This window comes from Bactrocera tryoni, chromosome 4, assembly GCF_016617805.1.
Source record: "Bactrocera tryoni isolate S06 chromosome 4, CSIRO_BtryS06_freeze2, whole genome shotgun sequence".
Taxonomy (NCBI): Eukaryota; Metazoa; Arthropoda; class Insecta; order Diptera; family Tephritidae; genus Bactrocera; species Bactrocera tryoni.
In genome coordinates, this window is record NC_052502.1 from 76,241,875 (window position 1) to 76,297,792 (window position 55,918).

The 55,918-nt window shown below is 38.9% G+C and overlaps 4 protein-coding genes across 10 annotated transcripts; all 4 read left to right on the forward strand.

The window, feature by feature from the left end:
• The first annotated feature begins 14,323 nt into the window (after positions 1-14,323).
• On the forward strand, positions 14,324-14,995 carry LOC120774690 (UDP-glycosyltransferase UGT4-like). The gene has a single exon (XM_040104420.1). The coding sequence runs from the start codon at positions 14,324-14,326 to the stop codon at positions 14,993-14,995; it is 672 nt and encodes a 223-aa protein (XP_039960354.1).
• A 1,970-nt stretch (positions 14,996-16,965) lies between these two features.
• LOC120774691 (UDP-glucuronosyltransferase 2A2-like) lies at positions 16,966-17,652 on the forward strand. The gene has a single exon (XM_040104421.1). It carries the CDS (start codon positions 16,966-16,968, stop codon positions 17,650-17,652), a length of 687 nt encoding a protein of 228 aa, XP_039960355.1.
• A 930-nt stretch (positions 17,653-18,582) lies between these two features.
• Positions 18,583-35,580, forward strand: LOC120774325 (UDP-glycosyltransferase UGT5-like). Of its 7 annotated transcripts, none has more exons than XM_040103869.1 (2): positions 18,583-19,295; positions 34,243-35,580. In XM_040103869.1, the coding sequence occupies exons 1-2, from the start codon at positions 18,610-18,612 to the stop codon at positions 35,144-35,146; spliced, it is 1,590 nt and encodes a 529-aa protein (XP_039959803.1). In that variant the 5' UTR covers positions 18,583-18,609; the 3' UTR covers positions 35,147-35,580. The 7 variants fall into 7 exon arrangements, with proteins under 7 accessions (XP_039959803.1, XP_039959808.1, XP_039959805.1 ...); XM_040103874.1 differs by lacking the exon at positions 18,583-19,295 and adding an exon at positions 21,677-22,445; XM_040103871.1 differs by lacking the exon at positions 18,583-19,295 and adding an exon at positions 23,321-24,003 and having other exon boundaries at positions 34,243-35,146.
• A 4,286-nt stretch (positions 35,581-39,866) lies between these two features.
• LOC120774324 (UDP-glycosyltransferase UGT5-like) lies at positions 39,867-42,024 on the forward strand. The gene is made up of 2 exons (XM_040103867.1): positions 39,867-40,588; positions 40,875-42,024. The coding sequence occupies exons 1-2, from the start codon at positions 39,915-39,917 to the stop codon at positions 41,806-41,808; spliced, it is 1,608 nt and encodes a 535-aa protein (XP_039959801.1). The 5' UTR covers positions 39,867-39,914; the 3' UTR covers positions 41,809-42,024.
• The last annotated feature ends 13,894 nt before the right edge of the window (positions 42,025-55,918 follow it).

The following is a 55,918-nucleotide window of genomic DNA, read 5'->3' on the forward strand; positions in this document are numbered from 1 at the left end:
CAACCGCGCACACACGCACACCATGCACTAACAACATAAAAAACAAGTAGATACGTTAACTTCAGCTATACCGAAGCATAATACCCTTCTCGGGTGCGTTTCTTATGCACATTGGGTACAGAAAGAGCTTTTCGATTATGATCACTCAGTTTGTATGGCAGTCATATGCTATAGTTGCCCGATTTAAATAAATTTTTCAAAAATTGTAGCGCTGTCTTTGGCAATAATTTGCCCCAAATTTCGTGAAGATAGCTCGCCAAATAAAAAAGTTTTCCATATAAGGACTTTATTTTGATCGGCCAGTTTGTATGGCAGCTTAATATCCCCTATTTAGGGTATTATCATCCTTTAAACTTTATTGTGTGTGTGTGTGTGTGAGCGTATGCAAATGGTTTTCCCGCTCATATGTGCGACAGATTTTTAATTCAATTCTCAATGACACTCAGCACACAAATAGAGATTAGTATAACACACACACACTCATATGCATGTAGATATGAGCGAGCAACGCCTGCTGCGCTCCTCTTAGAATATTTCAATTTTATAGCATCAAAGGATCAGCGGCGCAGACTCGTTCACACAATTGCACGCATAAACTGACACACCCACACACATACAACACAACAGCAAACGCTTTGGTGTTCCACCACCATAACAGCAGCCAGCGCCTGTCTATCAGCTTACGAGTAACTTTCGGTTAGCCACCACGTTTAAATGTATGCGTCCACGTGTGTGTGTGTTAATGCTTTTCTGTGTTTGTGTATGCGAGCGATTGCCTGTCGATGTTGCCTGTCTGTGCTGCTGTTGCATGTTAATTATTGTGGCTTTAGTTGTCTGTTGGCGCGTCTGCTGCGGTCAGAGTGATTGCAGCTCTACCGTTGCACTACACACACACATACACACAGAACAGGCTTTACAGTTAATAGATGCATATAGACGCTGATGTAAATCTATTTTAAATTGGTTGGTCGTAAGCGCGCATGTGTGTGATTTAGTGTTAATTAACTCGCTGTAAGATTTACACACACATTTATGTATGTAACTACTATATATGTAAGTATATAAGTATACCAGGCTTAAGGGCAAAAAGAACAATTTAAGACACCAAAGAAAAATATATTGAAAAAAATGCATTAATTGACGGCTAATATTGTTAGAATCTGATTAACAAGAAAAATTACTTCCCACAGCAGGGTCCACTGTGTAACCCATGGGACTGAGAATCGGTCGCGGATGCCGCATCGGTCTGTTATACCCCTCTCTTTCCAAATCCACTTAGCTTCTTCCATTCAGATTAGACCTAATAAGTCTCTTCCAGGGTTTGTGCGGAAAGTAATAGGACTGATTTTCTTCCGCCGCGACTGCCGCGGTCAATAAATTTGACTGAAGATAAGTTGTCTTTATATAAATTTACACTAAAGTATTCCGTCCTAACTGAACAGTAAAATATCGATCTACAACTGTCAATCCAAAAACAGAACATAAATGGATCTACAACTGTTAGACAACTTCAAGACCGGTCATATAAGGGAATATACAAGTAAAGTGCGTTCCAAAATAAACAGGACTTAAAAAACAGAACAAATGGTTTTTTTCGGCAAAATCAATTTATTTTATTCCTCTTGCTTCAATACAGCTTTTTGCACGGTCCAAATCATGTCGAACGAGTGTTTTAGCTTGTTGGCCATGTTGTACCATATCAGGTGAATACGGGGAGTGGTTAATGGCTAAAATGTGATTTTTGGTCAAATAATCCGTCACAAGCATTGAATCGAATGTTTCTGAGCAATTTTTGGTCGTCCGTCAATTTGTGCGGAACAAACCGTGCACACACCTTTCGTAAGCCCAAATGTTCGGTCAATAAGCGATAAATCGATGTTTTGGAGATGTTCAATTCCATTTCCATGAATTTCAATGATGATTTCGGTTGATTTTTGATGAATTCACGCACAGTTTCGATGGAATTTCCGGTAATCACAGATTTTGATTGGCCCACATGTCGATCGTCTCTGCTACAGAATAGGCAATCATCGCCATAAACTTGTTTCATCAATTGAAACGTTTCGGTAAAAATTTGACCAATTTTAAAACAAAATTTAATGTTGGCTCTTTGTTCGAAGCTCATTTTCGCACCGATAACATAAACATACTGACACTTAAAACGCAATAACTTCGCTTCTAATAGATGAATTGTCACCTATTTACTTTGGAACGCACTTTGTATAACAGAAAATTAAGGAAGAACATTCGGAGAAAGAAAAATCGAATGGGCAACATCACTGATCTTTACCAAATTCCAGCTTGCAGTGAGATCTGGATATTCATATTTATTGTCGAACTGGTCTGAATTGAATATATAGCTATTTGTGAAAACTAAAAACACTCTTTGAGCACGACCTTAACTCAAAAATCTAACACAAATCCAAAGTTTTGAGCTTTATGATAACACACTGGTACTAATAACGTCCGAGCACTCCTTCCGAGACTCTGATTTTACCGAGGATAAATTTCACAGCTTTTACTCGGACAGTCACGCGTGATGTCTTGTGTCACAGCTGAGTAGGCTGAGAAAGTTTCTCTATGAACAGAGAAGATGTCTCAACATATGGTTTTATGAAAATATATGTAACTTCAAATTGTTTTTAAAAATGTTTTCGAAATCCTTGAGGAGAGGGCACAGCCAAATGATGAAAATATTTCATGGATTTTTTCATTATTCAACCGTGAAAAATCGAAAAATCTTTGTGCTGAGATGTATGCTAGGTTTAAAAAATCCAAACGATAGCAACTGCAACCGTTTATATACTGAATGCCGAAGTCTATTCTTAGATGCAACTTTTCGAGTGACAAAATATCATTTTTAAGTTTGCCTGAAGTTTGGCTCAACAAGTTTTCGTAAAAAATAGTTAGAGGAGAATGGTAAATGCGCACTTTTGCAATCTTCTTTCCTATTTACTTCACAATGGACAAAGGAAATGGCTGTACCTCTGGCTGCAAGAATTTTGCTCAGACCGTCAGCAAAAAGAAATTGAGCAGGTGTAAATTTTTCTGAACATTTTCCTAATCAATTTAACTTGTTAACAAAAACTGAATTTCCCTGTAAAAAGAAAACAAGAAAAAGGCAAGAAATAAAACTATCAAAAGTCAGAAACTTGAAATTCGTCAGAGAAACTTAAAAGCAACAAAATAGAAAAAGAGGATTGAGTAAGAAAATGGCAATGGTAGAGAGAAATATTTACATAAAATGTAAGGAAGTTAATGGAAAGAAGAGAAAAGAGTGAAAAGAGAAGAAATGAGTGCAATAATAAAGCGGATAACAAAACGAGCACACTTTAAACGCTCATTTCATTGCTTCTCAGAGTTGGAAACAAAACAATTAAAGCAACTGCTAATTAAGAATTTTACAGTTAGAAGCAGAGCTGTACCATCAGTATTGGCATTCTTCTATTTCATGTACTTCAGATGCAGCTCAAGTAGTTCTTACTTGGAAATATAAGAAATGAAAGGAGAGGAGCTCTTCTTGGAAATTTCAGTAAACACTGATCGCTATAATTTTCAACCTTTGAACTTTCCGCGGCGGAGTAAAATAATAAAATAAAAACGGGATGAAGAAAGAGGAAACTGAGACTTGTTGGGCTAAGTTTTGAACTTCCAAGATCGGTTCAGAACCTGGCACCAAGTCAATGCAACAACCAACTATGAAATGACAAAACGAGATGGAACAACTTCGAATCACCTGATTATCGTTCCAAGAAGACCAAAAAATATATAGCAAACGCCCAAAATATGCCTGCTCAATCACCCCAGCATCAGTTTTGGTTTTTCAATCCAACCTGGATAGCGGTGACTGTGGAGTACAGCTAAATCTTCGATAAGACTAAGCATTGACATTTCTCGACTTCGAGCTGAACTTCAAAAATTGCGTCGTATTAGAGAATATCTTTACTCAGAGAACTTCTGAGCTCCGATAAGAACAAGCCTTGGTATTTCTCGACTTCGGTCAGAACTTCAAAAATTTTAATCCTAGAACCGTCGAGCTTTGATAAGACTAAACATTCGCATTTCTCGACTTCGAACAAAACTTTAATATTATCTTTACTCAGAGAACTATTCCAAAATTGGGTCGTATTAGAGAACACATATCTTTATTCAGATAACCCCCAAGCTGCGATGTCAAGTTCGGTTGCTATTCTGCTGATGTCTCCAGATTTTAATAGCTTTTCGAGCCAGACGCCTGGTTGTCGCTCTCATTCGCCTCTCTAAGACTCTAAGCAGTTAATGGGGCTCTTAACCAGCTAATGCATCGATTACCGGTTCAAGTAGCTCTACAATTGTTATTATTCCCAAGAATTCCGATCCCTTATATTCGGAATGAGAGAAAAGGTATCCGAGAGATTTTGCACATCTTCTTCGACCTGAGAAGAAGAAGAGTTAAGAAGGTTAGTAGCACCAAAACCAGCATGGTCTTTAAAGACCTCAATTTTAGCTAAATCTATTAATAAGTTAGCTCTCCTACACAGCTGGTTTAAAGCTTATTTTTCTGCGAGACTCCCTGAAACTCACTGAAAATTGCACTTCAATTGTTTCCGTCAACCGCCACGACCTTTAAAACATGCAATCAATTTTACTTTTTAATGTCCCCGGCATATAAGCGAGTACCAATGCCACCCACAAAATAGCAGTGAAGCTGTACTTAAAGAGAACGTGGTCTAACCATGGCGTGAGTAGAGGCCAAGCGTCGCCAGTAGCAAAATAGACATGCCATGCATGACCTTCTCGTGCCAGGAACATGTTACGGCATAACAAAAATCTAATTAAATTCAGCATGAACAACGAGACTTAACCTCCAAGTAGTAGTGTGCGAGCTGAGAAGAGCGAAGAGGCGTAGAAAAACAGAAAAACGGAAAATGTAGCAATGAAAACGCACCCGCGTCAACCCCTCGAACCATCCTTTTTCGAACTGTCACTCAATTTTGACAGATCGCACAAATATATTTCCGATGTAAACTGGTATTTATAGCGCTTTTCTTGGAGCGCAGCGGTGACCCAGAGACCTAGACACAGTTGCACTGATTTGTTTGTGTTTGTGTAATTGATGTACAGTTACAGCGAGTTATGTTGTAAACGCTACATGCATAAATTATGAGCACACTTTTAGGCGATTGACAACGCAAGTTACAATTGCGACAGAAATTCAACGGATATGTAGAGATACACAGACACATACATACAAACAAAGATATATTCTGATAATTACTGAAATAAAAACTTTGATTATTGCTATAAAATCCCATTTTTAGCATGCATTTGGCTTATAATGTCGTCACACCGTTACGTAACGGTAAAAGTGCTTCCTTATGTAGCGCATTTTTTGTTGTAAAATTTTTTATTTGACAATTTTCTCTTTCTTTTAGACTGTTTCCCACCACGTTCACCACTTTTATGGCACACTCATGCATGTGTGCGCGGATGTGGGCGTGGCAGCTTGGTTCCACCATGGATAAAATCGCACGAAAACGAAAAATTACGTTTAAACTTGCGATTATTGCATGTCAATTACACTTGGCTGCAGAAAAATTTATTGCAATTGACCTAATTTCATGTGAAAATCATCCATCTCGTGCCATTTGCCTCTAAGTGAGGAATGAATTGCATCTCAATGCATGTGTGTGTGTGTGTGCAAGTAATCGTTGCATAATTGACACATTTAATTGACATAAATACAGCGAGGTTTGTGAGTTTTTAATGCAAATCGCTTCAAACACACACACGCACCTACACCTATCGCACCCCCACATGCCCACACTCAAGCACATGAATATGCTAATTCGCATTAGTTCATTTGAATTGTGCAAAAAATTTTCTAAATTATTAACCATTTGTACAAATTGACATTAGTGGTACAATAATCATTCCGTTTATTGCATACATTTAAATGCATCGCATTAGAATACATGCCACCGCACATAAAATAACGTTTTTTTCCGAAGAAGCTTAGTGAGTGTGTCACATTAATTAGGAAATGTGGAATAAAATAGTTTTTTTTTTAATAAATTAAATAGAAGAGTTAGAAATTCACAGAAAAGTATAATATATATTAGGTAGTCGGAAAAGTCTTTTCGCATTTTGTCAATAGATGTCGGTGCAGTCGTATATCTCCAGTGCTGCAAATAACATTGTGTCATACCATATAGCGTAGGAAAGGTGAGATGTAAAGTTTTATTTAACCGAAAAAAATTAAATTCGGGGAAGTTGGAAAAAAGTGAAAATAATGATGAAATTCGCTATATTTTGAAAATATTGTATAAAATCAATACCACGCGAGCCACCAATGAAATTTGTGAAGTTTACGGAGACGATGTTGTATCAGTTCGTGTAGCACAACAATGGTTCACTCGCTTCCATTCTGGAAATTTCGATGTGAAAGATTCACCTCGCTCTGGTCGACTTACTGTTGAAAAAGTCGATGAAATTATGGAGAAACTTTACCAGGACCGTCACATAAGCAGCCATGACATCGCTAAGGAACTTAGCATTCATCATCAAACATTTTTGAACCATTTAAAAAAGGCTGGGTACAAAAAGAAGCTCGTTGTTTAGGTACCATATGAATTGTCTGTGAAAAATTTAATGGACCGAATTAACATTTGCGATTATTTGCTGAAACTGGTAACAGGAGACGAAAAGTGAATCAAATACGACAATAATGTGCGAAAAAGATCATGGTCCAAGCGTGGTGAAGCTCAACAAATGGTAGCAAAGCAAGGATTGACGACCCAAAAGGTTATGCTGAGTGTTTTAAGGAATTGGAAAGGAATCATCTACTAGGAGCTGGTCGAACGATTGATTTTACATTTTACCGTCCACAACCGGTGACATTGGAGCAAGCAATCGAATAAAAACGGCCAGAACTAATCACAAGAAAGGGCTTAGTCGTTCATCAGGACAACGCTAGACCATACACATCTTTGAAGACTTGGCAAAAACTGAGAGAGCTTGGTTGGGATGTTTCGATGCATCCACCATATAGCCCTGACTTTGCACCATCGGACTACCATTTGTTTCGGTCAACGCAGAACTCCCTTAATGGAGTAAAGTTGGCTTCAAGAGAAGCCTGTGAAAATTAATTGTCGCAGTTGTTCGCCGAGAAACCAGAAAAGTTTTACACTGATGGAGTAATGTCTATAGCGGAAAAAGGGCAAAAAGTGGTCGACCAAAATAAGTTGAAGTTTGATTAGGAATACGAAAAGACTACCCAATATAATAAATTAAAAAAGTCGAACATTAAAGAATCTCCGACCTTTCCGACTAATCTTACAAACTTCGTATACCCTGTTCATGCTCATTCATAAAAAACGTTGAAGGCTCTTTTGGAATAAGAAGCAATTCTAAATCCAAAGTTTTACTTCCAAACGGATTAGGTTAGGTGAAGAGGTCGATCATAAGAGGAATCTCAATTGGACAGCTTAGAAGGTCGGTTCATTGTGGTACCTAAACACTCTTATATGGTAGCTGGGCTAGCCAGTCATTTCATTCACGCTGTGATGTGGTCTGTAATTCCGGCGGGCTTCTTCTGCTGGCTTGCCGCCTATATAAGAAGCGCTGGTAGGTGGGCTAGCCAGTCATTTCATTCGTGATGTGTGATGTGATCTGTAATTCCGGCGGGCTTCTTCTGCTGGCTTGCCGCCTATATAAGAAACGCTGGTAGGTGGGCTAGCCAGTCATTTCGTTCGTGATGTGTGATGTGATCTGTAATTCCGGCGGGCTTCTTCTGCTGGCTTGCCGCCTATATAAGAAACGCTGGTAGGTGGGCTAGCCAGTCATTTCGTTCATGGTGTGATTTGATCTGAAATTCCGGCGGGCTTCTTCTGCTCGCTCGCCGCCTATATAAGAAACGCTGGTAGCTGCGCTAGCCAGTCATTTCGTTCACGCTGTGATGTGATCTATAATTCCGGCGGGCTTCTTCTGCTCGCTTGCCGCCTATATAAGAAACGCTGGTAGCTGCGCCAGCCAGTCATTTCTTTTGTGATGTGTGATGTGATCTGTAATTCCGGCGGGCTTCTTCTGCTGGCTTGCCGCCTATATAAGAAACGCTGGTAGCTGCGCCAGCCAGTCATTTCGTTCGTGATGTGTGATGTGATCTGTAATTCCGGCGGGCTTCTTCTGCTGGCTTGCCGCCTATATAAGAAACGCTGGTAGGTGGGCTAGCCAGTCATTTCGTGGTGTGTGATGTGATTTCAAATTCCGGCGCGCTTGCCTACTGCCTAGCGCGCCTATATTAGAAGCGCTGGTAGCTGCGCCAGCCAGTCATTTCATTCACGCTGTGATGTGATCTGTAATTGCGGCGGGCTTCTTCTGCTGGCTTGCCGCCTATATAAGAAGCGCTGGTAGCTGCGCTAGCCAGTCATTTCGTTCGTGCTGTGTGATGTGATTTGAAATTCCGGCGCGCTTCTTCTGCTGGCTTGCCGCCTATATAAGAAACGCTGGTAGCTGCGCCAGCCAGTCATTTCGTTCGTGATGTGTGATGTGATCTGTAATTCCGGCGGGCTTCTTCTGCTGGCTTGCCGCCTATATAAGAAGCGCTGGTAGCTGCGCTAGCCAGTCATTTCGTTCGTGCTGTGTGATGTGATTTGAAATTCCGGCGCGCTTCTTCTGCTGGCTTGCCGCCTATATAAGAAACGCTGGTAGCTGCGCCAGCCAGTCATTTCGTTCGTGATGTGTGATGTGATCTGTAATTCCGGCGGGCTTCTTCTGCTGGCTTGCCGCCTATATAAGAAACGCTGGTAGGTGGGCTAGCCAGTCATTTCATTCGTGATGTGTGATGTGATCTGTAATTCCGGCGGGCTTCTTCTGCTGGCTTGCCGCCTATATAAGAAACGCTGGTAGCTGCGCCAGCCAGTCATTTCGTTCGTGCTGTGTGATGTGATCTGTAATTCCGGCGGGCTTCTTCTGCTGGCTTGCCGCCTATATAAGAAACGCTGGTAGGTGGGCTAGCCAGTCATTTCATTCGTGATGTGTGATGTGATCTGTAATTCCGGCGGGCTTCTTCTGCTGGCTTGCCGCCTATATAAGAAACGCTGGTAGCTGCGCCAGCCAGTCATTTCGTTCGTGCTGTGTGATGTGATTTAAAATTCCGGCGCGCTTCTTCTGCTGGCTTGCCGCCTATATAAGAAACGCTGGTAGCTGCGCCAGCCAGTCATTTCATTCACGCTGTGATGTGATCTGTAATTCCGGCGGGCTTCTTCTGCTGGCTTGCCGCCTATATAAGAAACGCTGGTAGCTGCGCCAGCCAGTCATTTCGTTCGTGCTGTGTGATGTGATTTGAAATTCCGGCGCGCTTCTTCTGCTGGCTTGCCGCCTATATAAGAAACGCTGGTAGCTGCGCCAGCCAGTCATTTCGTTCGTGATGTGTGATGTGATCTGTAATTCCGGCGGGCTTCTTCTGCTGGCTTGCCGCCTATATAAGAAACGCTGGTAGCTGCGCTAGCCAGTCATTTCATTCACGTTGTGATGTGATCTGTAATTCCGGCTGCGCTAGCCAGTCATTTCCATAAGACTCCTACAGAACGACAAAGTATGTTGAGCAAATCATAAATTTGTGGAAACGATCGCCGGAGGTAAGTTTACCGAGATGCTTCAGCCTGCTAAGCGCACGCGAGGTCCGTCGGTCTAGTGCTAGAACGCAAAATGTCATTTAAAATTCAACACGGTCCCATTAAAATTTGAGCTCCCTGTCTCATCTGCCGGTAATGTCCAGGAGCGCTGTGTTTAAGTGTTGGAGTAGTCCGTAGTGCACCGGAGATGCCAATGAGAGCCACTCGGAACACGCTTTTAAGCAACTGTAGCATTCTCGAGCGCCCTTCACCACACGAATAATAGCACATTATTGGCTTGACTACGGTTTTGAAGACCCAACATTTGGTGAAAGTCCCTACCTTTTCGCTATAGCTTCCCTATACCTCCGCTATAACAAGCAGTGATACCTTCCTTACTCTCTTCTCAAAATTATAAAATAGAAAATTTTCAAAATTGAAAAGCTTCAAAACGTTATTTTTTTCATCCCCAGAAATTTGCTATTCAACAATTTCCTCGCTTAAAAATAGCTCAAACATGAAGTGCACTCAATATATGTATATGTATGTATTTATTTTGAGGTATATTTATGCAACCAGCAGGCATCGCCTTGCATTGGATCCATAAAGAACACATTGTGAAGAGCCACGAAAATGTTACTGCAGCTTAAAATTGACAGCGCTGCATGTAAGCGATAGCAGGGGAGGTGAATAAATATTTCCCAGTATCTAGATTGTTATACGAGTGTCTATAGGTATGTTTGTATATGTGTGTATGTATTTAACGAGTTGCCATGTCGTTGCATTTCAGTTGTACTTTTTGCATAGTTTGTTGCTTTAATTTTGTTTTCATGAAGAAAGCGCTGTGGAAGCTATTCCTCAATATGTTAACACCTGCAGCCTTACCGCCCCATTGTAACTGACTGCTGCAATTGCAGTGGAAGTACCGGAAGGCACTGCTGGCTCGTAAATGTTGAAGTGTTTATGGCGACATTAATTTTGGCAACACTCCATTGAATGGTAAAACGTTGCATACAACTAGGCGTGTTTGCTTTCGATTACAGATCTTGTGTGCAAATTTTCGAAAAGGCGCGGTGGTAAGAGGTATGCGCACAGGTATTAACCGAACATAACTGTGTTGCTAGTTATTTCAGATTTCCAACCGCCATTTTTAAAGTATTATAAATGCTACAAGATACCTTTAATGGGACGATTTCAAAAAATTCCTAAGCCTCCCAAGGTGGATAATAATATTCTACGTTACAGTGTTGTACTTGAAGTGCAATACAGAATATTTTGTCTAACTTGGTGAAGTCCATGAATAAGGTCACTATAATTCAGGATAACCATCGAAAAAATATGGAACAAAGTTCCTTATAGAAACCAATTAAACAGAAATGGCGTCTTAGTTCGCCCCACGAACCGCCTAAAATAGAATCAGACTCATGCTTTATACTAGTCGAGAGTCACGATACGACGGGTTGGCATGAACTCACACCCTATTAATCGCACCTTGATTGTGACAGACTCGATCTCTTTGGAAAAGACGAGATAGCTCCGAGGGGTTCACGTGAATATACATCATTTTAGGCGAACCTTAATTAAGACAGATCGGTCTCCTTTGGATAAGACGACATGGCACCGGCGACTTCGCATGAACTCACTACCTTTTAGTCGTCTTTGAATAAGACGAGTTATCTCCGACGGCCTCTCATGAACTCACTCTCCTTAGTTGAACCATAACTAAGGCAGATGGGATCCCATTGTATAGGATGAGATAGCAACGACGGCTTTGTCTTTTAGTCGAAACTTAATTAAGATGGATCAGATCACTTTGGATAAGACGAGATAGCTCCGACGAACTCACTTTAGATAAGACGAACTCGCAAACTTTCAGCCTAGCCTCAATTAAAACAGATCGGACCTCTTTGGATAAGACAAGATAGCTCCAACAGGTTCGCAAGAACTCACACCCTTTTAGTCGAACCAGACCTCTTTGGATAAGACGAAATAGCTTTGAAAAATCCGCAAGAACTCGCACCCTTTTAGCCGAACCTTAATTTAGACAAATCGGACCTCTTTGGATAACCCTAGATAGCTCCGCTGTTTTTAGTAACTTCTTATACTGGAAAAAACCGTACACTACAGATTGAAAATATCTGATGTAGGATGTTGACAGATGAAAGACAGAAGCGGCAGCTCAGATCATGCAGTTTTAATAACTTACTACCGAAAGGAAGAAAATGGAAAACCAGAGAAGCGAGGTGATGATAGTTACGCAGTTAGACTTCTTGAATTCTGACTACTTTAAATTGATTCCCAACAGGAAGCTTTCGCGAGCTCGGAATCTCTAACGACGGATGGACTGTTAATGAAGTAACTTCCGATGACATTGATAAAGAATGCTTTCATTCAGTCCGCAAAAGCGTTCGAGAGAACACAGCTTTAGAGTTGATTTTCTTTACTTTTGAAATAAAATTATGATAAATTTAATATAAAATGACCGTAATTTAAACAATTTCCAACTGATTTTGATCTAAATTAGGCAATTAAAGTATGTATAGTTGGCTCAAAATGCTCTGACCTCACAAAGTTTATTAATAGAAGTGATTGCGTCGAGATAGCGAAGCTCAATTTATGACTACGTTTGCAATATAATTGACACTTATTGAACTGAAGAAGAGCATAATGAATAGTCAACACGACGCTGACGTCGTACTTGAACACACTCGACAAACCGCAACAGCACAGTGACGAAATTGTAGTTGCAAGGGTGTACTTGTCTTAATTAGACACTTCAAAAACTTCGATTTTATTGAAACTCAAATTAATAGTGACACGAAATTTACGTTTATAGGTCAAATAAATATGCAAAGAGGATATGGCAAGCGAAGGGGCATTGACAAAAACAATACTAGCAAAATTATAATGGCTGTTATGGCAGCAACACTGGTACTACATGTAGTAAAATAATTAAATTATTACCTCTTGTCATTCGCTGACAACTCCCCAATGAACCGTTCAACAAGATGGCCAATAAATGAATGGAGGACACTCCAACAGTCGAACAAAGCGAACGGTAGTAACAATAATAATATGGTTGATTGATTTTGGGCCAATCTGCTGTTGCTGCTAGGGGCCCCATTTCCTTGTGTGAACGGAAAAATATTTAACAAACTCTAAGTCACAGAGCTAAGCGACTCTCAAGAGCAACTCTTTACGTCTGAAAAACTTTCGGAAGTTCGAATATTATCTTCCAAACGCGTAGCTCTCGGCTGGGGGTTGTACCCACGAACCGCCAGGCGGCAGTTATGCACTTAATTCACACGGCAACGGCAGCTTTGTCAACAATAAGTTCACTGAGGAAGTAATTCTACAATGAAATTCGAGTTGTAAGCGTTGTGCCGCTGCCGTTAAGCAGTTGTATGCCCAGGCACACGGTTAAGCCTGCTTCGCGTGTGGATAAATGTTGAACAAATGATTGAATAATGTTCAATTAAAATTGCGCCGAGACCCGGTCGCAGTATTGGCGTTAAATAATTTAATTGAACGCTTTTCGCGCATTCATAAGGGAAGTCTACTGATAATTATGAGGAATGTTATGCGAGAGCTCCTTGGATGGGAGATTGTAGAAGATGTTGTATGATTGATAATGTTTTAATACGCAAGTAAAATGCTCGGGAACCGCAAAATTGACAATACTTGGACGAATTCACTTATAATTGATTCATACCGCACGGATAGGGTTAAAAAATGGCAGAATTTCTTGTGGTTTTGTTGAAATATGGCAGAAAATGGTTCCTAGGTTGGAGCTTGTCTAATAATAAAAATTAAAGTCTTCCCCACGATTTAAATATATCTGGTTAAGTCATCAGAAGTAAATCAGACATAGAGAGAACTTATCTACTTGAGTACTAATGCATTGCAAAGCCTGGAAGAGCAATGTTTTAGAGTTATCAGAGCTTTAAACTTTCTCTAGAAGTTATTTTTATACTGAAAGCCGAAATGTAATCAGCCCTGTGAGATTCTTTATACTATATTCTAGATTGTAAGTGCTTGATGAACTGCAGGGAAGCAATTCACACCAAAACCTCTACACCACATCTGTATGAATAGCAAATATTGGATACCATAAGCAATCAACCTGACGTCATCTAAAGTTTTCAATAGCAATAAACTGGATCTTACAAAATTCTGTTAGAACTGGACTATTTATCGAGCAAGAGCTAGCGACATTCCAGATCAACAGTTTCTCTACACTAATAACGCGAGTTTTTTCAGATATCAAAAGAGTGATCGCTGGGAGAAAATTTCATTAATTTTAGAGGCCAACATATAAAAGGCGAATATATAGTTCGATACAACGGATTCGAATAAGAGACCATGTGATCTTTTGACTGTCAGCTATATACGAACTAACAAGAACTTGCTCGACTCGCGCACTTCTTAATTGCGTACCATCACCTACTGATATTCACCACAGGCATATCGCTACAACAACAACAGAGTTGATTGACCGACGCTTGCTTGATTTTGCGAGTTTAACTGCGTGAGACTGACACAGCAACGCGTTATTATCAAAATATTTTCGTTCTTCCTGTACGCGCACATAAAAATTGGCAGAGCAGAGGCACGAATGCATTTCTTATTAAACAAGTTTCAAGCGCAGAAAAGCGCAGTGTAACTGCAACTACGTGAGAGTAATATCGAAAAAAACACACGCGTGCGGCGCAAAATTTTGCGCAAATACAATGTTTATAACAAAATTGAATTTTGTAATAATAACGGTACTCACCTGTTCTGTAGCGGCCGGTTCGCGCATACTCGGGCTCTTCGCCACATATTCCAAATCGCATATGCTGCTCCATTGCACCGTCGCCGAGCAGTTGGCGCGCGTCGGACACGACGTCACCGTGATTGGTGTTATTGAAAATGTTTATCCGAATGCCACATACAAATATATACACTTACAACTGCCGGATGGAGGTATTATAGATGACAAAACGCTAAATAGTCTGATTAATACTCGGCACTCGTTTGTAAAGAGCTTGTTTGTCACAACCGCAGAATACTTGCGCATGGCTAATGAGACGCTGTGGCAGCCGAAAATGCGTGAGTTTTTAAGTGAAAATCATGCGAACGCATTTGATCTTCTGCTCTTCGCTTATGTCATGAACGACTTCCAGATGGGCTTGGCGGCGCATTTTCAATGTCCCATTGTGGTTTTGTGGGTAGTGCGACCGGCATTGCAAGTCAACGGTCTTGTTGGTAATCCGCTAGAAATGGCATATGTACCGAACATATCCAGTCATCTTCAGCAGCCGATGGAATTTCTGCAAAGAGTGAAAAACTGCATTACAACATGGCTAGAGTCTGCGTTAATGGCGTATCTGGACTACCGCACGCAACAATTATATGAGTAAGTACAAGAAATGGGAGTTAAAGGCCTAATAATGAGACGTGAAATGTAAGAGTTTGCAGAAGAAATATAATATAGGCAGATCGTCAATTTGAGCGCGTTAATATTGGTTAGTCGAAAAAGTCTTTTCGTATTTAGTCAATAGAGCCAATAATATAACGTCCGTTTCGCTCTCTAATTGACCTTGCGATATGTTGCTTCTGTATAGCTTCCGCCACCCTTCGAAAGTACATTGACCTCATTAGAAATACGCATTTTCATAACCCAACCTTTCTTCTCTCCTTATAAGAGGCTTGACTATGAGGTAGTTCAAATTTACACACACACATATAAAACCGCTTAGACATACACTTATTTAAGCAGCAGTAATTTATCTTTACATCGAAATCCGTAACTTATTCCTTTTTACGACTTAAGTTTTACTAAATAGAATCGACTAATTTTGTAAACCACTGTACTTTGGAGCCACCGCACTATATGTAAATGATAACACGCCAGTGCCAATAACTCAATAAACAATTACAAATATATGTATACTTGTATGTATATACATGCAGTCAGTATGAAACTTGCTGAGTCACGTCGAAGCATACTTATCGCCAATACTTTCACTGGTTTACCTAAGGTCATAACAATTTTGTTTTTTCTGCTTACAATTTACTTGCTTTGGCATACGTCAAACAGATTATGTGCTACAATCTACTTAAAAATACAATAGTCAACGTGAAATATGTTGAGTCATAATCCCACCTCTTGCATTTCAGACCGAGCCAGACAGGTTCTAATCTATAATTTTTTAGATAACATGGCTAGTGGAAGAAACAAAGTCTTCAGTGTTGGTGGTTTACATACTTGTGTAGACCACCGTATTTGGAGCTGATAAACTATTTGCAAAAAATAGCAACGAGACGAAAATATCTTAAAGATAACACGGCAAGTGCCGCTGAGTACTAAATACCGAAATATGTATATACTATAGTATAGTCAGTACAGAGCTGTGTCGTCTGGAAGCATTCTTATCACCGATTCCTTTTCATTTTTTTTAGATAAGGCCATGACCATCAATTTTTCATCTCTTTATGCGTCAAGTTCATTGGCATTCGGCAAATAGTTTATGTGCTCCAGTCTATTTATATGCAACGAGTTGCAAAAAGTTCACGAGCTCTAATCTATATTGAATAAGAATGAGTTGCCAATGTGGAAGGAGACAGACAAGGTTTTTAAAAACTTCGTGATTGCCGAATGAAATGAATACCTTAAGTTGAAACGAGTTACGGCACTTCTATTGAGAGTGTACTGTGCTTGAAAGTAATGGACTATCTGACTGAAGAAATTTTAGAAATATCCACAACTCTGCATTCATGTTAGGTCGTCTTCGATGAGTTGTACATTTCAACCAAGTTCAAAAAGAAAGCAGCTTTTCCTCACCTTTGTAGTCCAGCTTGCAAGAGAAAGTTAATAGCTGAAGCTATTTTAAGAACAAGACTTAAGATTAACAAGGCACAGGCAAACGAGAAGCAGTTAAAACAGCAAGAGGCAGAAGACCCGAAATACGAGTATAGATGAAACTTCTTTTCAGAATGAATGCACATTGTTGCATATAAAAGCGTACACTACTTCGGATAGTTAGAGAACCGACGGTGCAGAAATATGCATGTATTTTCAACCATATATGTATGTAGTTACCCAAAAAGAATTACATATCTGCATCTTAGACTCTCTACTTCTTTTTCGAACAAAAACATTTATGCTATAAATATACTAAGCCAAACATACAAATGCTTTCTTTGTTCACTATTATCTTCGATTCGCGATTCAGTAAAGAAAACTCTTAAACTCTATCAGCAAAGCTGCTCTTATCACAAACACACCAACTAAAGCAGAGTTCATAGTAAGAAGAAATGACTCAACCGCAACAATGTCTAGTTTATTGCAAGCCTTGAACTGAAGTAGATCTTTAGTGTGCACCACAGGATGAACAACGCGAAGTTATTATTAATATTTTTCACTATATCAGCGCCAGTCCGACTGGTACCGGTAGCGGATGCTGCCCGCATACTCGGCTTCTTTTCGACCGGCACCAAATCACATTTGCTCATACACTGCAGCATTGCCGAACAGCTGGCACGCGCTGGTCACGAGGTTACCGTAATTGGCATTACCGAAAATGTTTACCCAAATGCTAGCTACAAACACATAAGACTACAGCTCAGCGATGTCAGCGTGGAGTATGCGAAAACTTTGTTCGATGTGGTTAATGGGCGTATGTCCTTTCTGAAGACCGTCACAGTGCGAATGCGTCAATATATGAACAGAGCGGATGAGATCATGCTGCATCCATGGATGCGTGAGTTTTTGCGTAACAGTCGTGCCGGCGATTACGATTTGTTGCTCTTCGGTTTCCTTATGAACGAATATCAAATTGGTTTAGCTGCACATTTTCGTTGTCCCATTGTCATGACCTGGGTGATACAGCCAGCTCTACAAATCCATCGATTTGTAGGAAATCCCCAACAGTTGTCGTACGTACCATCATTTATCAGTGCTTTCAAACAACCTATGGATTTTATGGAACGAGTGAAGAACTTTTTGGTAACGCAATTCGAGCAAAACGTGTTAGTGCCCTATTTGGATTACAGCACACAAAAGTTATATGAGTAAGTTATAAAGTTAAGGCCTATATTACGATCCTCATAAACTCATAAACCCAATATAATTTTCTTGATACAAGAGTTGTTATGAAGTTTCTACGAGAGACTGAGCACATAAATGAATTTAGATACAATACGTAGGTTGCCTTTTAGATTTCGGGATTTGTCACCACAGTGTTGCTATCTGGCAACTGTCAATTGACAACTTTATCGTAAAGAACATTTTGATATACGAGCGCTATTTGTGTTTTTTACAGTAACTCAAAATATTCATCATGGCCAAAATGAAATTAAATCGCGAGAATTTTCGTGCGATTAGTTTTTACAACTTTCGGCGAGAATTAGCTCAGCAACTTAATTTAATTTTTGGTGATGAAGTTCTATCTAGGACCACTATTTCACGATGATAATGAATGCAATCCAGGTCATACATCACTCCAAGGCGTATTTCATAAAGGTAGACCAAAATCAGTTATTGTTCCGGAAACTATTGATGCTGTGCTCAAAGTAATGTTGCCATCTGACCTATGGTGTGACAGAGGCCATCACAGGCATTAGATGAACCGGCATACAAACTCACGCAAAAGAATATAGATCTTAATGGAGAATATTTTGAATGGGCAATGCGAAAATGTTCGGTCTCATAATCAGAATTCTTAGCAGGCGTGCAGGAACGCGTTGCTCATTTACCTCGATCAGCTGCCACATAACGACTAAACGCAACATCGTCACTTTCTACGCAATTCGTCTTGACGAAGCTACAGTCGATTATTTAACTTGTTAAGCTACCCAAAACAACGTATCACACATTCCATAAATACGCTTATCAACTAACACCTTCTCATTATACGCCCTAAATGCTTAATAATTATATTTACACAATAACTAGTATATCACATGGCGCATCTTAGAAAACCATTTAGTATGATTTAAACTTTTCGTCGGTTAATGTAAAAAAGTAGCGGCAATGAACGGTTGCAAAATATTCGCTCTGCACGTTTTGATTCTTCTCTGCCTAGCACTTTGCAGCAGCCACATAAACGCGGCGCGTATACTCGGCTTCTTTCCGACGCCATCTAAGTCGCACACACTCATACACTCTGCCATCGCCGACTCCTTGGCACGCGCTGGTCACGATGTCACCGTAATCGGAATCTCGAACAACGTCTATCCAAATGCCAAATACAAATTCATAGAAATCAAACTGACCGAAGCTGCAGCGTCGCATCAAAACGTATTGCAAAATTTGGTCAACGCACAGAAACCCATTTATTTCAACTTATTCAATTTTGTGCTTTCTTTTGCCAACACTGCCAATCGAACACTGAGCCATCCGAAGATGAAGGATTTCTTGCATACACATGGCACGGGCGCGTTTGATTTGGTACTGCTGGGGTTCGCAGCCAATGATTTCGCCATAGGTCTTGGCGCACATTTCGGTTGTCCGACTATTATATCCTTTGTGATCCAGCCGGTCACTTCTATTAATCGTTTAGTCGGAAATCCCTCGGAGAGCGCATATGTGCCATCGTTGTTCACTGGCCTAAAAGCCCCGCTGGCATTTTGGGGACGTGTCTTGAGTTTTTTGGCCGCCTTTTATGATGAATGGATCGTATTGCCGATTATTGAAATAAATATGCTGAAGATTTACAAGTAAGATATCAGCAGAGGTTGAAATTTTAAAGGTACCGTAGATGTAGTGAATTGTTCATCAAAATTGTGTAAGATTTCGCGGAACGACAACTGACGGGATTAGCCGGTCATTAAATAATCATTTTAATTGTTTTAAAACCAAACGGAAAAAAGTTTCGTCAAAGTCGGAAATAAAACGTTGTCCCCTGTCGAATCCGTGATCTTAAGGTAATCTCGTAAGAAGCTATCTCTATATAAGTAAAGTAGGAGCCTTGTCTGATCATTACTTAAGTGACTATCAAGGCTTGAAGTGATACAGCCTGATGATCTTGCGGTGCACTTGTAGGACGCTAGTTTTATATAAGAAAAGCAAGAGTCTTGTCCGGCCAGAGCGCAAGTGACTCCGTATGAGAAGAAAAATAAAGGTTTTGGAGTGACAGATGATTTCAAAACTATGCGGTAATGTGGTAATACAAAATAACATAAGGCGACTTTCAGAAACCAATAAAACCATTAGATAAGGTTTCAAAACCAATAAACTGATATCGCGACATTGGAACGCTTATCATATATCAGATACTCATAGCTGATACTACTCAAAGAACCACAGGCCACTTAGTAGTCTTGTTTCCGTGCTCGCGTGCAGTTAATAAATTTATTAGCATGACCGCTGTTTCTGTGTCATTTGTCGTGTTCGGCGTTTTGCTCGTGCTCTCGAGCAGCCCTTTCAGCGGAGAATGCGCCCGCATACTCGCCTTCTTCCCCACCACAATGCGTTCGCATCAGTTAACGAATTGTGCTTTGGCCAAAGTGCTGGCCGAAGCCGGTCACAATGTAACTGTGATTGGTGCCACCACGAACGTTTACCCGCGCGCTAAATACCATTACCTACGAATCGGTGGACTGGCGATTAGCAATGAATTGACTAAAACTTTCATAAATATATCAAACATGGCAACATATAAATACCTAGGTGTAGTGCATCCCGTGCTACGTGTACATAATGCAACCCTGGCACAGCCGAAAATGCAACATTTCTTACAAACCTCTCAAGAAGGCGACTACGATCTATTGCTTATGACTTATTTAATTAATGATTTCCATCTTGGCTTGGGCGCACACTTCAGATGCCCCATAGTCTTGTTCTCTGTGGCGGAGCCTGTGAAAAAGATACATAGATGGGTGGGGAACTCCGATGAGATTTCCTATGTGCCCATACGGTTGAGCGGTATGATGCAACCATTAAATTTTTTTCAACGAGTGAAAAACTTTTTGTGGTACTTTTTTGAAAGTGTGATGCTGTATGGCTCGTTAGAGACATCAATGAAAGAATTCTACAAGTAAGTGTCTAGAATGAAAGTTATTTATGTTATTGTGAAAGATTTTCCCGACAACAATGTAACTAACAATCCTCATAACGCTCGCAATAGTAATCAGGTAGAGGAGACATACATTAAACTTGTCCTTCGGGCAACTTAAAGAAGTTAAAGGCTCTAAACAGCTGGTAATCAGAGAAAATCTTCATAGAATTGAGAATGTATGGTAATAGTGCGCAGAGAACTTCGTTTACTTTAGGAAACGAAAGGAAACAGGAGCTCATGGTGAAATATATCCGTTCTCCAGCAGGTCGTTTCCGCAAAGTCTGGGGAAATTGTACAGATTCCTGACTCTCTTTTTGATGTGGGTTGAATATGGCGCACGTCAGAAGGCCGTTATATACATATATATATTTTATTTTCCGCAAATCAAACCTGGAAGAGACCTTTTTCTTTTGATAATCATTCTACATATAGTTTAAACAGCTGCTTTAACTAGGATCTAAACTAACAACACCCAAAGTCAGCGCTACAATTCTGCATATATATTAGGCATGACGCTTTGATCCTTCAGCACACAGTATGTTATAAAAATATATTGTTAATACTTATGAGTAAAGAGTTAGTGGATTTTCCGAACGTAGAACACAAATAGAAATTGCTTGTCAGTTATGTTTTTTAAATATTTCTCATTCAAAATATAGTCTAACAATTCGACTTTCCAATGTTCTAATCAACGAGAGAAACACGAGACGCTCGCGATCTACGATAAACGTGTAGTTCTTAGTTCTGAATTTTGCTGGTCATCGCAAAGATACGAACGATTCTTTCGGCTCTCAGTTCAGTTATTACATCAGCCATGAAGAGTAAGGTCAAAATATTAACATACAAAGTATATTTACACCAACAAACTTTGCCAGTCATGAGCACCTGCCGATAGTGTTTGAAGAAATTAGAAAATCACTCTTAAAAATAGTTAGGTAAAAGTTATCAATTTCCTCCGAAGCGCTCAACCAACATTCAATATATGTATATAATTGCTTCCAATTTTAAATAGCGCTCAGTTTTCGTTTGAACGTTCGAACGCGTAGAACATAGTACGGGAAAAAGCAAAGTACACTGTGAACAACTAAGTAGTCGAAATCGATAGAGAAAATAATTAAATAACTGTTACGCAATTTGCATTCGTCATGTCGCCTTTAAGATTCTGTTGCCTGCTGCTGTTTATCGGTGTTGCCGCCACGCGCTTCGATTTGACAAATAGCGCGCGCATACTGGGTTTCTTTCCGTCACCCTCGAAATCTCATCTGATCATACATGCCGCAATCGCCGACGCGCTAGCAGAAGCGGGACATAACGTTACTGTTTACGGCGCTTCAAAAAATGTAATTCCCAAGGCGAAGTACAAGTATATAGAACTTGAGCGCAAAACACAAGACAACTTAATCGCTAGTGCGATGGTGGGTTCGTCAATGCTTTATAAATTCGCTAATGTAGTGGAGATGATCGCCTCTGCATCGAACGATTCACTAACACATCCGCGCGTGCAGCATTTGCTGCGGGAACACGGGCCTGGCGATTTTGATTTGGTCATAGTCGGTTACTTTATGAACGATGCCACTTTCGCTTTGGCGGCGCATTTTCAATGTCCATTAATTTTGTCTTTTATGATACAACCAGTTATAGCGATCAACTCTTTGGTTGGTAATCCTACCGAGATTGCGTACACACCGAATGTGTTGGGAAATCAAAAACAACCGATGAATTTCGTGTCGCGTGTGAAAAACTTTATTTCCGTAGGAATGGAGATGGCCTTTGCGGAACTCGGTCAACATTTTCAACATAAGGTTTACGAGTAAGTTCGTCATTCCAAAATAATTCCTCTATACTGAAGAACGCTACGCTACTAAAACACCTCTTTTAAAGTTTATATAATTAATTACTGATAATTTGAGAACAAACAAGTAAGGAAGGGCTACGTTTGGCCAAGTTTTCGCTCAAATTTGTCTATTTTAGGCACAAGAATGCACTGTTATAAGTAAAACACGCTCTCTTATTTTCAGTGGGATAACTGATTTCAATAATTTTTCGTCATAAGGTGGCATACACCAAGGGCATTATTCATGCAAAGTCTTGTCCTGTTATATTAATTGTTTCTTGATTTGTACATTGGAAAGTGAAAGAATTAAGTGGAACTTAAAAACTAAAACCGTGACATAGATATTTAAGGAGAATGCCACGTACTTAATTTTGTCGAAATCAGTCGGTCGGGTCCCGAGATATGAGATTTTACCAAAAAGGGACGGTGTCACGCCCGTCGTCCAATTTTCACATCGGCTCCCATAAAGCCCTCTCATACCACGTTGGGGATACAATTTAATGTCTCTGGGGGAAATAGTAATTGATTTATTTATTGATTCAAAACCATGCGGTAATGTGACCTGGGCGAATAAAAAATAACAAAAGCCAGTTTATTCAGGCGACTTTCACATGCGGCTGTTGAGAGCTCTTTAAGGTGATCTTGCAAGTGGTTAATGTTTAGGCTTATTTATATTGGGCTACTATGTATTTACAATCTATTAAGAGAAAACCATTAGATAAGGTTTAAAAAACAATAAACTGATATCGCGACATTGGAGCGCTTATCATATTTCAGGTACTTGTAGCTGATACTACTCAAAGAACCACTCAGTAGTCTCATTTCCGTGCTCGCGTACAGTTAATAAATTTATTAGCATGACCGCTGTTTCTGTGTCATTTGTCGTGTTCGGCGTTTTGCTCGTGCTCTCGAGCAGCCCTTTCAGCGGAGAATGCGCCCGCATACTCGCCTTCTTCCCCACCACAATGCGTTCGCATCAGTTGATGAATTGTGCTTTGGCCGAAGTACTGGCCGAAGCCGGCCACAATGTAACCGTGCTTGGTGCCACCACGAACGTTTACCCGCACGCTAAATACCGTTACCTACGAATCGATGGACTGGCGATTAGCAATGAATTGACTAAAACTTTCATAAATATTCCAAATATGGCAACATATAAATACCTAGGTGTAGTGCAACCCATGTTACGTGTACATAATGCAACCCTGGCACAGCCGAAAATGCAACACTTCTTACAAACCTCTCAAGAAGGCGACTACGATCTATTGCTTATGACTTATTTAATTAATGATTTCCATCTTGGCTTGGGCGCACACTTCAGATGCCCCATAGTCATGTTCTGTGTGATGGAGCCTATGAAAAGCATACATAGATGGGTGGGGAACTCCGATGAGATTTCCTATGTGCCCTTACAGATGAGCGGTATGGTGCAACCATTAAGTTTCTTTCAACGAGTGAAAAACTTTTTGTGGTACCTTGTTGAATGTTTAATGCTGTGTGGCTCAATAGAGACATCAATGAAAGAATTCTACAAGTAAGTGTCTAGAATTAAAGTTATTTGTATTATTGTGAAAGATCAGGTAGAGAAGACATACGTAAAATTTGCCTTTCGGGCCATTTAAAGAAGTTCAGGAATCTAGGCAGTCTGGTAATCAGAGAAAATCTTCATTACATTTGGAATATATGGTAAGAGGGCGCAGAGAACTTCGTTTACTTTTGCTTTTTTTGAAAAACGAGCTCATGGTAAAATGTATCCGTTCTCGCGCAGGTCATTTCGTCAAAATTTGGGGTAATTGTACAGATTCCTAACACTGCTTTTTGATGTAGGTTGAATATGGCAAACGTCCGAAGGCCGTTATATACATATATATATTTTGTTTTCCGCTAATCCAACCTGAGAGAGACGTTTTCTTTTTTTTTTTTGATAATCATTCTATAGTTTAAAAAGTTGCTTTAACTAGGATCTAAACAAGCAACGCCTAACGTCTGCGCTACAATTTTACATATCTATTGGGCATGACGCGTTGATTTTTCAGCACACAGTATGTTAAAAAAGTATTTTTTTAATTCTTATGAGTAAAGAGTTAGTGGATTTTCCGAACGTAGAACACAAATAGAAATTGCTTGTCAGTTATGTTTTTTAAATATTTCTCATTCAAAATATAGTCTAACAATTCGACTTTCCATTAATTAATAAACATACTGTACGTATATGGCTTTGTGATTGGCGCTCACTTGAAGTCTAATCAACGAGAGAAACACTCGACGCTCGCGATCATGATAAGCGTGTAGTTCTTAGTTCGGAATTTTGCTGGTCATCGCCATGTACGTAAGATTCTTTCGGCTCTCAGTTCAGTTATTACATCAGCCATGAAGAGTAAGGTCAAAATATTAACATACAAAATATATTTACACAAAAAAACTTTACCAGCCATGAGCACCTGCCGATAGTGTTTGAAGAAATTAGGAAATCACTCTTGAAGTTATAAAAATAGTTAGATAAAACTTATCAATTTCGTCTGAAGTGCTCAACCAACATTCACTATATTTATATAAGTGCTTCCAATTTTAAATAGCGCTCAGTTGTCATTTGAACGTTCGAACGCGTAGAACGTAGTACGGGAAAAAGCAAAGTACACTGTGAACAACTAAGTAGTCGAAATCGATAGAGAAAATAATTAAATAACTGTTACGCAATTTGCATTCGTCATGTCGCCTTTAAGATTCTGTTGTCTGCTGCTTTTTATCGGTGTTGCCGCCACGCGCTTTGATTTAACAAATAGCGCGCGCATACTGGGTTTCTTTCCGTCACCCTCGAAATCTCATCTGATTATACATGCCGCAGTCGCCGACGCGCTAGCAGAGGCGGGACATAACGTTACTGTTTACGGCGCTTCAAAAAATGTGATTCCCAAGGCGAAGTACAAGTATATAGAACTTGAGCCCAAAACAAATGAAAGCTTCGTCGCGGGTATGGCGATGGGTTCGTCGCCGTCTTATAAACAATTCGGTAAAATAGTGGAGATGATCGCCTCTGCATCGAACGATTCCCTAACACATCCGCGCGTACAACGCTTGCTGCGGGAACACGGCCCTGGCGATTTTGATTTGGTCATAGTCGGTTACTTTATGAACGATGCCACTTTCGCTTTGGCGGCGCATTTTCAATGTCCATTAATTGTGTCTTTTATGATACAACCAATTATGGCACTCAATTCTTTGATCGGCAATCCTACCGAGATTGCGTACACACCGACTATGTTGGGGAAACAAAGACAACCGATGAATTTCGTGTCGCGTGTGAAAAACTTTATTTCCGTAGGAATGGAGTTGCTCATGGCCGAACTCGGTATACATTTTCAAACAAAGATTTACGAGTAAGTTCGTCATTCCAAAATCTTTACTCTATACTGAAGAACGCTACGCTACTAAAACTCACGCTTTTTAAATTTATATAAGTAATTACTGACCATTTTAGTGAAAACAAATAAGGAAGAGCTAAGTTCGGGGCAACCGAATATCTTGTACTCCTGCAATTTGCAAGAATCAAATCCAGGGAAATACTTTAAGGTGTAAAACCAATTATATTGAGTAAAGTCACCCGGAAGTTCGAAAATCTTAGTATTTGTTATATAGGGTCTAGGCCAAGTTTTCGCTCAAATTTGTCTATTTTAGGCACAAAAATGCTCTGTTATGAGTAAAACACGCTCTCTTATTTTCATTGGGATAACTGCCATATTGGCCGATATACGTATGGAGTTAAGGGAAGTATTGATCCGATTCAAGCTATTTTTGACATACATACATAGCATTATCAGAGATGAATTATCGCTGAATTTCAGTTATGTATCTCAGACATTGACCAATATTTTCGAACAAAAGTCGACTTTAGGTACCACCTACTCGATACCTAGAGACTTGAACAGTTTTTGTTGGATTTCAACAATTTTTGGTCATAAGGTGCCACACACCAAGGGCATTATTCGTGCAAAGTTTTGTCCCGTTATATCAATTTCTTCCTGATTTGTACACTGAAAAGTGAAAGTGAAAATTAAAACCGTTACATAGATATACAGTTCCTCAAATAATTGATCGAGTGAATGCGGTGTGATAACCTATTCAAAGATAAAAGAAAAAGTAAAACCAAAATCAAATCGAAATATTTTTTATTAACAAAGGCGGAGGTTAACATTTTCTAAAACCAAAGATTATTCCATTCAAAAAGTGAAACAAACTAAAAGTGAAACAAAACAAAGATAAAACCATTCGATCATTAAATTGTGTTTGAAAACTTTCATAAATATTCCAAACATGGCAACATATAAATACCTAGGTGTAGTGCAACCCATGTTACGTGTACATAATGCAACCCTGGCACAGCCGAAAATGGAACACTTCTTACAAACCTCTCAAGAAGGCGACTACGATCTATTGCTTATGACTTATTTAATTAATGATTTCCATCTTGGCTTGGGCGCACACTTCAGATGCCCCATAGTCATGTTCTGTGTGATAGAGCCTATGAAAAAGATACATAGATGGGTGGGGAACTCCGATGAGATTTCCTATTATTTGTGTCCATCATAACGCTCGCAATAGTAATCGGCTACAAAAGACAGACGTAAACCTTGTCTTTAGCAGCTGGTAATCAGAGAAAATCTTCATTACATTGAGAATGTATGGTAAAAGGGCCCAGATAACTTCGTTTACTACTTTAGCTCTTTGAAACAGAAGCTCATGGTAAAATGTAACCGTTCTCGAGCAAGTCGCTCCGTCAAAATCTGGGGTAATTATACTCGTATAGATACCTGACACTCTTTTTTGATGTAAGTTGAATATGGCGCACGTCCGAAGGCCGTTATACTATCTTGGGTAGCCGAAAAGTTCGACTCATCCTATTTTGTCAATAGATGCCTTTGCAGTCATATATCTCCAGTGCCCCCAATCACATTGTGTCATACCATATAGTGTGGAAAGTGGAAATGTGAGATTTTAAGCTTCACTTACCCAAAAAAAATTAAATTCGGGGAAGTTGAAAAAAGTTACAGCTGTTCAAAAATAAGTGAAAATAATGAAGAAATTCGCTATATTTTGAAATTTTTGTATAAAAAAGGAAAGAATGCCACGCAAGCTTAGTTCGTGTAGCACAACAATGGTTCGCTCGCTTTCGTTCTAGAAATTTCGATGTGAAAGATGCACTTCACTCTGGCCGACCTATAGACGAAAAAATCGATGAAATTATGGAAAAGATTGACCAGGACCGTCACATAAGCAGCCATGACATCAGAACTTAACATTTAACATCAAACGTTTTCGTACCATTTAAAAAAGGCTGGGTACAAAAATAAGCTCGATTTTCGGGAACCACATGAAATGTCTGTGAAAAATTAAATAGACTGAATTAATATTTTTACGATTCGAACCATTTCTGAAACGAATGGTAACAGGGGACGAAAAGTAAATCAAATACGACAATAATGTGCGAAAAAGATCATGATCCAAGCGTGGTGAAGCTTAACAAATGGTCGCAAAGCAAGGATTGACGCCTCGAAAGGTTATTCTGAGTGTTTGGTGAGATTGAAAAGGAATCATCCACTATGAGCTACTCCAGCCTGGTCGAACGATTGATTCTACGCTTTACTGTCAACAACTGATGAGATTGAAGCAAGCATTCGAAAAAACGGCTAGAACTGATCAACAGAAAGGGCATCGTCTTCCATCAGGACAACGATAGACCATACACATCTTTAGTTGACTCGGCAAAACCTGTGAGAGCTTGGCTGGGAAGTTTTGATGCATTCACCATATATCCCTGACCTTGCACCATCGGACTACCATTTGTTTCGGTCAATGCCGAACACCCTTAATGGGGTAAAGTTCACTTCAAGAGAAGCCTGTGAAAATTACTTGTCGCAGTTTTCCCCGAGAAACCAGAAAAGTTTTATACTGATGGAATAATGTCTTTAGCGGAAAAATGGCAAAAAGTGGTCGACAAAAATGTTACATATTTGGTTCATTAAATTTCATTATAAATATAAAAAAATAAGTTAAATTTGATTAGCAATACGAAAAGACTTTTTAGACTGCCATATAGTTGAAAAATCCACTTCCCATTAATTGTTAAACATACTGTACATATGTGGCTTTGTGCTTGCCGCTCACTTAAGTCACTTAAGTCATCAACGACTACTGAACGATATGTTTTGTACATATGAAAGCAGAGAAACACTCGACGCTTGCGATCATGGTAAACGCGTAGTTCTTAGTTCTCAATTTTGCTGGTCATCGCCATGTACGTAAGATTCTTTCGGCTCTCAGTTCAGATGTCGTTTGTTCGTTCGAACGCGTAGAACGTAGTACGGGGAAAAGCAAAGTACACTGTGAACAATTAAGTAGTCGAAATCGATAGAGAAAATAATTAAATAACTGTTACGCAATTTGCATTCGTCATGTCGCCTTTAAGATTCTGTTGCCTGCTGCTGTTTATCGGTGTTGTCGCCACGTGCTTTGATTTAACAAATAGCGCGCGCATACTGGGTTTCTTTCCGTCACCCTCGAAATCTCATCTGATCATACATGCCGCAGTCGCCGACGCGCTAGCAGAAGCGGGGCACAACGTTACTGTTTACGGCGCTTCAAAAAATGTGATTCCCAAAGCGAAGTACAAGTATATAGAACTTGAACGCAAAACACAAGACAACTTAATCGCTAGTGCGATGGTGGGTTCGTCGATACTTTATAAATTCGCTAATGTAGTGGAGATGATCGCCACTGCATCGAACGATTCCCTAACACATCCGCGCGTACAACGCTTGCTGCGGGAACACGGACCTGGCGATTTTGATCTGGTCATAGTCGGTTACTTTATGAACGATGCCACTTTCGCTTTGGCGGCGCATTTTCAATGTCCATTAATTGTGTCTTATATGAAACAACCAATTATGGCACTCAATTCTTTGATTGGCAATCCTACCGAGATTGCGTACACACCGACTGTGTTGGGGAAACAAAGACAACCGATGAATTTCGTGTCGCGTGTGAAAAACTTTATTTCCGTAGGAATGGAGTTGCACATGGCAGAACTCGGTATACATTTTCAAACAAAGATTTACGAGTAAGTTCGTCATTCCAAAATCTTTACTCTATACTGAAAACTCACGCTTTTTAAGTTTGCGTAATTAATTACTGATCATTTGAGAAATAGGTCAAGAAGTGTTGCGCCTAAGTAGTGGTATATTGTAAAATAGAGACTTAATTGAAATTGAAAATTCAAAAAAAGGAAAAAATTTCTTGCAAATTGCGGCGCTTACGGGTTTCAGTCTCTGCCTGACTCAAATCTAAACTGCTAGTGAAGCTCATAAAACTAATGCTCGGCAGATTATATACTGCGGCTTATATAGAATCTTTTTGTAGGTTTCAAACCAGATGTAGCTCTCTTTCTTCTATTATTTTAAATGAGCAAGCGAGTAGTTTAAGCACTTCTGTCCGTCACAAGACTGAGTAGTGGTTAACTACATGGCATACAAGTGCCCTCTACTATCATTAGTCAGCTGCTTCTATGTATAAATATATGATATAACACAAAGTTCAATTAATTTTGGCTTGAGTGTCTGTTTTGATTGCCTTGCGTCTATTTGTAATTAATAAAAGCGTTCATTTTTACTGACGAACAGGTTTATAATTATTCACAACAACGTAAATATGTTTGAAGACGAATGTTAATACAGACACGAGTAATAAATAGTATGGCAACCTTTCATCTCAAGGTTTTTGGGCATTGACTTTTTTTTTAGTTTCTCCGGAAAACTCTCTGTTCGTAACGAGCAGTCCACTAGAAGCAACGAAAATTCAGTAAGCTATTTTTTTTTTTATTTTTGACTATATCCCAGTAGAGAAAATTCGAGCAGTTTCAACAGCAAAACTAATTTTTGTATAAAAGCTTTGGGGCTATCTCTTAACTAGTTCAAAAATGTTGCATATAGAATGATTTTACTACTCAAAAGTAGTGTAATATTTTGTCTGAAATTGGGAGGAAACAATCCAGCGATACAAAGGGTGTCCCAAAATGAACGCCAGATCGGGAGTAAACGCTAGCAACAAACCGGGTCAAAACCCAGCGCACAACCCTGTGGAGGAAGTCGTGAGCTGCTTCAACCATATGTAAAAGAATCGTTTCTGGCCATTCCCAAGTGAATGGCAATCACAGAACTTTCCTCACTTGCATGAACTTCTACACATGACTTCATCTTCAATGATACAAGTCGACCAGTAGAATTCAGTTCGATACACTTTACTTTTTTTTAACAAAAAATAAATTATTAAAATTATTTTACAAAAAATAACCAGTATCGATTCCGAATGTATCAGTCCACAACACCTCAGCGCATGTTTGTCTCACTAACAGGTTGACTCAGCCAAACACACTGTTAGACGAGTAATTAAAATATAATGGGGTTTGGCTACATACATATTTGTATATCTCCAAATTTCAAAAGTCAGCTGCGTCTGTCATTTGACCATTTGTTACCTACAGCGTATTTATGCTAACCGAAAACAAGTTCTACCACTTAGTATTCGACACATAGCGCAAACGCGCACAACAACTTTACGCGCGCCGAAATCTAAACGCGTCACAAAGTATTTGTTTATTAGTGGAAAAGGAAAATATAAAAATAAAACAAAAGCCAAAGAATGAGCCGGCATGATAAACGCACCAACTGGCTACCCGCTGCCTTCATCGCACTCTCTTTTGTGCTCAGCGTGCATCCGACGGCCTGCGTTAAGGCAGCACGCATACTGGGCTTCTTCGCTTCACCCTCGAAGTCGCACATAATTGTGCATTGCAGCGTTGCTGATGCGTTGGCGCAGGCCGGTCATGACGTCACCGTCATCGCGTCCGGGCCGAATGTGCGTCAACAAGCGAAATACAAATATATCGAATTGGAAATCATAGGCGACCATCCACTCATGTCCAGTGATATTGTCGACAAACGTCAGCCGTTTTGGCGGCGTTTCGGTTCCTTTTTGGCTGCGATTAATCGAAATGCCAATGAAACATACCACAACCCGCGCGTACAACAATTTCTACGGCAACATCATGCGGGTGATTTTGATTTGTTGCTGTTCGGTTATTTCATGAACGATTTCCAATTGGGTCTGGCGGGACATTTTCGTTGCCCCATTGTGGTATCGTTCATGATACAGCCGATCTATGCGGTGAACAAATTCGTGGGTAATCCCAGTGAGACCGCTTACGTGCCGGGTATATTTGGCTATTTGGTGCAGCCAATGAAGTTTTTGGAACGTGTGAAGAATATGATTGTCGCTATGATCGAAGAAATTGTGATCCAGACAATGCAGGATTATCAAGGAAGTAAATACTATAAGTGAGTTCTGTTGCTGTCGACCTCCTGTGAGATTGTGAAACAATTCTGAGGAGGTAGTGAGGTCGCTTATGCTTGTAGGTTACCAACAAAATGTTCAATGTTACTGAGTTTAAACGTATGACTTGGCCTTACTTGGGTGCTTCTTAGAGGGTTAAAGGCGTAACTTTTGATCGAAAGTAAAAGGACCATATATCTGTCGACTCATCAGATGTAGTCATCGTCCATGCTTCTGCACCGTATAGCAGGACGGGAATTACGAGTGACTTATATGATTTGGCTTTTGTCGTCGAGAGAGCACTTTACTTGACAATTGCCTACTCAGTCCAAAGTTGCACCTGTTGGCAAGAGTTATTCTGCTTTATATTTCAAGGCTGATATTGTTGTTGCTGTTAATATTGATTTTAGAAACGCTAATAACTCTAGTGGCAGCAAATTTAATGGTCTTTCGCCAATAAGTGGTTCATCTAAGTGAAATTTATACAAACAATTAGTGACTAAGTTCAGATTCCGAGTTCAAACAACGATATACCAAAAGATTTGTAAAAAAAACTGTCAAGGACAAGAAAAAATTCGAGATACGAAGTATTTTTCTGCAGTAGACCTCCCTTTTTGTGTAAGCCTAAACTCTTTTAAAACAAGGGATGCATTTTCTAAAGGGTATTGTAGAGTTACAAAAATAAAAATGTATCAACTTCTCATATTTTATAGGCTAGTGAAAGCAATTAGAAATATATTCCTTCTTATCTAATTAAAACTGTAAATCAAAACAAGTAATCAACAGCTCTTTGTTTCCAAGACTAGTTCGACCATACTGAATTCACAGCGTCTGTTATATTTAAGCCACCTTATCGCAAACGACAAGCCTTTTTCAACACACTGCCTTTTTACTCTTTACTCACAGCATGCAACTTGATTTACACAGCAGCCAAGGGCATAAGCAAATATCGCGATTAATGGATGATCTTACAACGTTCTACATATTTGATTAACATCGTTGAGCGGTATCAGTGAGTGCTAATCCTTGCGTAAATATTTTCAAGACATAGTCCTACCTAATACAAATAAAAACGATATGGATGCACGCAAATTAATAACCACTCAGTCACCTTTAGACACGCGATCCACTCAGTAACGCAGAGCTTCGTCGCGCTTTAGACATGTCTGCACGCGCAACTATCGCAGTATTTATCGTCCTCGTTATTGGCGGTTTCAACGCGCCTCCAGCTTTGGTGCATTCTGCACGTATTCTTGGTTTCTTTCCATCAGTTTCACCATCACATCTTTTTATACATTGTGGCGTCGCGAATGCGCTTGCCGAGGCCGGACATAATGTTACTGTACTGTCTTCGACCAAGAATCCTTACAAGTTGACGAAATACAATTACATACAATTGGATTTACCGCTGTTTCCAAAGGAGTTCCTAAGTCGTTTGGTTACAAAAGAGCAATCGTTAATCGCACGCTATCCATATTTCATTAAGGAGGTAGCAAAGTTGGCAAATCAGTCTTTTGCCAATCCGCGTTTGCGGCAATTTCTCGCCACACATGGCGAAGGCAGCTTCGATCTGCTCCTTTTGGGTTACTTCATGAACGACTTTCATTTAGGTTTGGGTGCGCACTTTAAAGTTCCAGTTGTGGTCTCGTTTATGGTCCAACCGATTTTCGCCGTACACAATTTGGTTAAGAATCCAATAGAGTCCGCCTATGTGCCGACTTTGTTCAGCGAACGCAAACAACCGTTGAGTTTTTGGGGACGAGTGGAAAACTTTATCGTAGCCCTGTTTGAAACATATTATATGACCCTCCTGGTGGAATGGGAATCGCAAAAGTATTATCAGTGAGTTGTGTAAAATTCGGAAAGTCTTTAAAGGCGGAACGATTAAAATTTAAGATTTTTGAAAATAAAAGTGACACAAAAGTTCACTAAACTAACAAGTGAGTGAGCATTTTCGGTCGTTAAACCCCTTCAAGCTCAAGGGAAGTTAAACACAATTTATGATTAGATTGCATCGCGAGATCTTGGGTGTTAGGTAATGTGGCCAAAGGTTTCAAGGTTAATGTTAGGAAAGTCGTAATTATAATTAAGTAATACACTGTTTAACTCTGAAACTCGTTGCGAGTGTTTCTTTGGACTATCGTGAACTCTTTTCTTCTAAAACTTATCGGCCGAGTTAAGAAATATTCCGCCTGAAGTATTGCATCTTGTGAAAGTTTATGTTACTTTCTGGTCATAATAAGAATTAAGTTGCTTGTTAGTTCTCTGGAGGTATCTTATTTAGATTTTAGTTAAATTCAAACTGATTAAAATACGGATTTAAGAATCTTTGGACAAATTGTAAGCTTCTGTTCCAAGCATTAATTTTTATTTCTTTTTACTCCTTTTTTAGTTACAACTTTCCGTCGGACCGTTATCCACCACTCGACGAAGTGCGCAAGAACGTCTCACTCATTTTCACCAACCACCATTTCAGCCAAGGACCCATACGTCCTAATGTGCCCAACCTAATTGAAATTGGTGGCATACAAATCAAGGAAAAACCCGATCCTCTACCAACCGACATCGCTAAAGTTTTGGATGAATCTAAAGAAGGTGTTATCTACTTCAGTTTAGGCAGCAACATAAAAGGCTCCCATCTGAACGAGGAAAAAATAAAGATAATGTTCAATGTTATCTCAAAACTGCCTTATAAGGTCTTATGGAAATGGTCGCCAACCGAACTACCTGGCGAATCGAAGAACATCATCTTCCGTGATTGGTTGCCGCAGGACGACGTACTCGCGCACCCTAACGTTAAGCTATTTATCACACACGGCGGCATGGGTAGCGTTGTGGAGTCACAGTATCATGGTGTGCCCATGGTAGGCATACCATTATTCGGCGATCAGCCATCGAATATGGTAAATGTTGAACGCTCCGGCTACGGTCTCGCCGTTGACTACTTAACATTGACAGAGGAGAGTCTAAACAATGCCATACAGGATGTACTCAACAATCCCAAATACAAAGAGGCAGTGCAAACATTCTCACGTCTGTATCGCGATAGGCCGATGACACCGCGTGAAACGGTTGTCTATTGGGTGGACTATGTACTGCGACACAAGGGCGCCAAGCATATGCAATCGCCGGCAGTTCATATGAATCGTTGGCAATTGTTATCGCTCGACGTAATCGGCTTTCTGCTCGCGATCGTCCTCACCATTTCGGTAGTGATCGTAAAAGTATGCAAGCTCATTTGCTGTCGTGGAAGGAAAAACAAATTGCCAAAAGTGGAAAAGGCAAAGCAGAATTAGTGTACACAGGTAATGTAAAACAGAGATAATAGCTCTGTTGAGCTGAAAGAGATGCGAAGTCGACAACGGATAGAAGATGAAGATGATAGAAGGTGTGGAAAGTAACAATGCCAAATACGCTTAACAATGTAAATAAAGGCATTACTATTTAGTCATTTAAGAAACGGATGCAGTGGCCTTAAGATTTTAGTACTGTGTATTTACAACGTAAATACATATGAAAGTGACATATGTATATATTATATACTTTATATATGTGATATATGTAGATATATTTAAGCGTGAATGCACTTTCAAAGGTCTCTCCCGCATTTCCTCTCATATACTGAGAGATAAGAGCTGGAAGTGTGTGTGATGAGATGATAAAATTAAGATTAAGTATTCACTATGATTTAAGCACTTGCAAAGTAATAAAGTTGAAATCAAAATAAAAACTCCGTCGTTTTTATTATTTGTAAACATAAATGTGGTATGAGTTTTCTTTATTATGATATTCGCGTTTTGTATTTAGTTTGAAAGTACAAACTACAAAATAATTCTGGCTTAATTGGAAATTTTCTAAACAAACAATTACACGAAACACACTAAAATTTCGCTTGAAAATAATTTCTACAAGGTAAACAAATGACGTAAAAAAGAAGCAAAAACTATAACTTCGCCTATAACGAAGCTAAAATACCGAAAATGTTCAGAAAGTTCGAAAAGGTGATAATTGTTTGTCACGAGCAAATGTTTTTGGTTGGTACAAATTATTCAGAAGGTCGAGAACGTGTTGACGACGAACCACATTCAGGACGACCATCAACATCAACTGATGATGAACACATCAATAAACTAAAGGATTTGGTGATTAAGAATCGACGACTAGACGTCAGAGATCTTACTGGCATCGCTGGAACATCGGAAGGATCACAGAACCCTATTTTGAAAAATAATATGGGCTTAATAGAAGTGAAAGCACAATCGAAAAACAGCGTCGCGTTAACGTCTGTCAAACAATGCTTTCCGACTACCTGGATGTCTGAAACGATTTATTACTGGCAATGAGCCTTAGATCTATGCTTACGAGCCCGAAACAGATAGTCAATCGACCGAATATCGAGCCAAAGTTGAGCCGAGGACGAAAATACCACGCCAAAGCAGGTCAAAACTCAAAGTTATGTTGACAGCTATCTTTGATTATTGAGGTGTGGTGCATTCCTAATTCCGACCGGCCAAAACGTCAACAAGGAATCCTATTTGAGGGTTATGCCTCATTTGCGTCATTCGTAAAAAGAGGTCGGAATTATGGGCCCAAAACTCTGGTTTTTACATCCCGATAATGCACTGTCGCGTTTCTACCAATATCGTCCCGACATCACCGTATTCGCCTGATTTAGCTCCGTGAAACTTCTGGCTATTAACCAAACACAGACCGCTCCGGGGACACCGTTTTGAGTCACTTGAAGACATTAGACGTGAATCGCTACTCGCATTGAAGGCTATTCCGGAAATTGACTTTAACGACTGTTTCGTGGATTGGAAAAAACGCTGGCACAAATGTATTGGGGCCCAAGGGCGTTACTTTGAGGGAGACGACATAGATTTTGAAGAAAAAAATAGGAATTTTAAAATTAAAAACAAAGTCTTACTATTTGTTGCTCGTAGTAGTACATAAAGATCGAGCGTATTGTGCGCAAGATTAAAGCCCACCGCCAACAAACTCATTAGACCTTATCAGTGTGGCTCTAGACCTGGCAAATCAACAACCGACCAGATATTCACGATGCACTAAATTTTGGAAAATACCCGTGAAAGGAGGCCTTTATGCCGCGATGTCGGAATTTGGTATCCTCGCAAAACTAATACGGCTTTGTAAACTGACGTTGAGCAACACCAAAAGCTCCGTCAGGATCGGGAAGAACCTCTCCGAGCCGTTCGATACTAAACGAGGTTTCAGACAAGGCGACTGCCTATCGTGCGACTTCTTCAACCTGCTGCTGGAGAAAATAATTCGAGCTGCAGAACTTAATCGAGCAGGTACAATCTTTTATAAGAGTGTACAGCTGCTGGTGTATGCTGATGATATTGATATCATCGGCATCAACACCCGCGCCGTTAGTTCTGCTTTCTCCAGACTAGACAAGGAAGCAAAGCAAATGGGTCTGGCAGAAAACGAGGGCAAGACGAAATATCTCCTGTCATCAAACAAACAGCCGTTGCACTCGCGACTTGGCTCTCACGTCACTGTTGACAGTCATATCTTTGAAGTCGTAGATAATTTCGTCTATCTTGGAACCAGTGTAAACACCACCAATAATGTCAGCCTGGAAATCCAACGCAGGATAACTCTTGCCAACAGGTGCTACTTCGGACAGAGTAGGAAATTGAGAAGTAAAGTCCTCTCCCGACAAACAAAAACCAAACTCTATAAGTCACTCATAATTCCCGTACTGTCCTGCCATATGGTGCAGAGACTTGGACGATGACAACAACTGATGAATCGACGTTGCGAGTTTTCGAGAGAAAAGTTCTGCGAAAATGTATGGTCCTTTGCGCCTTGGCCACGGCGACTATCGCATTCGATGGAACGATGAGCTGTATAAGATATATGACAACATTGACATAGTTCAGCGAATTAAAAGACAGCGGCTACGCTGGCTAGGTCATGTTGTCCGAATGGACGAAAACACTCCAGCTCTGAAAGTATTCGACGCTGTACCCGCCGGGGGAAGCAGAGGAAGAGGAAGACCGCCACTCCGTTGGAAGGACCAGGTGAAGAAGGACCTGGCTTCGCTTGGAATATCCAATTGGCGCCACGTAGCGAAAAGAAGAAACGACTGCCGCGCTGTTAACAGCGTTAGCGGTGTCTACGCCAATAAGGAAGAAGAAGTAGTACATAAAAGGTAGATAATTTTTGAAAAAAAAGTCATAGTATGATAAAACACATCGGAAATGTCAAAAAAAAATTTTAATTTCTTTGTTCAAAAAAGCTTTAAATAATTTTGTATTGGCTAATTAATTGACTGCACGCATCATGTGAAAGCCTTAAATTTTACTTCATAGAATCAGGTAACTAACAGTGGCGGCTAAACTTCAAATTTAACTGCAAAATTGTTTCTATAGATATAAAAAGCTTATAAAGTCTATCTGCGCGAGGTATAAGCTTTTATATATATAGAAGAAGTTTCTTAATCGATAAGAACATACAGTATAACATTTTGTCTACACTAGCTAATTATCCTACAACTTAGGCCCAAAGTTTGAAATAATTAATTTTTGTACATAAATCTGTGAATGTGTTTGTAGTTTTACTACAGCGAATTACGCTCGTAAAAAGAATGAACAATTTCACGAAAGCATTGGCTTATTTACCCACCCTTATATAAAATGTTTATTGTTATTGTTGTTTATGCACATTCGTCTAACACCTTACAATCACGTAAGTGATAAGATACTTCAGAAGATAATGATAAATAAGTAAATAATCGGATGTGTATGGGTATGTGTTTCACTAACGCTTCTTATAGCAACAATATCTTTGTAAAGTGTTGATAATGAAACAACCGTTATCTGCTAAGATAATAAAAACCTGTTTTTGGGAAGCACTCATTATACTCCACTCATTCATCTATCTATTATTTATTTCGTAGCAGCAGTATTAAAAAAAGGCAGTCGAGATTTCAGCAATTATACTGAAGTTTTGACTTGACATTTTTTGATTAGAAATTGGGGTTTTTTTCGATATTACGTCAATATAAGAGGAAAAATATATTTTAAACAAAAAATAAGGAAGGGTGTTTTGGAGATAAGAAAGAACAAAGTTTCAACCAAATTTCAGAAAAGAAAAAACTTGATTTTTTGAATTTTGCAAATAAATTTCGACGTAATGTGAAAAAAGTCTATAAACAGAAGTTATAGACCCTTTCATTACCTACAACATTGACATGTAAACTTTTTCTATAGGACTTGTAGTTTTGTCGGAAATCGAAACAAACCATTCTTAAGCCTTAAAAATGTAACCGCACCCGCAGATCGTCCGTAAATTAGTTTTTATTTTATGTTTGTTGCTTTATTTTTCGTTTCCGATAGGTTTCGAACTACTATGGTTTTTTTTTGTTTTTTTTTTTTTTTTCAAAAATGTCTAGTCTGGTCTATCCCGTCATTAACTAAACAAAAGAGAAAAGCTTGAAGCTCTTATCTTCCACTTCAAGTGAGAATTCAGCATATATTCTTCGTCATTATCACACTCAGCACAAATTGTTTCTACCGGAGATATACAATATTCTCAGATATACAGTGGCGAACACATTAAAAGATATTAGTTATGGCATTAATACATATTTAGATTCGTTTTTTAAAGATGATGAGAATGAGTAAAGATAGATATTTGTCTTGACAGCATGTTTGCAAACCCTGCGAAGTTGGATATTATGAAAATGAATAGCCTTTTAACACCACAACCGGAACAACAACGCGCCTCTACGTACCGATATATCAATCTTCTACATTTTATAATTTTCTAGTTCGCTATTTTCTTTCAGTGCACGTCTCATGCTTCAATTGGCCACAGAGTATATAAACTAATCAGTTAAAGAGTTTAAGAAATAGGCACACACACAGAAGAGCGCTGACAAGAGAATTTCACCACACTACACGACGCCCCTTCGCTCGTGGCCGACTAGCGTAAGCTATTTATTCCGCGCACACACCTTCAGCCTACTCAGTTTTCGGACGCAGCTACGTCTTAAACTATAAGCAAGAACTTCTAATATTTATTTCAAACGCTATGCAGTGGCCGATCGCGTACGTGGGTGTGTTCGTTTTCGTTGCGATCACTTATCTGATACCAACTCAGGATGCGGCTCGCATACTAGGGTTTTTCCCATCGCCCGGTGACTCCCATTTGATCATCCACTGTGCTGTGGCTGACACGCTGGCGCAAGCCGGACACAATGTAACGGTGATCGCGACCAAACCGAACGTTAATCCAAAGGCCAAATACAATTACATATATATCGATACACCATTGCTGCCGCCGAGTTTCTTGAAAAATTTCGTCAACCAACCGATGTCGTTCTATAAACGTTATCCGATGTTGCTAAAAGAGGTCTCAAAGATGCACAATAGGACACTATGGCATCCGGAAATCCAACAATTCTTGCAGGATCACGGTGCTGGTTCCTTCGACTTGCTGCTGGTGGGCTATTTTGCCAATGACTTTCATGTAGGACTTGGTGCACACTTTAAGTGTCCAGTGATTCTTACTTTTATGGTACAACCGATATTTTACCTCAACGAGCTGATCGGCAATCCCAGCGAACACGCCTATGTGCCGACCGTGTTCAGTGGTCTGAAGCAGCCCATGAACTTCTGGGCACGTTTGGAAAATTATCTCATATACCTTTTTGAATACTATTACATGGGACCATTGATGAAAAGCACAGCGCAGAAATACTATAGGTGAGTTAAGCGCAAGAGATATGTAAGTGCCGAGACTCACTTCACAATTGGGGTACTCACAACGTGTCATAAGGCATCGTAAAATCATAATTTTTACACTAGTTTAAAAATTTGTTATTGGATTGCATACTAAAATAAGTTTACGCAAATACAACTCTGAACGCTATGTTTTCGGATCGTTATAACTTATAACTTTATGAGACTATGTGAAACCCCTAAATATGTATGTGATAAAAAACTTATGCGCTATAAATAAGCTAATACTGTTATTGTTTATTTGTTTTAGTTATAACTTCCCCGCCAACAGCGGCTATCCCAGTTTCGAAGAAGCACGACGCAATGTCGCCTTGATTTTTGCCAATCATTGGTTTGCACAGGGCCCTGTCCGACCCCATGTACCGAGTCTCATAGAAGTTGGTGGCATACAAGTCAAAGAGAAACCTGATCCCTTACCCTCCGATATCGCTGAACTGCTAGACGGCTCACCAGAAGGTGTGATATACTTCAGTTTAGGCAGCCTTATACGCGGTAACACATTGAAGGCGGACACAGTGCATACAATATTCAACGTATTGTCCAATTTACCTTACAAGGTGCTATGGAAATGGGGCGCCGACTACCCAGGCAATGCGTCGAACATCCTCTTCAAAAGCTGGCTTCCACAGACCGACGTACTCGCGCATCCAAATATCAAACTTTTCATTACGCATGGCGGCAAAGGCAGCGTAGTGGAGGCGGAGTATAATGGCGTACCTATGGTGGGCATACCACTCTTCTCCGATCAGCCCGCAAATATGGAGGAAGTGCGACAGGCAGGCTTCGGTACCTATGTACCTTATGCCGATTTGACTGAAGAGAGTTTACGTGAGGCGATCGAAGATGTTATTAACAATCCAAAGTACAGAAAAGCGGTGCGCGAATTCTCGGAAGTGTATCGAGATCGTCCCATGACACCGCGTCAATCGGTTGTCTGGTGGGTGGACTATGTGCTGCGGCATAAAGGCGCCAAGCATTTACAATCGCCGGCCGTGTACTTGACGCATTGGCAGCTTATGTCGTTGGATGTGTTAGGTGTGTTGTTGGCGATCGTGGCGGTTGTGGTGGGTTTATTGATAAGTCTGTGGAGATTTTGCATCACAAAGCTATTAGCGCGTCTGATAAAAAAGAATGGCGTGAACGGAACGAAGCGAAATGCAAAAAAAAGTGCCAAAGTAGAATAAGGGTTCAGAAATATTTTAAGAAGTAAATAAATGAATGTAATATGGAAAAGCAATATTAAAGTTTTCGCTAAAAATATGTATGGGTAGTCGAAAAACTATTTTCGTATTTTGTTAACATACTTGTATGTTGTTGCAGTCATATATCTTAAATGTAATTGGTATCATTGTGTCATACCATATAGTGTTGGAAAGGTGAGACTTTAAGCTTCACTTCACCAAAAACAATTAAATTCGGGGAAGTTACAGCTGTTCAAAAATGTGAAAATTAAAAATTAAGAAAATTCGCTATATTTTGAAATTTTTGTATAAAAAGGAAAGAATGCCACGCAAGCCACCAATGAAATTTTTGAAGTTTACAGAGACGATGCTGTATCAGTTCGTATAGCATAACAATGGTTCGCTCGCTTTCGTTCTGAAAAATGCACCTCGCTTTGGTCGACCTATCGTTGAAAAAGTGGATGAAATTATGGAAAATATTGACCATGACCGTCACATAAGCAGCCATAACAACGCCAAGGAACTTAACATTCATCATCAAATGGTTTTGAACCATTCAAAAAAGGCTGGCTACAAAAAAAACTCGATGTTTGAGTACCACATGAATTGTCTGTGGAAAATTTAATAGACTGAATTAATATTTCTACGATTATTTGCTGAAACGAAATGAAATCGAACCATTTCTGAAGCGAATGGTAACAGGAGACGAAAAGTGGATCAAATACGACAATAATGTGCGAAAAAGATCATGGTCCAAGCGTGGTGAACCTCAAAAACTGGTCGCAAGGCCAGGATTGACGCCTCGAAATACTATGCTGAATGTTTGATAGGATTGGAAAGGAATCATCCACTATGAGCTACTCCAGCCTGGTCGAACGATTGATTCTACGCTTTACTGTCAACAATTGATGAGATTGAAGCAAGCAATCAAAAAACATCCCATCAGGGCAACGCTAGACGACACACATCTTTGATGACTCGGCATAAACTGGGAGAGCTTGGCTGGGAAGTATTGATGCATCCACCATATAGCCCTGACCTTGCACCATCGGTCTGCCAGTTTTTTGTTTCGGTCAACGCAGAACTCCCTTAATGGAAAGAGATTGGCTCCAAGAGAAGCCTGTGGAAATTACTTGTCGCAGTTTTTCGCCGAGAAACCAGAAAAATATTATACTAATGGAATAATGTCTCTAGGGAAAAAGTGGTCTACCAAATTAAAGTTCATTACAAATATAAAAAAATAAGTTGAAGTTTGATTAGAAATACGAAAAGACTTTTTCGACTACCCAATAAATAAAATTTGTAATTTGCAACAAAAAATTTTGTTTTGAAAATTTATATTTTGCAAAAGAATTAATGTTTATAAAATTTGTAATTTCTAAGAAAAAGTATGTCTAAAAAAAATTTTGAAAAAAAGTTGTTTAAAAATTTATAATTTGCAAAAAAAAAAATATTTTTTACAAAAAAAATGTGTTTAAAATTATTTTCCAAAATATTATGAACGTTAAATTTACAAAATAAAAGTGTAAAAAAATTTTTTTAACCCCGAAAATGGTTCAGACATATTTTTGATATAAAAAATCTTGGAAATTTAATTTTGCTATTTAATTTTCCAATATTTTTGGAGCTAAAACAAACTTTGAAAAATTACTAATAAAGTATATAGCTCTTAGAAACTTTATAATGTGCAACATTTTCTTTTTACTTATTTTTTTAAGTTACTATCCAAAGCAATAAATGCAACAAGCAAATGCTGCAAGCATTGAATATCATTTTAGTGACGAAAATATTTATGAGCAACTTTACAAGATTAAAAATATAGCAATATTTTGCTAACCCCCGCACACCAGTTTGATTTTTATTGGCCAAACTTAAATTCTCTACGTCAATAGTTGCCGCAAGCCAGCTTCGGCAGGAGATAAAGTGTACAAACAAGCAGAATTCCTCTGCAACCATAAAAGCAACGAATGTAGTTCACGAAAAAAATTCATAACAAATTCGCTGAAATACCCACAGGATGTGGGTTCAGCCAAGGCAAATAAAAAATATGTATATAAAAAATACCTCGAACGAGCAAAACTATTGGCATTTGCTGCAACAAACACACAGGCAACAACAAACACAACGCAAAGACATCGCCGTGCCGCCTGCAGCCACTTGTGGACTCACAATTTCAGCTCGATTGGCTCGGCATACAAGCGCAGCAAAATATTTGCTTTCCTCATTTCCCCCACACACACACATACATACAAATAGTTCTAGACGGAGGTATTTGCTGCTGCCACTACAAATTCAATATTGTTAGCGCCACATCACACCCATTTCACACGGCAAACCATTTGCCCTAATACCTGCACCTCACCTCACTCCATCTCTCTTGCGGAGAGCCGCGTGGTCCAACTGGGTGCTGCGCGTTGCCGTTTAACTGCACTGCTAATGGCAAATAAAAGTTCGAAATTCAAGCGACTAAAGTGGAGAAAATTCCGAAGAACGTAAAAGATTTCCTCAATATGGCAAATAGAAATATTTGCACAAGAAGTTATGGGCTAAAGGTAGAGTAAGGAATTAGTGTATGAAAATGCAAGGAAACTCGTAAAATCCGAACTCATATTCATCAATTCTTAAAAAGAATTTTCCAAAGATACCTTTGCACCAGTAAATGAGGTAGATCGGCGCGAGACTGGCTGCTCCCACGAAAGTCAGGTCTACATAACCGGAATGGACCCGAAGTTTTATACGGCCAAGGGCTGTCAGCGTAATGATGAAAATCACTGAAGGGGGAACCCTGCACTGCATATACATAGTCAAGCACAAAAAAATAACGAATGCGCTGGTTAGGACATGTTCTACGCATGGAAGACGATGCTCCAGCGAAAAGCTCCTTCGATTCTAGACTCATGACTACGAAGGCAAGGGCGTCTAAGCAGCCAATGGTAGAACCAAGCCTGTCTGCTCTGGCGCGAAAATCTCAATTCTAATTGAGCCCGTAATTATCGACACAAAGTCCTGCAGCAGCTCTAGAAATGACATCCCGCGAACTTAATCTTGACTAAACGTAACTGCTAACAGCAGGAACTCTCAATCGGCCGAATAGTAAGCACACACTCAAATCAAGTTGATAAGGCAGCTGCATCAGGGCATAGTAAAAACCAAAACCGAGCTGTGGATTTAATAGGAGCGGAAACACATCTAGTAAAGTAACTGAAGTTAGAGAAACCTTGCGGTATTTTTGTACGGTCCGCAAATAAACAGGACTTTGCTCGGTATTTTGAGTTGGGACTCTCTTACTTGCAAAGTAGGAAAGTTTCAACAACATCGAATGGAAGTTATTTAGCTTTGTGAAGGGTTCAAACTGATTAAATTGAAAACTATTTATACTACTATACTAGATGGGTCGCGCGTCTCAAAGTTGGGCTACAGAAAGATTTAACAGCCCTCAATTGAAACTCTTCAGCTCTTCGAGGGAAAGACTAACGTAATTTTTCAATTGATGCCAGAAAGAAAGACTAGAACTGAAGTGTAATCTTCCAAATATTTCTAAAATGTCGTCTAAATATGAAAATCTTTATGGGTTGGTTTCTTCCATGATCTTAGAGTACACAAAGTAACTTGGAGCTTCAATAATTGCTAGCTTTTCTGGCTCTGGGTTGGAAAGTAAGGCGTTCAGCAGAATAAAATTCAGTAAAAGTTATTTTTGACCCCTTCCGAAACTCTTTTAACGATTTTTATATGATTATATAACATTAATCACCAGTCCCTTATCTTATTTGCCGCAGCAAATCCCATTTAATCAGCTTGCCAAGCCATAAAATTAGACCGCATTTGCTATTTTACAAAAACAAACATAAAATATTTTCGCGCAGCATTCTACACAAATGTCAACAGCTTCAGCATTCGCGCGCTTTACACAGCGTTATACACAGCCGGAAAAGAAGGCAAAACAAAAACGCAAGCCGCGGCAATAAAAGCACGCTTAGTAGCGCAAGGAATGCACTTTCGGTTTCGGTCAATTAAATTTTACGCTTAGAAAATTTGTGTTTCCCGTTTCCGCAAATCACGACGCCGTCGAAAGTGTGCAAACAAAAACAAAATGCGCACAAAACATTACATATGCGCCGGCGCTAATTTACATGCAAATGCGTTCCGAGCATAGTTTCAGGCGTGACGCGGGCGAAGGGCGCAAACAAAGCAAATATTTAATGGCGAGCAGTTAGTATGCGCCGCAGCAAGCGCAGCGTGAAATTAACGCATGACAAAGATGCGTTGTTTTTGCTATTTGCCATTCAGCAAAGAGTCATATTTGCAACAGCAAGTTAAAAGAATTATTTTTGCAAAAAGTTTCCTAAAATTTACGGCATTTAATATGTGCGGTGGCAGCAGCTGCAGGACGGAAAAAAATATCTATACATTCATACATACATATACATATAAAAAAGCTGCACAAAATATAGAAATTGCCATTTACAAATATGTACATACATGTGTCTGCATATTCTTTTCAATTTCATTGCATTTACATATTTTCTTATATTTTTGCTACTTTTATTCGCTGGTCCTTTTTGTTTTCGGCCATTTTGCCACACAAAATCTGAATTTGGCAACGGATAATAAATCAAATTAAAGCAGCCAGTTGAGCTGACCACTCGAGCTACGGGCCACATATGCTGCATATACATACATAGGTATGTATGTACATATCTAGTAGTTGCATACCTAGAAGGAAATTTGACGAAGTAGCAAAATTTAATAGAATTTTTTTGTTATTCTTTACGCTGCATTTTGTCAAAATAATCTAGCAACTAGTTTGTTAGTCAACTACAACTAGTTACGAAACTAGTTTGTTATAAACTAGTTACGTATTTGAAGCTTTATTGCTGTAGTTGAATATGTTGTAGTTCAAAGAGACACAAATCCAATTGCTTTTGCTTGGCTAATAAACTAGTTTTTAATCAGCTTGTTTGTAACTAGTCTCATTTTAATTAAACTTGCTAGTTCGAAGCTTTTTCACGTTTTAATGTTGCCTTAAATAACTTGAAATGAAACTTTGAATTGTACCAGGTTGAAATTGCCACAACACGAGCGGGGTGGGATAGATACCGAGAGTTGAAGAGGGAAGCGAAACGCGTATGCAGACAAAAGAGGCCGAAATCTGTGAGTATGAAAAGCTAGACAATCTGGCAGAAAAGGGTAATGATGAAAATTCTACGAAAAGATGCGGCGACTAACGGAAGGTTTCACCGTAGCAAACTCTTGTTGCACCGGTTAGCTGCTGAGTTCGATGGATTACCGGCCGAGCTATTCAAATACAGCAGCTAATCTTTGCAAGATATGGTCCTATTGAAACCTAAGGGTGCTCTGTCCAATCCAAAAAAAGGGGGATCCCACAATCTGCGCCAATTACCTTGGGATAAGCCTCTTCAACATCGCATATACGATTCTATCGAGCGCACTGTCTGAAAGATCAAAGGGTTGGGACCTGGAACTGACCAGATTTTCCCCACGCGCCAAATCTTGGAAAAAACATGTGAAAGTAAGATAGACACACACCATCTCTTCGTCGACTTTAAAGCCGCCTTCCACAGTACGAAAAGTACTGCTATATAGCAAATGGGTCTAGCAGTGAACGAAGACAGGACGAAAATCTCCTGTCATCAAACAAACAGTCGCCGCACTCGCGACTTGGCTCCCACGTCACTGTTGACAGTCATAACTTCGAAGTCGTAGATAATTTCGTCTATCTTGGAACCAGCATTAACACCAACAATAACGTCAGCCTCGAAATCTAACGTAGAATAACTCTTGTGAACAGGTGCTCTTTCGGACTGAATAGGCAATTGAGAAACAAAAACCAAACTCTATAAGTCACTCATCATCCTAGTCATGCTATATGGTTCAGAGGCATGGACGATGACATCTGATGATCGGGCGCAACGAGTTTTCAAGAAGAAGGTTCTGCCGAAGATTTATGGTCCTTTGCGCATTGGCAACGGCGAATACCGCATTCGATGGAACGATGAGCTATATGAGATATATGACGACATTGACATAGTTCAGTGAATTAAGAGACAGCGACTCGCTAACTCATGTCGTTTGAATGGCTGAAAACACTCCAACTCTGAGAGTATTCGAAGCAGTACCGGGGGGCCGGCGACGCAGAGGAAGAAGAAGTCCTCGTTGGAAAGACTAGGTGGAGAAGGGCCAAACAGAGAAAAGTAAAAACGACTGGCGTGCTGTCGTAAGCTCGGCTATAACGGCGTAAACGGTGTCTACGCCAATAAAGAAGGAAAATAAGAATTATACTTAAAATTAATTCTTTTTAAATTCAATTTTAATTTAAAAAATTTTAATTTTCATACCCAAGCAGAGCTATTTGGACACATAGGGTATTTAAGGCCTGTAAGCTGCCCCACTACTTATAAACGTACATATTTTTGGATGTACAAGTATGTATGAATATATGTATACATACATATGTGTCCATACAACCGTGTGCCACTTAAGTGCATTTCTAAGAGCTCTCCACATTGACTGCTCAACTATGCATGCATGCACACACACACATACATACATAACAACCATTCAAAATTCACCTATGAATTTTCCCCTTTTCTATATTCATGCACACGAAGCTAAGTTTTTTTTTATTAAAAAAAAGATATGAAAAGTATCAAAAGCAAGAAAACTTGCATGAATTTCGATGAAAAAGTGGTTAAATTTTGGAATCGCTGAGGCAAATGTGCACAAGTGACCATAAACTAGAGTTTGGCAATTGCTAGAGCAGCAATCATCAACCCCGAAAATGCTGCGGCTGGCAGAGAGTTGATTGGCACACGGGTGCATATGTACTGTGTGCGGTCGGAGGGGCGTATGAGTGTCGAAATTGTTCAAGTGGCGATACGGTAGAAAAATTGAACAGCATTCGCTTAGAAAACATTTGTAGCAGGGTTGCCACGAGTATTTTGGATAATCGAAAAAAATAAAAGCACTTCTCACATTAGTATGTATATGCTCGTTCTGGCAGTAAATTATATTGCGTAAATTATTTTTTAAGTTTTCTACTCAAAAATAGCATAGTATTGCCACATATTTAATTTTTTTTTAAGAATTTATATGAAAAAACTTCCGTATTTAATGAAATTTTCTATAAATTTGGCAAAAAGTTATTGATCAGGGTTGCCACGCCATATAAAGATTAAAAGTATGTCATTGATCAGTGTTGCCAGATTTTTAAAAATTAAGAAATTATAAAAAACACAAAAGAAATTTAAAATTTTGTTTAAGAATTTATAAGAAAAAACGTTCGTAGTTAACTAAATTTTTTACAAATTAAGCAAAACGTTTTTGATTAGGGTTCCAATGTCATAAAAAGATTGAAAATATGTCAATGTTGCTAGGTTTTTAGAAATTTAGATATTATAAGAATTACAAAAAAAAAAATAAGAGAACCCTTACAGAAGTAGAGGCTATGTTTGTCAGATAAATTTCCTATAGAATTATGTGTTATTGATCAGAGTTGCCAGGTATTTAGAAATTACAAACATTACTGAAACAAAAGATTAAGTTAACCTCCACCGAAGTATAACTAAGGTTGACATATACATTTTTTTTATAGAATTAGAGTTGTCAATGAAAAATATTTTTTGGTATGTTTTTTAGGAAAAAATTATGTGCTTTCTGATTTTAAAAATATTTTTAAAAATTTTGTTATAAAAAGCTTTCCATAAACCCCATACTCACTAGCAGTGCTGCTATGAAAAATTAAAAAAATTTGAATTTTTCTTCTTAATGAAACCCCAAAAGAGTTGCCAAAGAACAATATTTTTTGTCATATGTGTTCATCATTTGTTCTCTCTTATTTTAAAAATATTTTTTATTTTTTCAATAGCAACATACTTTTTGGCAGAATTGCACTGAGAAACTATAAAATTTAGAATTTTCCTTCCCTCAAAAACGGTTGCCATGCAATTTAAAATAGTTTCAAAAATAACAAATTCAAATTATATCAAAATTTATTTCTGTGACGAAATTTTTAAATGTTCAAGAATAAAACTTTGAGAATCAAAATCTCTGCTTAATTTTTAGCACCAGAAAAAAAGCAATCTCATATTCTACAGAACACACAGCCAATCTTACATTATCTAGTTATTCACTTTAAGAAACTTTGCTCTGCAGCTTAGCCGCGCTTAAGAAAATTGCGAATTCATAAGTTCCAAATCTTAATGTTTAAAGTGGCACTTTAAATTCAACAACTTTGTGTACAAAAAACGAGTGAAAACAATAATATCACGAAATGCCGGACAACACAAGCAAACACTACGCAGCAGCGCAGCAGCGCAGCCAGACACAAAACCGCTACGGAGAAATCAACCGACAGCGGAAGTTTGTGGCGGAACGCCGAGACCAAGACACTTCCGGCTTGCATAAAGAGATAGAGATGGAGCGCATAACTTCAGACAAACAAACACACAAGCATACAGTTATACGATTGATTTAACGGCATAACGGTTACATGCATGCAGCTATGGCCGCAGACACAGGCAAATATATAGCTTTCGAAATTTATTATCCTTAAAAGTAAGCGAACATGTAGCGCAGAGAAATAAAAACTTTAAAAGCGGAGTAAGAACGTAAGGGCAGCGGCAGGTGTGCAAATGGCAGCAGAAAAAACCAGTGAAAGGTGGCAGCAGCGCCAAGTAACAGTGGGTAGTTGAGCAGACGCGCCAAATGAACCCATGTACCGGACTGATAAATGTGAAAATCAAGCGGAGTTGCTGCAAAAACTGGCGGGTTAGTTGAGTGCTGGGCTGACCACTTCTCTCACTGACTGAAGGGCGCAACAATGTTGCAACAGCGCTGCTTAAAAAAAAAAACAGCAGCCGCAACAATAACATGTGTCACACTCGACGTCGTCGTAACAACTGGCGCTGTCTGCCACCGCCAGCGCACCCATTCCACCACCACTTTACAGCTATCAGTTTAAATTAAGTTTACCGAAGTGTACACTCCAGCAGCGCTACACCTATGCAAGCTTGTTGCAACGCTGTGCAGTATTTGCTTTAGTTATTTTTATTTTCTTGCACCTTTCAACCATTTTTAACTTTTTTCTTGTTATTTTTTTCATTTTCCATTTGTTTAGTTTGCCATAAATTTCATTTGGCTTTGGCTGGCAGCAAGCACTTCTCTGCAGGACTATGCTACATAGCTATCTAGCATCGAGCAAGCTGCTGAGCCAACTGCTATCTACCTGGCTGCATTGAAGCGCAAAATTGTTGACTTTATTGCGGTGCTGGTGTGACTAAATTTAGATGCTGACTGCTGACTGCTGGCTGCTGGCTAGACGTTGCGCATCAGCGCCGCTCTGATACGATAGCGATGGCTTTGCCAGTTGTTGTGTATGGACCTTTGACTTAGCAACATTAATGGATGTGAGCATAGTGTTTGAAGTCTGCTCTGGTGTGATTTTTAATTCGCCATTAATTAGAATAACAATAACAATTTAATGTGAGTTGTTGGTGCACAACTGCACAACCATATCAATATCGCACTTTTGATTTAAGAAATCGAAGAGAAATGCAAACAAGGCATTAAACGCGTAATTAAGGTGTTTAGACAAGCTAATTTCAGACTTGCTTGCTTTTAAAGATTTTAATCCGTATTTTTTATACAAAATTTAATGAGCTTAATACTTGCAAACATAAACAACAAAATAATAAATGTGATGGCAGAGCATTTATGTGAGCAAATAATATGGAAAGTTGATAGCTATCATTTATGTTGTAGCTAATAAGGCGACGTTTAAAATAATTTAAAATAAATTAATTCAAACTCAAGTCCTTATATGAAAAACTTTTTTATTTCACAAGATATCTTTACGAAAGTTGGTATGGAATGTTGTCTAAGGCAAACCTATAATCCCCGCGCCTGGCAACACATTAAATTTATGTATGAATGTCAAACAATGCCGGAAACTTCAGAACACCTGATTCTAGATTTCCCAGTAGTTTTTAGAAGCGGACTCAAAGCCTTTGGATCCATCTACATTGACAGGGATCACATCACCTCCATTGCGCCCAGCCAGTTCCGACAATTTGTTTGAGTGCTGGGCCTTTGTGACCATATGTCATAGGAGAGGGCACAATAGACCGTAGGTCACGGTGCAAAACCTCAATTAATTTCTATTTCTAATCCCTGAGACACCTTTATATACTACCTGGTTATCGGTTTTCATCGATTAAACGTCAAATTTCCATATGTGTACTTATTATTTTCTTTCTCACACATACATATACAGTCACCACTTTCGTTGTTTGCGAAAAGTAAATAAATAACAAACTATATTATTTATTTACATTTAAAAAGTAAAATATTTACAACTTCATTAGTACAACAGTCCACTTTGAGTGTGCTAAATCAATTAACGTAGATGTTATGACGTCACTGAAAGCGCATATAAAAGGAGATGTATCATAACATGCCTTCGAAACGACTAGCGCTAATAAGCAATACAAACTTGGCTATTATAATGCCAATTGTGCTGGGAATATGTCTCAGTGCGTTTACAATGTTTACCCGTTTAAATATGAATAACCGAAAGTAAATAGACTTCGTATTTAAAAAAAAAGGTATTAAGGTGACTACAGATTGTTCAATAAACTAAATAAAGCAAACAACAGAAATTTTTAGATGAAATTAAAGTCGTTTTCCGTTTCGCGCTCATTTTAAAGACTTTCAGAGAAATCACTGAAAGTCCAATGCTCTTTTTAGAGACTCGCTCGTTAGCAGCCTAATAATTGGTTAATCAAAGCCAAGCTTTTTTCAATGTCATTTGTTTTTCATTTTTTTGTTTTTTATTTTTTTTTTTTTGTTCAATTTAGTGATAATTATTGATTAAACCGGCGCTTAGTCGCCGAGTTCAGCAAATAAGTATCAGCGATACCTTTTTACCGTTGTCAAGTGATGAGTCTGCAAATTGTTGCTTATTTTTTTGTATTTTATTATATATCTGAGCTGAAGTGTTTAAAGCGGACTGCATTAGCTAAGTTTTTGGAAACTGGCGACTGGTCCTGAAATCCTCTTGAAAAGACAGACAGGGTCTTTAACCAAAATGTAAGAGATAATCAAATTAATGAAGTAATTTAGAGGCGAGCACCTTATGCTAAGCAAAGAAAAGGCTCTGAAAAATGCTCTCAGAGAGCTCAAACTACTCGCATAGCCTGCGGATTTGCATAATATTGGGTAGTCGAAAAAGTATTTTCGTATTTTCGCAATAGATGTCGCTGCGGTCGCATATCTCCAGTGCTACCAATCAGATTATGTCATACCATATAGTGTTGGAAAGCTGAGATTTTAAGCTTCATTTAACCAAAAAAAACTAAAAAAATTCAGACTCGTTACTGTTAATTAAACCTGATAGTTTTGAAAACGGAGATTTCGTTTAATTAAACCAAACCGTTTTCCATACAATATGTACAAGAAAGTAGAGGCGAAAACAATATTTAGAAAAAAATTCCCTAAATTTAATTTTTTTTTTTCAATTACAATTTTCCTAAAAGGCTTTCTTAGTCGCTAGAGCTTAGCTGCGTACAAATCAGCTAATAGTTTTCTAAAGCAATTTATAAATATCACACTGCTGGTACAGTTGCGTCGAAATAAGCTAGTTTTATGAATAATAAGTAAACGACTCAATAAAATATTTCATTAAAATAAATAAAATAACAACAACAGCGAAGAGTATAAGCATAAAATGCCAAGTAATCTTGTTTGTTAAGACACAATTAAAAGAATACAAGCTAATATACATACATGTATGTACATATATACAAGTATGCAGTCTGTTGTGTATACAAATATATATATTAATTACTAAAAGCAAACTATATAGCATTTGCAGGCATAGCCCTTAAGATTTTGTCTTGAAAGCGGCGGTTTTCAGCTTATTTTGACACGAGGATGACAGAACAAGGCTACACAAAAAATCATCTTAAGAGAAAAATCTGAGGTTATAACTTATGCCCAAAACCTCATTCCGCCGCCATGTGCACTCAGCTGTCGGCCTTATTAATAAAAAAAAAAAACAACCAGTGGAAGCAAACTTTTCAATAACAAGGTACAGTTTCGGGAAGATTATATATTTTTTCGCAACATACACGCCACAAAAACACAAAATTTCATTAAAAAAAAATAATGATTATTTTGTAAAAGAAAAGCAAATACAAAACAGATGATATTATTTTTCGCACACAGGAAGTTCGTGGAAGAAATAGAAACAAAAAAACCGTCCGCACGAAAATAAAAAATCTCAAGTTCAAAAATTATATTCGAAATTGATTAATGGCACATTGACTATAATTCTAGCATATAAGCGCATATATGTTTCTACATACACTAAATATGTATATACTATATACTTATACCTACTATACATATATATATTGTTATGTGTATATATGTATTCCATAGAAGAACCGGCATTCGACATTACATTTCATTTATACTCTCCATATACAATGAATACATACAAACAAATATATATAATATATGTATATATTTTTTGACCGAATTTCTCAGTTGAGCCAAAGAATATAATAACCCAAGAAAATAAAGAAAACAATTCAATAATCCCCCGAGAAAAGTTTAGAGTGACAAAAGACTTTCCTATCTCAACTATTAATAGCCATAAATAAGTCCTCGAAAACGTGATCGAAAAGCCGTAACAGAGTAGAGCTGATGGGTATGAACGAATCTCTGTGAGAGAATGGCGTCTGGTGTTCTTTAAGGCTGGAAAATATGACCAAAAAGCCATAACAGAGTAGAAATGATAGGTTGGAAGAAAAGTGCATTCCCAGACTATCGCTTTGTTCAAGAGATCACCATCTGGGGTTCCTTTATCCTCGAAAACATGACTGGAAGGCCATAACCGAGTGCTATAATTATTTGAAGGAGAGTACAGAGGGCATATCATCAGAATAACTATATGTGATAAGTAGGCGTCTGGGGTTCCTTAAGCCTCGAAAACATGGCCGGAAAACCAAAACGGAGTATTAGATTTGATGGGTTTGAAGAAGAGCACCGAAAAGCCACAATAGAGTACTAGAGCTGGTGGTTTTGAAGGAGAATATATCCTCAGAATACCTCTGTGTGAGAGGTAGGGGCTGGGGTTCTTATGTCAACCACTACAGACCTTAAGGTTTCCAATATAAAAGGGTATTATAGTTCTTACTGAAAAAAAACGGATATATTGTGATCTATAAAACTCGCGAAGAGATCGCAGAATCTGTTTTCAACTATTTGTAAACCTCTTAAGCTGGGCTGGAGCTATTCAAAACGAATTAAAAGAACAACGGATCCAAACGAAGTCTCAAAATGGCCTTTATGCAGCTGCTAAGTACATTTATTGGGTAGTCGAAAAAGTTGAAGTTTGCATAGAAAAACGAAAAAGCTTTTCGACTAACCAATATATACCGTAAAATAGAACAGCCATTGAAAGTTTGAACAAATTAGCTATTAAATTTTAGAAAATTCACATTTTTGCCTTTTGTCATTTTTAATTGAAGCATTAAATTTAATTTATTTAATAATTTAATAATTCAACCAAGAGTTCACCGACTACGCCCCTGTGACAAGCAGACTCATTTACTTAAAAAAATTTATAAATACTTATTTTTTCTAATAATTTCTTCAAAACTATACCTACACGTTTAATTTCTTATTTATTTTTTCTTCACTACTTTGCAGCGCATCGCCTGCTAAGCTTATCAGCAGCACTTTCACAAGAAACGTGATGCGCGCCGCTTCAAATTTACTTCTTACTTTTCTCAACAAAGCGCAGCGTTCTCCTGTGTTTATGTAAACAAGCCGCGCTGCACACATTTTAATTATAACTATCGGCAGATGAGTCCGGCTACTTGACCCGCACCAATGCGCGCCACCACATGTGCGAAAATCTATAACCTTAACTAATAACGGTACGTATTATCAATTTTTATTTTATAAATAGCACACATAACTTTTCCATTGGCGATGGTTAGTTGTTGTTGTGTGATTACGCAAATTATGTCAGCACGTTTCAACGCGACAAACGCTGCCCGCCAACGAACGGCTATCGCTGACGCTT

Excerpts from the sequence above, each read along its gene's own strand:
- LOC120774690 (XM_040104420.1), top strand. The coding sequence starts at position 14,324 with ATGTTTATAACAAAATTGAATTTTGTAATAATAACGGTACTCACCTGT.
- LOC120774324 (XM_040103867.1), top strand. The coding sequence starts at position 39,915 with ATGCAGTGGCCGATCGCGTACGTGGGTGTGTTCGTTTTCGTTGCGATC. Across the intron at positions 40,589-40,874 it reads ACAGCGCAGAAATACTATAG|TTATAACTTCCCCGCCAACA; the intron begins GTGAGTTAAGCG and ends TATTTGTTTTAG.
- LOC120774325 (XM_040103868.1), top strand. The coding sequence starts at position 31,161 with ATGAGCCGGCATGATAAACGCACCAACTGGCTACCCGCTGCCTTCATC. Across the intron at positions 31,856-34,242 it reads CAAGGAAGTAAATACTATAA|TTACAACTTTCCGTCGGACC; the intron begins GTGAGTTCTGTT and ends CTCCTTTTTTAG.
- LOC120774691 (XM_040104421.1), top strand. The coding sequence starts at position 16,966 with ATGAACAACGCGAAGTTATTATTAATATTTTTCACTATATCAGCGCCA.